The sequence below is a fragment of the Phragmites australis genome, chromosome 21 (assembly GCF_958298935.1).
Source record: "Phragmites australis chromosome 21, lpPhrAust1.1, whole genome shotgun sequence".
Taxonomy (NCBI): domain Eukaryota; kingdom Viridiplantae; phylum Streptophyta; class Magnoliopsida; order Poales; family Poaceae; genus Phragmites; species Phragmites australis.
Window position 1 is genome coordinate 8,809,806 of NC_084941.1, and position 71,529 is coordinate 8,881,334.

Here is a 71,529-nt window from a genome sequence, read left to right on the forward strand (position 1 = left end):
TATTGAGGTTGAAATATATCGGACAAAGTCTCTGTCGTTCACTGGTCCGCTCGCTTCACGGATGGCTTGTGACGGCAGGACTCAACCTGGTACAAATTGCGTTGACATATCTAACCATTGCATCACTTTATCTACTTTTCCAAATCTTATACCACTTTACCTACTTGCAGTGCAATGGTGGTCCATGTTTGGTTCATCTACACCTACACTAACAATGATTGTCAGGCGCCTAGTGTCTTAGTGCGCTTCATCTAGTGGGTGTGAGAGGAACTAGAGTACATTTGCATTTATCCACACAAAAGTTCGCAACCGCTTTAGCTACAAGAAGCTCCATAAGTTGGTATATGTCAACTACAACCTGAGAATACAGAACAATTTGGATGCAGGCATTAGGTCGACTGTTGATGATGATTCATTTCAGCGGCTTATGGAGCTCACATTGAACGAGGAGAACAATCCGCTCCAAGACTGGATGGAGACCGGTAGATCAAATGCTGCCCCTGAGCTTGATGAGGAGGACACAGACAGTGACATACCCCTGCCAACTCACCTAGTGACAGACACAGCGAACCCACAAGATTTACAACTATGGGCTGCTAAAATGGTAAGTGACACACACACGGGAAAGAGGAAAAAGCAAATGGCACATCCAAAGAAGAGCAAGAAGATTAAGGGTAAGGGCAAAAGACAAGTGCAAAGCGATGAGAGAACGGATAGTGACCCAAAGAGCCTAACTTACTAAGAATCGAATGACAGTAGCTCAAAGACAAATAGTGCTGACGATGATGATCAGGGCAGCAATGTTCCTCCATGCCCATTCTCTGTCGTTGCTCCCTTATAATTCACTGGTGAGATTTAGTTTTCGCATACCACACAGGACCAGGACCACGGTGCCCCATCCTCACAAAGTCATGTCATACAGGGTGGCCATGATAGACCACAAGATAGTGGGAGCTATTCCAGTAACTATGGCATGGAGAGCAGTTCTAGATCGTATCTGTACCACTATCCTATCCCCGATGCTCAGTTAGAGCCTCCTATTCAGTAGGTCTATGAGTGGCAAGACCCTGAGTTTTATGCCATATTGCAAAGACAATGGTCAACCACTTCTGCATGGATGGGGCAAACTTAGGCAGAGTTTAAGGTAGAGTATTTGGGTTTCCGAAAGGGAAAACCCATTTGTATGCTATGCTTATGGAAATAAAGCAGTGTTGTCTTTGAAAATCCTTTGGTCTCCTATTCTATATGAGATGAGTTTTATACTATGTACCCTATATGAGAAATCTCTTCGTTAGTTCTCAAGTAATCCCTGCATCTTGAATAGCCATAATAGTGAAAGAAGAACTATGTGTCCGTAGAGAAGTGTTTCCTTTACACAACGGATAATACTCATGTCCACTGAGGAGTACAATACAGTCGAATTTAATCGCCCCCCAAGCTGGCGGTTCTGAAGGTGATGATAATTTACTATACAAACTACATTTTAAGCATCGATCATCACTTTGGTAAGTACTGATGGATGGCATGTGATTGTGTTTTTAGCTTTTGTGTGGACAATTCGACATATTTATTAATTTGAGACGCTACATACGTAATGTATGCATGTATTCGATGAAACAATTATATGGTCATACTCGTATTGCTATTAGTATCTATTTGTTGCCTTGAAATGTCCAAAATATAGCAAAGGTCATGCCAAAAAAAAATTCTGATTAAACAAAACATAGCAAATCTCAAGCCATATTTATTACTATTTTTTCTGATTTTTTGGTGATTTTTTGTGTTTCTTTATTTTTCTAGAAATTCATTGATTACGAGTTCATCCAGTCAGTTACCGCTTCAAATAGCTCGATTTTCGATCAAATTCGCTCGGTTATTTAGTCTTCGGTTTTCTTACAAACCGTTCAGTTAATCGCAAAAATCGCTCGGTAACCGGTTCGATTCAACCGGTTACCGAATGGGGAATCTGGCATTTTTTTCGATTCAACCGGTTACCGAATGGGGAATCTGGCATTTTTTGTCCAAATTTCAAATTTTACCAAATAAATTTTAAGAAAATTTTAGCCTAATTTCAAGCGGTTATCGCGATAATCGCGCATTTTCGGTTACCGCTCCATTTGCAAAACGGTAACTAAAGCCTTGGTCTAGACGCCACCATAGTCCAGTCATTTGGAGGGCTGCATAAAATAAGAAGAAGAAAAAGGCACTGCAGACGGACACCTCTCACTCTTGCCTTCCCATGTGACAAGTACGCAACAACTTGTGAAAAGTGAATCTGCTAGCAACCTTGCGAGGGAGGAGCTAGAGGAGAATCTAGAGAAAGAAGGAGAAGATCTAGAGGTAGAAGAAGGTGATTAGGACATGCACAGGAAGAAGAAGCAAGAGCTGGTTCTATCTAGCTATCTTGTCTGCTCCAAGCCTCCTCTCTGATGATTGCTTTTGTACTGGTGGCCTAGCAGCCAGGGTACGTTAGCATGGAGCTAACACTTCACCAGCTCGGTGCCTGACATTTCACTTCCCTTGAAACACAGCTTGCCCCCAAACCGTTGTCGTCGTGTCGCCAAGGTCCCATGGAACATCCTGGTCGGCGAGGTCAATGGTAATCAGGCTAGTGCTGCACCCCATGACACCCGACACATCCTCCACCATGTTGATGTCATTGTGCACTCTAATGTCTCATTGCGCACTCTAATGTCGTTTTTGAACCACCCTCTGATCGCCTTGGCCTTGTACATGAACCCATCCGCTGGGATGTGCGGATCGGTCATCACCTCCTGAAAGAGCGGGCAGACAAAGTAGGACAACACGACAAGCACCGACACTGAGAACGTCTTGAGCTTGTTGATGCCATCCATGGCGTGCATGATGACGCTGAGCTGCACCGCCCACAAGAAGAGGAAGCACATGAACTCGAGCGGTGCCACATAGAGGCCGAGCACCGGTGCGAGCAGCAACTGGTACGATTTGAGCCAAAATGGTAGGAGAAAAAATATGGCGCGGCCTCCGATCCAGGGCTTGCCCCTGAGCTCCTCGGCAAGCGCAGCTACGTAGAGTTACATTTCGTCGTTGGTCTTCTTCATCACATAATCATAGGAGTCCGACGTGAACAGGCGTAACACCAAGGATAGGTATTTGTGCATCTTGTTGTCGTTCATGTTCTCGATGCAGTTGAGCACAACGACATCGCCATGTCTCTAGGCCTCCAGCGCAGCGTCCATGGGGTCATCCACACGGCAGAACATGAATTGCACGTTCCGCGCGCGCGCGCCCATGGCCGGTAACTGTAGTGCTTAGGCCATCCGCATGAAGTCAGGTATTGGCTTCTGGAATAATGACATCGAAGCCCTCGGGTTGTTCACAGTGCGCAGCCTCTCTACCCCCTAGTCCAGTACCTTCACTGTGACATCGTGGCCATCAAAGGTGCTATGGTAGACAATGACGAACATGACATGTGCTATTTGGTTCTAGATGTCGAGCTTAGTGAGGTCGATCTCCCACTCGAGCCATGGACCGTGTCTTCTCCAGCCACATCTTGGATCACGTCTTCTCCAGATGCACGTTCAAGTTCTTCAGGTTGATCTTGTCCTTGTCAGCGGCATAGGAGTAGTCGTTGCCAAAGACGACGACGACCGCAACCCCGATGTCACAGCTAGAACAAGTCGATCTGCGCGGTGATGTTGCGCTGGAAGTTACCGATGTCGAACATGCTCGCACCACCTACGACGAAGTTCATGCCATGGGCCAGGAGCCCGTGTGCGGCGCCCCGGTGCAGCTTGTAAGCCATTGGTGTCAGCATTCCCATAGCCAAAGCTATGAAGTCGGTGAGGACGAAGTAGCGCGGATCGGGGTTGGGGCATTTCGTCGAACAACTAGTGGATGTAGATGACGTTTGGAACTGTTTTAGCGACGAAGTCATGGTGAGATTCCTGACGACCGTGCCTATGGAAGCGTCGGACTCACTATCACTGGGCACGATGATCCCGCCAAAGTTGTAGATATCGCTCATCGCCGTAGCAGTCGTGGTTTGCTTCCCACTTGCAACCACCTCCATGCATGCGTCCACGCAGCGTGAAACAGAGTGCATGAGGGGGTGTCATGGGGGCAGTCGGTAATAAGGTGGTCGTCGTCTATGAGGAGCTGGTTCACGACCTAGCGAACGGCTGATACAGTGATTGCGACGTCCTTGGTGGTGATGAGCGAATTCGAGAGATGGCTGATGTGGTCCTCGCCATCGCCTGGTTCCTCGGCGAATGTAGCATATTTCATGTCAACGTTGGAGTTGGGCTCAATGGAGTGGATGTCGCTCCTCTAAGCAATCCACCTATCGAGTCGCTCCTCGGATTTCTTGAACAACTTCCTCATCTCGACAAGGATGAGGGTGCAATCTTCATCCGTCATGGTGGTCGGGAAGGATGTCTCTGATACCAATTGTTAGCAACCTTGCTAAGGAATGGAGCTAGAGGAGAATCTAGAGGAAGAAGAAAGTCTAGAGGTAGAAGAAGGTGAACAGGACACGCATAGGAAGAAGAAGCTAGGAAGACAAACTATCTTGTCTGCTCCAAGCCTCCTCTATGGTGGTTGCTTTTGTACCAGTGACCCAGCAGCCAAGGTACGCCAGCCTGGAGCCAGCACTTCACTAGCTCAGTGTTGGACATAATCCAATCCTCACTCACCTCCCTACCCCAAAGATCTTTTTAGATAGTGGAAAACAAAGTTCTGCCTTTTTTCCATCATGCGATGCATCCAATCCTGCCAAATGGACTCTTTGGCAATTATGTGTTGTAATATAATGCTTAATGTTACACCTGTCAAATGTGAGAACATATCAAAGATATATACTGAAGATCATGTCCATGCCAAAACGACTAGTAAGAAAGACCGAAGGTAGTAGAGCATAAGAGGGGATGTCATATTTCTTTAAGAAATCAATCTATTTATCAAGTTTTAGCCTCTTTTCTTTACAAACGTGAGAATCAACTTAACATATGGTTGAATTTGGCACATTAAATAGACTTGCAGAGTATAAATACCATAAAATAATTTGTGGAACGGGTGGGAAAACTAACCACATGATATGATGTGGCACAAAATAGATTTGTGAGGAGTGGACCCTGTGGCAGGACACCATGTGGATGATGACACTAGATATTGTGCAGCGAGAGTGTCGCTGTGGTGCGCAAGAAGGTAATCCTCCTCCGCTCCGCCAGGTGAGTCTTCATTGGCCTCCTATCGGAAGATTCTAAGATTATCCCTAACCATATTCCCTTCATTTCGTTTCCTTCCCGATTCCCTTCCCTGTTTCCATTCCCTTTATTTTCTCTCATCTCCAACAGCTTCCCTTCGAGGGGAATCGCGAAGGGAACGGAAAGAGAATCCCGTCCTGAAGGGAATGACACTGGGAATCCCGTCGTGAAGGGAACCGTGAAGGGAAACCGTTGAGAGCGCTGAAGGGAACAGGAATCCCTTCACGACGGGAATCTACCCGTGAAGGGATTCCCTTGGGCATGGTCTAAATCGCCTCTGCCTCTAGTGGTTGCTTGCTATTTGGGAGAATGCATGGAGCTGGAGTAACCATTCGTGTGCCATACTTCATCATCATCAAGTCACGAGGATGTTGCCTACTTTTATTTAGTAGTTGTTTGCTTGTGGTGTGTATTTGAAGTGATTCTTCAATCATGATAGAGCTTGTGGTATGAAATACATTCGATCATATTCTGATGGAAAAAAAAGTTGACATTTTAGAGGTTTATGCGATCTTCCCTTTTTTGGTACAGTAGACATGTACTCTAGTTGCAGCGGTGAGAGAAGCAGAGCTTCCACGGCGAGGGCAAGATTGTCTCACCAATTTTACCCGGAGCTCATTTTGCTGCCATCTGACACGGCCATCATCATCCCAGCGACTTCCCCCCTCCTATCGCAGCCTTCTTTACTACTCCCGAATGCGGCGAGTGCTCCAACCAATCACACGCCACTCCTCCCTCTTCCAGCTCTAGCAATCGGCGGCGTTCACCTGTAGATCTCACGACCATCACTCGCCAATTGCCGTTGATTGATTCGAACAAGACTGCAGGAGTAAGATAGATTGACAGGTGGAGAGAGAGAGAGAGAGATTGATTGGTAGGTGTAGAGAGAGAGCGCGCGAGAGATTGATGCGTGCATGGTGATGAGGGTGCGGGGGATGGTGATGGGCGGCGGCAGGGAGTTTGTGGTCACCGCCTTCTTCACGGCGCTCCTCGTCGCCTCCATCCTCCTCCTCCCGTCGCTCCTCCTCACGGGCACTAGACTCTCCTCCGGTACCAAGAACCGGCCGTTCTTGGCTGCGTCGGCAAAGGGAGCACCCCCAGTGTCGTTCGCGTACCTCATCTCGGCGTCCTCGGGGGACGCGTCCCGCGCCGCGCGGCTGCTGGCGGCGCTGTACCACCCGGCCAACAGCTACCTCCTGCACCTGGACCTGGAGGCCCCCGCGGAGGAGCACCGGCGGCTGGCGGAGCTGGTGTCTGGGCACGCTGTGTATGCGCGCGCGGGCAACGTGTGGATCGTCGGGAAGCCCAACCTCGTGACCTACCGCGGTGCCACGATGCTGTCCACGACGCTGCACGCGGTGGCGCTGCTGCTCCGGCTGCGCCGCCGTTGGGACTGGTTCGTCAACCTCAGCGCCTCCGACTACCCGCTCGTCACCCAGGACGGTAATGTCCTTGCGCCGACTAGCTGTGATCAATCTGGTGGCTTTGCTTGTTGATTTTTTGGGGGATTTGGCTTGCAGACTTGATGGAGGCGTTCTCCGGGCTGCCCAGGGATCTCAACTTTATACACCACACCAACCACCTCGGCTGGAAGATGTAAGAACTCAGCTGCTCTGTCCTGCAACCCTCACTAGATTAGGATTGCAACCATCATCAATTCACTAGTCCAAACGGCACAACGAAATGCCTCTGATGATTTCTTGCGAAATTTCGTGTTCAGCCAAATTTTCGCGGATCTCTTGCGAAACGAAAGCGTTTAACAGAGGATTAAAATCATGCTAGCTCTGCAGAAAGAAGCGGGCGCGGCCGGTGGTCCTGGACACGGCGCTGTACGAGAGCGGCACGTCGGAGCTCATCCGGCCGGCGAACCTCACCACCAACCTGAGGAAAGTGCCCACGGCCTTCAACCTCTTCACAGGTCTAAGCTCCCACATTGCTCCCTCCTCCGATCCATCGACCTCAATCTCGCCATGAAACTCTTGCGATAGTTTTTCCCAATTCCTCTAGGAATTGAACTGTTTCTGTCAAATCACTGCTATATAAACTGCTGCCGAGTACAATAAGCATGCGTTTTGTCAATCGTCTGTGCGTTTTGCCAAGCGTCTGTTGATCGGACGGTACGGTCCCGTCCTCTCCGCCGACTCTGCGGCGATGTCACACGGATGTTGCCGCTGCCGTTGCCGCCTTGCCGGTGCACTGGCCGGTGGTCGGTCTGAGGCTTCACCTGTCGTCCAGGCCACGTCACATTGATTGGCAGTACATGTGGTCATGAGCCTGTGATCAACAGGGATTAAAATTTCGTCAAAATTTTAAGAATATTGAAAAATTATAAAATGTTTGATTTTAGATTTTTTTTTTTTACTAATATGTGGGATCTTCATAATAGAGGATGAAAATTAATCAAAATTTTGATAAAATTCATGATTTTTGGCCTTTTTGTCGATGAATGAAAAAAATTATAAAATGAAATTGAAATCATGATCAGTAGTACTTAGGAAATTCAGCGCACACACAAAAAAGAGAGAGAATCTTATCTTATATTAATGGCGTCGAGTTAACGGGGCGGGGTGGCATCCATCGTGTACGCAGATTAGCTTATCGTAGTAAACTAATCGGCCAGATCTGAAACAGTGGTGATCATGTTTAGTTTATGCATTGGTATTCGCAAACCCAGCCAGACCAACCAGTGGTGATCGTGTTGCATTGGCAATGGCAATGGCAATTAGCAGAGGGAAAGCTGCTTCGATCTTGATTTCCTTCTCTGTTCCTTAAGCGCTTGCTTCCAAGAAACGGCAGGAGTGCCGACACCCATCTTGCCGGCCCTGTTTTCAGTAGGAGTTTCAGATAAGTTGCACTGGTTCTTACAAAACTCATAGTAAAATTGTACAGCCAAATGTTACTGGAATTCAGAACTTTTCGCATAGGTTTATTTTCGGAAAAAAATAGTTCAAAACATAAGTGTATGATTCCAATTTCCATGAACATAAAGGAAATATAACTCTGCATATCCTTACGCACTCATGTTCTATCTCATTTGTCCACCCCTCTGTAGCATCTAGGCCCCTAGGTAAGTGGTAAGTGTTTCGGTGATTAATGACAACCATATTACTGTGACTAACAATTTGTTTTGAAGGGAATCAAAAATTCAGTATACAATGACATTTGGTTAATCTTGGTCCCTAAAAGTGCTTATATGGACAATCAAAGGACATATGCTTTAAGACTAAGGATCTTCTAGTTCTAAGTATCACAAAGGAGATGAAGGATACTTAGAGTAGTATAGGTCTCCTTTTTTTCTTTTTGTCTTTTGACCGTACTATAAAGGGGGGCTAAAAGTAGTAGCTTGACTTAGTGAGTCTAGACGTAGATGATGCACACTTGTTAAATTCTAGCACTAGGTAGAGCATACAAGTCCATGGTGAAACTATCAAGGAATTAGAGCTCAAAAAGAGTTGAATTGGACAAGTTCACAAAACATTTATTCACCGGATTATCCTCTGATGGATGTCTAATACTCACCGGATAAACACTAATTGAGGCATCCGAATTATATGAAAAATTTCAGAAGTGTTACACCGGAATATCCGGTGCTGAAAGTCCGGTGACCACCGGAGCTTTTCCAGCAGAGAAAATTTTCGGAGAAAAATAATTTTGTACCCACCGGATTATCCGGTGAATGCATAATATGAACACCGGACTATTTCTTGCAGAGAGCATTGCTTCGGGCCACAGTGGAAAATTACGTTCACAGGATTATCCGGTGACTTAGCTGGCAGACCACCGGAGAAATGTTGTGAAGAAATTCAGACAAATTGAACTCACCGGATTATCCGGTGGTAGCAAAAATATCACCGGAGTATTTCTTGCAGAAGGTTCTGAAATTCGAAGGGTCGGGTGAGTTGTACTCACCGGATTATCCGGTGTTGACTGTTGTTCACCGGAGTTTATCACCGGACAAATGTTGCCGTGCAACGGCTAGTGACAGCTGGCTCTGGGTTTGAACCCACCGGACTATCCGGTGATCTTAAGGATACAGCCAGCGGATTATCCGGTGATTACAGTAAAATGAGAGTGGTTAGCCAACGGCTAATTTTTGATCTCTAGGCTATAAATACCCACTCAGTTGGTTTCAACAGTGGCTCTTGCAACCCTGTAGCAGCTCATACACTTGGTGTGTCATTTAGAGGCAAGAGAGGGAGCACTTGTGTCCATTTTAAGTTCTTAGTTGAGGATTAAGGATTTCTTTGAGTGCTTGGAGAGTAACAAGTGTGCATCTAGCTGTTGTCTAGGCTTGGTCTTTGTCAAGTGAAGCTTGAGGCTTGTTACTCTTGGTGGTTGGCAACACCTAGACGGTCTTGGTGATCGGAGGATTTCTCGGTGAGCTCTTGGAGCAATTGTGGGAGCCCCGAAAAAGAGGATGTACTTGGTTTGATACCCGCCAATCCGGAGATGGAGAAAGGGTAATCAAGAGGGAGCACTTGAGCCTTGGTGACTCAAGGGGGAGCGACATCCTTGGTGGATGCTCCAACGAGGACTAGGGGGAAGTGCCAACTTCTCGAAACCTCGGGAAAAAATCGGTGTTGTCTTCTCTGACTCTTTACTTTCTTGCATCTTATTTTGAGCTTTGTTATTATTGTAAGTTCTTCTTGGGAATTGTCTTTCTTAGTTAATTCTTGCGTGGTTAGCTATCTTGTGCTAGTTAAAATTCTTTACTTGCGTTTCTTATAAGTTTTATTTGGTCAAGCAGTAGTTAATTAAAAAAAATTAATATCCCAATTCACCCCCCCTCTTGGGCTATTCGATCCTTTCAATTGGTATCAGAGCCACGTTCTCTTGATAGGCTTAAAATCCTAGAGAAATGGCCCCGGGGAGCGGAAGTAGCGTGCCAAGGTTCGAGGGAAAGAACTTTGCTTATTGGAAAGTTCGCATGGCGAGCTATCTAGAGGCTATTTCCCCCGAGTGTTGGCAAGCAACCTCCGTTGGGTTTGAACAACCTTTTACCGAACAAGAAGTTAGGTGGAATGCTAAGGCTAAGAATGCTATATTTGAGGGAATTAGTGAAGAAGTTTTCTCTAGAGTTAGAAGTAAGGAATTTGCTCATGACATTTGGGTCGCTCTTTGTGAAATTCATGAGGGATCTAGGAGAATTCGTGAAGAAAGATATCATGTGCTTATGAATGCTCTAAATCAATTCAAGATGTTTCCAAATGAATTATGCAATGACATGTATTCTCGTATGAACATGCTTGTGGAAGAAATCAATTCTCTTGAGCTCACTCAATTGTCCGATGGAGATGTTATTCGTAGGATCTTGATGGTACTTCCCAAGCCACAATACAATATTGTTATCTCTCTTCTTCATGAAAGAGACATCAATGACATGACCATCACAGATGCCGTTGGAAAGATATGTGCGCATGAAATGTTCTTGTTTGGAGATCATGAGTCCTCATCCAAGAAAAATCTTGCTCTCAAAGCAAAGATGGTCGGCAACAAGAAGAAGAAGATCAAGCTTCCTTCATCATCAAGTGAAAGTGATGAAGATGATGATAATGATGAACATGATGATGATGACTCCGACACCGAGCTTGCTCTTCTCATGAGAAGAACCACAAGGATGATCTCTAAGTTTCAAAAGAAGGGCTACAACTATGATCCCAAGAAGAACAAATTTCGTCCAAAGAAATTTGACAAGTTCGGTGGTGGAGACAAGAAGAAGTGCTACAATTGTGGTAATCTTGGTCACATATCATATGATTGTCCTCATCCTGACAAGAGAAACAAGAACAAGTCCAAGAAGCTTGATGCAAGTGAAGATGAGGACAAGTACAAGAAGAAGGATCAAGATATGAAGAAGAAGAAGCTCTTTAACAAGAGAGGTGGAGGACGTAAGGCCTACATTGTTGGTGAATGGGTCTCCGGTGAGAGCTCAAGTGATGACTCAAGTGATAATGATGACAACAACTTCGCGGGTCTCGCAATCGTCAATGATGATCCACCTCTACCTCCACCACCTATGTGCCTCATGGCAAAAGGTAACAACAAGGTGAGTAGTGAGGAAGATGATAGTAGTGATGATAATGGTCTTTCTCCTAATGATCTATCTAAGCTAATGAATGACTATGCTGCTATCATCAAGAGGCAAAAGGCTAAAATCAAGTTGCTTGAAAATGCTAACTCCATGCTTAGTTCCAAACATGATGAGTTGCTCACTAAACACAATAATTTGCTTGAAAAATATGATGAAGTAGTTGAATCCAACAAGTCTCTTAAAGCAAGTAACTATAAGCTAAAACTTGAGCATGATGGCCTAATATACAAACACCAAGAACTTGAATATGCCTATGATGCCATTGATCGTAGCTTGGATGAATTGGTTGATAATGATGTAGTTAAGGTCAATGCATCTACTTCTTGTGATGATCTTCTTGATATATCATGTGATATTACATCATCATCTAAGACTAACCATGCAAGGGAGCAAGAGCTTCAAAGTGAAATTGCAAGTCTCAAATCTTGTGTGGCCCGGTTGACTAAGGGGGAGTACAAGCACAAGGAAATCCTCATGATGAATGCTTTGTACTTCAACAAGAAAGGACTTGGATGCTTCCCTAACCCGGTAAAAAGGGTCATAAAGACACCGGAGATCAAGAATTGTTTCATCAAAGAAGTTGGTTCATATTGCCAACATTGTCAAGTCACCGGACACCACACAAGGGAGTGTCCAATTCCTACCAAACCTCTCCCTATTTTGCCTTCTAAATACAAGTCCACATTTAATGATCATCATTTTCTATTACATAAGCTTAAAAATGGTAAAATTATGGCAAAATTCATTGGAACTCAAGCTAAGGGCAAACTTCCTAGGCAACTTTGGGTGCCTAAATCTCTTGTATCTCACATAAAAGGTACCAAACTTGGTTGGGTACCTAAACAAAAGGCTTGATCACATGTGTGTAGGTGAACTACAAAGCCGGTGGAAAACATTGGGTGCTTGATAGCGGATGTACACAACATATGACCGGCAATGTAACGATGTTCACCTCGCTAGAAGATGAAGTGGATAATCATGATAAAGTCACTTTTGGTGATAACTCTAAGGCAAATGTGGTAGGTTTGGGTAAGGTGGCTATCTCAAAAGATCTCTCTATTTCCAATGTTCTTTTAGTAGAATCACTTAGCTTCAATCTACTCTCCGTAGCTCAACTATGTGATTTGGGTTTCACATGCTTGTTTAGTGATGTTGATGTTACCATAACGAGTAAGAAGCATAATGACCTAATATTCAAAGGATTTAGACATGGGCATATCTATCTTGTGGATTTTTCCTCTAATGATGCTAGCTTGACTACATGTCTCTTCACCAAGACATCTATGGGTTGGCTTTGGCATCGTCGGCTTGCACACATTGGGATGAGCCAACTCAAGAAGGTATTCAAAAATGGGAAGGTGGTTGGTGTGAAGGATGTGATTTTCGAGAAGGACAGGTTGTGTAGTGCGTGTCAAGCCGGAAAACAAGTTGCAAGTCCTCATCCATACAAGTCCATGATGTCTACGTCAAGACCCTTGGAACTTCTACACATGGACCTCTTCGGACCAACTACCTACAAAAGTCTTGGTGGTAATTTATATTGTCTTGTCATTGTTGATGATTATACAAGATATACTTGGACTTTCTTTTTAGATGACAAAGGAAAGACCGTTGAAATCTTCAAGAAGTTCGCAAAAAGGGCTCAAAATGAGTTTGAGTCCATACTTGTGAAGATCCGGAGTGACAATGGGACGGAGTTCAAGAACACTCAAATTGAAGATTTTTGTCAAGAAAGAGGCATCAAACATGAGTTTTCATCAACCTACACACCTCAGCAAAATGGCGTAGTAGAAAGGAAGAACAAGACCTTGATTACACTTGCAAGAGCAATGTTAGATGAGTATGGTACTCCGGAGAAGTTTTGGGCGGAAGCAATCAATACGGCATGCCATGCTTCTAACCGAGTCTACCTCCATCGACTATTGAAAAAGACGCCATACGAGCTTCTTATTGGGAGAAAACCCAATGTCTCTTACTTCCGGGTGTTCGGGTGTAAGTGTTTTATCTACAAGAAAAAGGAACGCCTAGGCAAGTTTAAAAAACGTTGTGACATTGGTTTTCTTGTTGGCTATGCATCAAACTCCAAAGCATATCGAGTATTCAACAATGCCACCGGCTTTGTTGAAGAAACTTGTGATGTGGAGTTTGATGAATCTAATGGCTCCCAAGGAGAGGATATTTCTTGTGATGATGTAGGTGATGAACCCTTGAGAGATGCAATGAAGAATATGGCAATTGGGGATATCAAGCCTAAGGAGGACGATGAAGATGTACCCTCTACTTCAATACCACACACCTCAATGGCACCACAAGTTGATAAAGATGAAGACAAAGATGATCAACCACTTCCATCACATGATGTCCATATCTCTCAAGAGGAAGCTCAAGCTCAAGCTCAAGATGTTGGATCACCACAAAATACACCTCAACAACCACAAGTGAAGCATACACATATTTCCAAGGATCACCCGATTGACTTGATCATTGGAAGTCCATCTAGGGGAGTACAAACTCGCTCTCGTCAGTGTGCTTCATTTTGTGAACATTACTCGTTTGTCTCTTGTTCAGAACCCACACATGTAGATGAGGCTCTCACTGATCCTGATTGGGTGATGGCAATGCAAGAAGAACTCAACAACTTTACTCGAAATGAGGTATGGATACTTGAGGAAAGGCCTCAAGACAAGAACATAATTGGAACAAAGTGGGTCTTTCGCAACAAGCAAGATGAACATGGTGTGGTGGTACGCAACAAGGCAAGACTTGTCGCACAAGGCTTTGCACAAATTGAAGGTTTGGATTTTGGCGAAACATTTGCTCCCGTGGCAAGGCTTGAGGCCATCCGTATCCTTCTAGCATTTGCTTCACATCATGACATAAAACTCTATCAAATGGACGTGAAAAGTGCATTCTTAAATGGCCTTATTAATGAACTCGTATATGTTGAACAACCCCCCGGTTTCAAAGATCCTAGATATCCTAATCATGTTTATAGGTTGGTCAAGGCACTTTATGGTCTCAAGCAAGCCCCACGAGCTTGGTATGAACGCCTACGTGACTTCCTCATCAACCAAGGATTCAAGATCGGGAGGGTGGACACCACATTGTTCACAAAAATCATCGACAATGAGCTTTTCTTGTGTCAAGTTTATGTTGATGATATAATATTTGGTTCAACTAACAAAGAGTTTTGCAAGGAATTTGGTGATATGATGCCTAAGGAGTTCGAGATGTCGATGATTGGTGAGCTAAATTACTTTCTTGGATTCCAAATCAAGTAATTAAAGGAAGGGACATTCATCAATCAAGAGAAGTACACGAGAGATATCCTCAAGAAGTTTAAGATGGAAGAGTGCAAGCCAATCAAGACCCCCATGCCTACAAATGGACATCTCGACTTGGATGAAACGGGTAAATCGATTAACCAAAAACTCTATCGTTCGATGATTGGGTCACTCCTTTACCTTACCGCATCTAGGCCCGACATAATGTTTAGTGTATGCATGTGCGCTCGTTTTCAAGCTAATCCTAAGGAATCTCATCTTTGTGCGGTAAAAAGAATCCTTAGATACCTAAAGCATACACCTAGCATAGGCTTGTGGTACCCAAAAGGCGCTAGTTTCATACTGCTTGGATACTCGGATTCGGACTTTGCCGGATGCCGTGTGGATCGCAAGAGTACTTCAGGTGGGTGCCACTTGCTAGGGCGATCCCTAGTCTCTTGGAGTTCTAAGAAGCAAAATTCAGTAGCCTTGTCCACAGCTGAAGCAGAATACATTGCCGCCGGAGCATGTTGTGCTCAAATCCTCTATATGAAGCAAACCTTGTTAGACTTTGGTGTTCGTCTAGAGAAGGTTCCACTCCTTTGTGATAATGAGAGTGCCGTAAAAATTGCTAACAATCCCGTTCAACACTCCCGCACAAAGCACATTGATATCCGTCATCACTTTCTAAGAGACCATGTGGCAAACAATGATATCTCTCTTAGTAGTGTTCGATCGGAAGATCAATTGGCGGATATCTTCACTAAACCTCTAGATGAAGCCACTTTTAGTAGATTACGAAATGAACTAAATGTGATCGATGCTTCTAATGTCATTTGATACCTTGTCATATAGATGCATTCAAAATAGGACCTTGTCTAACCTTCTCAAGGTAATGGTGGACATGGGTTTTGCTTGAAATGGTGGGTCACTAGTTCTTCTCAAGGCATGTTGTTGGGTTCACCATGAAAAAGCTTGAGAAGGGAAGTAATATGACAAGATAGATTAATTTTACGCTTCGCATTCACATGTCATATAATATGCACTCATGTCTACTTTCATGCATATGTCTTACATTGCTTAAGCATTGGTGGTAGAGAGATCACAAAGGAGAATATCACTCTTTGAGATTACAGTTCGCTCTCAATGTGAACGTACACTTCTAAAAGTGTGATTAGAAAGATATAAGTGCTTAATGCCTATTGAGTCATGACCTAGCGAATTTAAAGCCTTCATCTTTAAGTTCATAGGAAATATGGCTCAAATATTTCCTTGGTGTTTTCTACCATCTTATTGGGCTCTTATTTGATTATTTCAAAAATTATATATGTTAGAGCTTTTTTGGCAAATATTTGTAAATGAGAGTTTGAGAGGGTAAGGGATTCACTCAAACTGGTCCAAATATGTGTTTATGTTGAGTGGTTATTTGAAACTTGGACTCAGTGAGAGAAATTAGTTCAGCCTGGTTTTTCTCATATCACCGGATAGTCCGGCGCTCCTTTCATTTTACCAGCGGAATATCCTGTGATCTCTGTCTCAAATCAGTTCAACCATGACAATAGTCCGGTGATGTTATGATCAGCGGAAAGTCCGGTAAGTATAATAGGTTTCGGCCTTCAAAAATTTAGTTCTGCAAAAATTAGTCCGCTGTCTTTTCCTGGTGATCAGCGGAATATCCGGTGATGTCATCCGGTGCTAAATATAACCTCAGCGGAACATCCGGTGAACAGAGTTATTCGATCCTTTCACCCTCCCGTCTCATCTATCTATTAATTTTCTCACATACTTTATATTTTTTTCAATTACTCCTTCAACATAAATCTCAACGTAAATAAATGGTTATAATATGACATGTGTTCATATGCTCTAGTGTAATTTTCATGTTCAATGGACTTGCGGTCAAAATCTAAAAATAGACAACACACGCACCATATTGTAAAAATAGATAATATGTTACCGTATTTACAAATGTAACATGTGTATTCGACATCCCATCTACCCAAAACGCGATTTTGACACCTCAAGTGCTGAATATGGTACTATTGCACCGTATTCAGAATATGAGGTGTCTAAAACAGTACACAGTACTGTATTCGACACCTTATATATCCTCTGCGGTGTGCCACGCTCCCAAGAAGAGAAGCTAGGAAGCTGGAAGGCGCATGAAAGTTCAAGTTTTTTTATTTAACTTATGATTTTATTTGGGAGTACAAAAATAGTCTAAAAAATCTAAATATTTTTATAAGTAAATTAGAGCTCACTAGCAATCCGTTTTAATTAGTTTAATCTAAAAAGCATGAGCTAATATTTAATTAAATTCTTCAAATCAGCCAACTTTTATAAATTCTAGTAATTTTTAATTCCTCAAATAAAATCTCAAAAATCTAGAAAAAATTACTAATATTCTTATCATGTGATGTACTAATTTATAAAAATATTTTCAACCCTAAGCTATTTTGTGAAAAAATGAGTTACTTTGTAATGTTCTATTTATATGCATTTTTATTATTTCATGTGATACTCTTTTCAATTCAATTTGAATAAAAATAAAGCCATACATTCATATTGATGCATAGAACTAAAAAATAAAAATTCACTAATATTCTTCTTATATGATACATGATAGATCAATAACTACTACTAAGATGATAAAGTCAAACACTTAAGAAGCATAGAAACCATAAATTACGAATATATATTTATATTCATCTTTTCAAAACAGGTAGTGTTATGACAAATTTTAATATTTATCAATTAAATAAGACTAATAATATATCCAAACTTTAAACAACCAGATAAGGAGCATGCACATAGAGATGCTATCTCTCAAAGCAGAAAGAGAGAACCAAGTAAAAAATAAAGCACAAAGAATAGTAAGAAGAGGTTTTATATTAATATGAGAGGTTGCCTGAAGTTTTAAGCTTGGTGTCGGTAACAGATTAAATGGAGCATGTTTGAATTAATCTGAGAACCAATGTTTTGTGCATGTTTAAGTTTTTTTATTCAAATTGAATTAAAAAGAGAATATTACATAAAATGATAAAAATGCATATAAATAGAGCATTAAAAGGCTTAATATTAATTTGAGAACCAATGTTTTGTGCATGTTGAATTTCTTTATTCAAATTGAATTAAAAAGAGAATATAACTGAAATGATAAAAATGCATATAAATAGAGCATTATAAAGCAACTTACTTTTTCACCAAACAACATAGGTTTGAAAATATTTTTATAAATTAGTACATCATATGAGAAGAATATTAGTGATTTTTTTTAGATTTTTGAGAATTTATTTGAGGCATTCAAAATTGCTTGAATTTATAAAAATTGGTTTATTTAGAGAATTTTAATTAAATATTAGCTCATGATTTTTAGATCAAACCAATTAAAACGGGTTGCTAGTGAGTTCTAATTTATTTATAATATTTATTTTTATAATATATACGCTGTGAATATTGTCTATTTTTAGATTTTGACTATGTACTTGCCTGCCAATTAAAGCTGATGGATAATTGATGGATGACCGAACGCAGGGTCAGCCTGGACGATGCTGTCGCGCTCCTTCGCCGAGTACGTGACCATGGGCTGGGACAACCTCCCCAGAACGCTGCTGCTCTACCACGCCAACATCATCTCCTCGCCGGAGTTCTACTTCCAGACGGTGGCCTGCAACTCGCGGCGGTTCCGCAACGCCACGGTGAACCACGACCTGCGCTTCGTCAGGTGGGACAACCCGCCCAAGCAGCACCCGCTGCACCTCACCTCCAGGGACCTCCGGCGGATGGTGCTGAGCGGGGCGCCGTTCGCCAGGAAGTTCAGGGAGGGCGACCCGGTCCTGGACCGGATCGACCGGGAGATCCTGCGGCGCCGCGGGCCGGGGCAGTTCAGCTACGGCGGTTGGTGCTCCGAGGGGGAGGTGGCGCTGTGCTCCAACCCGCAGGAGCCCGGCAGGACGGGGCCGGTCAAGCCCGGCGCAGGGTCGAGGAGGCTCAAGGCGTTGATGAGCAAGACGCTGTCTGCAAGGAATTTCAGGAGGCAGCAGTGTAGGTGAAAATGTTACAATCTACTAATTCTGATCAAACATGCCATGTATAGAAAACAAAAGACATCAAGGCAAGGCAATTTTGATCGGTAGAGAGATTAGTGCAATCTCACAGAATAAAATGAAATATACCAATTGTGTGCTGACTAGTGATTATTAGCTCGCAAATTTGACAGGATTAGCATTCAGCTTGTGTACTTCACTCCTATTTTTGCTCTGAGGAGGTAGGCTTTAGACGCTCTTTTCCATAGTTGTGACACCGGATGCTTCGGGATCTCAACAGAACTGTCACCGCTTCCTACGAATCTATCGTTATATCGTCCTTTTATATTTATAAAGAGATCATGTTACACGAGTTCTACTCTAACTCCGTTATGTGCTGCTAATATAACTCCAAATTTATACAATTATTCTACACACATTCAACAAAAGTAGATTTTATTATGGAACTTCATAACATTGTGTACAAGATGGAAGAGGTTGATGAGCTTCTGGGTGCCCATTTGTCTGCACATGCCATCTTTCAGTTTCTTGCCACTGTCATTTGGCGTATCTATATCCATATATCTTATATAGATGGAGGATGCTAACAACCATTAATTGCTATAAAGCAGCCCTCGCGTTGAGCCACGTCACCAATATTATCTAGACCATCGGATCCTTTTGTCCAACATATTACCTCCTGTAATTTGTACTGAGTGATCTCACCTTTGCCATCACACTGTAATCAGTGTCCGTACACAGTTATATGAACACAGCTCCAATTTCCAGCTGCATTGTTTATTGGTAACAAGACATTCCTCCAAAAATACTATTGTGGTATAACACCTACATGCCTCCCAACAAACTTCTAGTATGTTTTCTGTACCCTGAACAAAATCATTGAAATGAACAATGTTAGAATAAGAAATCCATTTCTTTACTCCATAGTGCAAATATAAAATTACGCAATATAAAGCTTGGCTCAAAGCTTCACCCTTAGTCAAGTACACCAATTTATACAAAAATCTTGGTATGCCCAATCTATGGTCTGAAGAAGACCTTGATCTTAGCTTCTAAGTTCTAATGACAGAATTTTCACCCTGATTGCTTCGGTATGTAGGGTACAGCAACCAAAGAGATTGTGTGAAGATTATAATGTAGGGTTGCGTGAACTTCATTTGTATCACCATCAAGCAGGCACGCAGGCGCCACAACAATGACACAGCTTCTATGGCACATCAATGGCGTGTTCTCGGAAAAGCTTGTCAGTGACACGCAACAAAGAAAACTTGTCCTTGCTAATCATTTGGAGAAAAAGGGGTAGACCACCTACCTACAATTTCCTTCCGAAAGAGAACAACCACATCAATGGAGTAATCATTGCTAAGATTTGGAGTGCACTACTGCACTCCAAATCTGTTCTGATTTTCTCGCAATGACATGTAGTTCGTCGGTCCGCTTAAACACATTCTTCCATTGAACATGCAATCTTTCATGAATGCAGCTAACTATAGTTCGTCGGTCCGCTTAAACACATTTTTCTCTTGAACGCACAATCTTTTATGAATGCAAGTAACTACAGTGAAATGCCTCTTAAATTTATTTACTACCAATACCAGTATACCACAGAGGGAAGTCAATAGCTATACCTTACTGAGGATGAGGCTGGTCTCAAAGAACTTCATATCTTTAAGAGAAATTTAATTTTTTGTTACTTTCTTTGTTAAGTCATCTCCTGTAGATACTCTAAAATTTTATCCCTCCTAACTTTATTACAGCATCCTCTAATACTATTACAGTATCTTCTATTTTTTTTATCTCTATTAGCTATCTTATTTCCTACCTTCTATTACTCTACACCTCCTTTTAAACCTACAGTAATCTGTTATAAACAGTATTACGAATAGAAGAGAGGATCAGCAAATCTGAGACACTCTGTTACTACAAAATAGCCAGCCGTATCTTTGTAGCACTAAAAAAATATCTACTGGAGCTCTCTACCGGCGTGGACGATCGGCAAAAATACGTATAATCATGCAGGCACAGGAATTTGCAGCACCTTACGCCCTTAGCCACTCTTCAAAGGTTGTCCACTTGAGTGCCCTCACATATTTGGCACCGGAGAGAGAGAGAGGGGAAATTTCTTACTTGCACGCTGGCCACTTTGCTCTATTTTCAGCGCCACCTGGCTGTTGTGACGTGGCACTCGATGCGAAATGACGCTCTTGCCCTTGGCTCAAGGGCGTGCTGCACATCCAGCCCGACGGAGCCACTTCGCACTCGAGTCGTCTTCTTCCTCTCGCCACTCCCAATCGAGTCCGTCTTCCTCCTCTCGGTCACCATGTCTCGGTCGTTGTCGGAGGATAAACTCCTCAAGCGGGGATCCTGAGGGACCCCCTTTGAGATTCGACCAGGGATGATTCTGAATCTACTTCGTTCGTGGATTAAATGCGAGTATATGAGATATAGACGGGATGGATGATCGTCTGCTGATGGGAGTAAATACTCAAGAGATTTTAGACAGGTTCGAGCTGTACAGAGCATAATACCCTACTCCTGTGTATATATGCTATTAATACTCTGGGAATGCCTTTCTCTGGATCTCCTGTATTACAAGGTTTTTTTATCTAAGTCTATAGCTTCGGTCTTGCTTCGAGCTTGGTGAACCTCTGCTCCGCTTCTCAAACTTGTCTTCTTCGGCTGGTTTCTTGCACCTTGTGACCCGTCTTCTTTCTCCGAGGTGCACCCCCCTTTTATCCTGTTCGGCGTGCCCAGAAAGGAGGGTACGAGTCCCTATGAGCCATAAATGGAAAGCAACCATCATGGGCTGCAGCTCGACGTTACCGGGGTTGAAAAGTGCATCCCCGGCCGATCTTGTCGTCCATTACGCTCGGCTTTAGCAGTTGAGGAATGGGGGCCCACCGGACAGCTGCCGAACCACCCTGCATGCCCGCTCGATCAGAGCGGGTCTGACACAGCAGGGGGCAGCGATAAGCCTCGAGCCCAGCAAAGACATCCCCGAGCCGCGTAGGGTGACGTGCAATGGGATCCATCGCATTAAATGTCCCCATATCTTCCTCCAGACGGTGGCAGGGACTGACAACAGGCGTGGGAGAAGTGACAGGCCACGCCTTCTCTTAAATCCAGCATTGGATCTCTCACCAACTGACACCTCACCGCTGAACCCTTATAGGAACACAATAATGACACAGCTTCTATGGCACATCAATGGTGTGTTTTCGGAAAAGCTTGTCAGTGACACGCAACAAAGAAAACTTGTCCTTGCTAATCATTTGGAGAAAAAGGGATAGACCACCTACATACAATTTCCTTCCGAAAGAGAACAACCACATCAATCGAGTAATCATTGCTAAGATTTGGAGTGCACTACTGCACTCCAAGTCTGTTCTGATTTTCTCGCGATGTGACATGTAGTTCGTCGGTCCGCTTAAACACATTCTTCCATTGAACATGCAATCTTTCATGAATGCAGCTAACTATAGTTCGTCGGTCCGCTTAAACACATTTTTCTCTTGAACGCACAATCTTTTATGAATGCAATTAACTACAGTGAAATGCCTCTTAAATTTATTTACTATCGATACCAGTATACCACAGAGGGAAGTCAATAGCTATACCTTACTGAGGATGAGGCTGGTCTCAAAGAACTTCATATCTTTAAGAGAAATTTAATTTTTTGCTACTCTTTTTGTTAGCCACTCTTCAAAGGTCGTCCACTTGAGTGTCCTCACATATTTGGCACCGGAGAGAGAGGGGAAATTTCTTACTTGCTCGCAGGCCACTTTGCTCTATTTTCAGCGCCACCTGGCTGTTGTGACGTGGCATTCGACGCGAAATGACGCTCCTGCCCTTGGCTCAAGCGCGTGCTGCATATCCAGCCCGACCGAGCCACTTCGCACTCGAGTCGTCTTCTTCCTCTCGCCACTCCCAATCGAGTCCGTCTTCCTCCTCTCGGCCGCCATGTCTCGGTCGTCGTCTTCAAGACTGAAGGCTTCAGAGTCGAAGGAGTAGTCCAATCCGATTGTCCAGGAGACTGGGCTGCCGCTGATCCAGTGCACAAAATGCAAGGAAGAGAGGGTCATCGAGCTGACGGCGAAGATAGATGCGAACTACGGGAAGTTCTTCAAGTGCCCAAGGAACATGACTCAGCATATGTTTTTTATGCAATCCCTGATCTCATGGAAGCCTCGGCTGACCTCAAACAGGATGTCGAATCGATTAAAAAGGGACCATTCAGAGATGGAGCTTAGGCCAAGCCAACAGCGGTTGTGCCCCCTCCCCCAAAAAAAACCTTTTGCCACTTTTTTTTACAATGGGTATGCAGCCCATGTGGACTAATAGCCTACTTACTCCAACGGCTTATGAACGTGAGAAATCAAGTTAAAATGTGTCTTATTTTTATTTGTGATGAGTAATTGATATTATTATTTATTTGGTTTGATGATCTTCGGTTTTGCATGAGTTTTGATGTGGTTTGAATTAATTTGATATTTTATTTGAGCATATTGATTATGGAATAATTGGAATTAGAGTTGGAGATATGTGTTTGCTTGTCTCATGGTATATAGGTGATATATGTAACTTAGCGGTCGACGGTGGGATGATCGGGGCCAAGCGGAGTGCTTAGTGCCAAACGATCAAGGAGGTCGGACGAAGTCAAGGGTAATCCTAGCTAAACACGTGAAGGTCAAGCAAAGCATTGAAGGCGGATGGAGACGGCGTGTTGACAAAGCCAAGCGTAGAGGATGCCGGTGCAAGTGACAAGGCGGCCCGAGGGATAGGGAGCGGGAGAGACTTGCCGGCGGTCAGAATCGCATGACGGAGTACACGCATCGACATCGAAACTCATGCTTAAGGTGTAAGTAAGGAGATGAGTTACATTTTGAGAAGCATGTAGGTGGTTTCGCGGTTTCGCCTCGAAACCGTGGGAGGATTGGAGGAGTATGTGGTACTATCGTGAAGCTTGCGTCGAGGCGAAGCTAAGTCGTGAAAGCGCTGCTGCCGTCCGATGAATGAAGAAGAAAATGAACCAAAATACCCTCAGTGGTAGATAGGAGTGTACTACAAGATAGGGGTATTTTGGGAAAAAACTAGGAAACTTATGGGCTAAATTTTCTAGGTCTATAAATAGAGGGGTAGGGTTATGAGAGAGTTGAAAACAAACACTTGAGCCCCCTTGTGCCACCCATTTGAGAGCCTTAGAGCTAGGGTTTTAGATGAGAGAAGGATTAGTACTTAGCCTATGTAATAAGTGAGATTTTTTAGAGATAAATTTTTATAATCCGCCTAAAATAGGGCTGACCTATTTGAGTAATGAAGTTTATGTTTTTTGCATATGCTTGAATTCCCCTCTTTCTAGTTTGCCTCTATTGATTTCCTTGTAAGTTTGCAAGTTTTCAGTGTTTTTTTTATTTTTATTTTGGTTTTTGAGCTGAATTTTTAGCATCTTGGGATGTTGCTCTTCTTATTTCTATAGGCATAAAAATTCACATACGAGTGTACACTCATGGGTCTTGAGTACCCTTGCCTCTAGATCATCAATTTGGAGATGTTTCTTGTCCGATGATCTTTTCTTTGAGCTGCAGTTTTTCACCTTCACAGAGTTGTTCTTCTTGATGCTAGTGGCTTAAACACTCACATACTCATATATTTGAGCGGGTCTTGAGTCCCCTTGCTACTAGACTATTGTCTTGGAGGATAATCTTGTCCGATGACCATCTTCTCTAGTTTTCTTGAAAGTTGCGAGTTTTTTTGCATAAAAACACATGGAATGGTCTTGAATAGTACATATGGTTCATATTCTATCCGTGGAGTCATGTTGCCATGGAACTAATCTTTTTTCTTTGTCTCTCTGAATCTTTTGCTTCAGCTTAAGCGTTTTGACGTGCGTTGGGTGAGAAATAGAAAAAGGCCATCTATTTCAAAAGAAATTTATTGAGACGTCTATTCACCCCCCTCTAGTTGTCATTCTCGGTCCTACAGAACAAGTGTTGCTAGCTACAGAACAAGATGAAAAATGATTTTCTTATCAATAGTTTGCTAGTATGGATTGAGGGTCAAATTATAGATGGATATTTATACTTCTATAAATGTATGAGATGTGGCAGATACGATCAATATCAACTGTCTATCCGAGTTGATCAAATGATCACCGTGAAAAGTTAGAACATATTTCTCTTTCCAAAAATACATTCAATCTCTTATTATTTGTCTTATATACCTAAACATTCAATATTTGGCTTCCATACATCTAAAAAATATATTCAATCTCTCTAATTATTTATTTTATATATCTAGACGTCTGATATTTGTCTTCCATATATTCACCTCTGGACATCTCAAGAGGGTGTGCCGCTATCCGTTTGTCGCCTCCACCGTCATCTACCATAGAGGTCGCCTCTGTCACGCTATCTTTACATCAAGGTATTGTGCAAGAATTGTTTTCATTCACTCACAAATCGGTCACCATCTTGATCTTTCTCACAGCGTTGTTATGGATGACCAAATCTGGATGATACGGTCCCCTCCACCCTCATGTCTAAGTATTCGTCATTCTCTTCTCTTCTGAAATTACATGATCATGTTGTGAATTTCATATATGCAAATATCTCTTTTGTTATGCTATATTCTTCTACTTCTTCAGATTGCTATATCTTGGATTGATTCCACGTGAGTGAAACACGTGTGCAATTGCTAATAGCTACGAACTTTAAGGATGAAAAATGTCACAGAGCTAATCTGTAGAGTGGCTATCAGTTTAAGACCATGGCTAGTTGTAATTTTGGTATATATAGTACTACTTTTTAGAGTTGTTTCTAGATATTATAATCTATTAGTCTCGCTAGAATATGTATTTTAAACCAAGTATGGGAAATGATGGCTATAAATTATGCCATATATTAGTTGAGTAAATTTCACTTTAGATCATGTATTAGTGTATTTGGTGTACTTTGAACCATATATTTTATGATGATATTTCAATTTGTATCGTGTTTAAGGAATCGATATTTGATTATGCTCATGTGACGAGTAGTTCCATCCATATCAGCTCTACGTATTTATCTGAGAGGGTAAACTATTGTTTTCAAACCAAGCTTTCTTCCTTTCGATTCAGTTTTTTGTTGCATGCTTCCCCTTTGACCTCAACTTGCTAAAATAATCTCTCCATATCGTATAGGATAGTATCGAGTTTATAGCGTTTTCGATCATAAAAAAGTCAACATCCTACATGTAATCTCACCCTCTGATTATTGTTCGCTAGCATTACAGAGATAGGCGACGGACCGACGATAAGGTAGACAATGATCAGGGTGGTGCGGCGGTTCAGGTGGTGACTTGAGGAGAGGCAGTGCCAAGGTAGACATGGCTGGAGAGGAGCAGTTGTGTAGGCAGCAACTTGACAGCGACGTCAACGAGGAATATAAGAAGATGATGAAGTCTGCGAGTAGTGACACTTGGATTCTGGAGGCCCGATATGGAGAGACGGCTCTAACAACTTGAGGTAAAATGGGAAGCATGCAACGAAGAATGAACTGAGAGAAAGAAAGCTTGGGCTAGAAACAACAGTCCACCCTCCCAGTTGAATTTGCAGAGTTAAGTGGATGGAATTGCTCATCGCGTGAGCATAGTCAAATGCCCAGTCTTAGACATGATGTGAACTGAAACATTAGCGTAAAATGTATGGTTCAAAGTGACACTTGTGCTTTTAGAGTTGTGCTTGTTTGTTTTCGAAATGCATAGAAGCACTTCTCTTGTTAAATGTGGTTCAAAGTGCACCAAGTGCACTAATATATTTCTAAAGTAAAATTTGCTCTTAGTTTAATGGTTTAGCACTTGAACATTTTCAAATTTGCTTTGTTTTTTAGCCCCCCTTAAAATTTTGGTGAAGCTCCATTATTGATGACATGGATCAACTTACCACAGGGGGTAATCAATCGAGTTCTCAAATCTACTGAAAACCTAGCTCATCCTACAACCTAGGGTTTCAGATAGGGTTTTTTTTTTTTTTTTTGCCAACGCTAAAAATAGCTTCGCTTATTTACCACTCTGACTCATAATCGTTAACTCACATTTCCTATATTTCATTGACACAAGTAACATCATAATTAAGAAGCCAATCTTTTCTGTAACAAATCATCAATTTATTCTTTAGAAAGAGATCAGAATAGAACTTATTTCAGAACCCTTAAACCCTACAACCAGACAACAAAAAGGTTGGGGATCTCATTCGCACCTGTAGCTCTGAGGCATAGGGCCAATCCGTCACCGGAGACGAGGAAGACGTCGGTCTGCTCCGACTGGTTTGGCTCGAGCACCCTGCTCCTGCCACAACATCAGATCGACTGGTTTGGCTCGAGCGCCTAGGCTCATGTCGGCATAGGGTCTCTCCGATGGAGGGACTAGTTGGTGCCCGCCATCTGCCGGTACGCTACGCCAAGCATAAGGGACTCGACACTCGACATCGGTGGGGCGGGTATATGTCAATACGGCGCAACAGAGGGTGTCTGATGCAAAATATCCATCTCCTGTCTTGTCTCAGACTAATCCGATCCATTGAAATGCAGTCTAACGGCTAGGAACGATCCCGGAAGTTCGTTGCACTCGCACATAGACCGCAACGGCTAGGAACGATCCCGGAAGTTCGTTGCACTCGCACAAAGACCCGGAAGTTCGTTGCACTCGCACAAAGACCGCAACGACAGAGCAATGTCTGTGATATTGAGTTAATCGAGGAGCCCCACGCAAATACTACTCCGCCACTTATTCCATCCATCTGGACCGTCGAAGTCGATCCAACGGCGCACGAGAGACCAATAACCGACCCCGCCCCCGGTTCCAGCAACCAACCGAGCAGGTTCGGCGTAGCGCCGGCAAGGAGCGGTAGCCCCCCCCCCCCCCCCCTCACCGAAGAAGCATCGGTGCGTCGTCAGGACTCACCCTATTCACGCCGGCCGGCGCACCAGATGACTTCAATTTGTGTAGGTGATTATCTGATGGGTGAACAAGAATTTCAGGAAGAGCAGCCATTGTCAAATAGGTGAGGTGAATGCCTCCTGTAATTTCTCTCTGGTACTAAAGAATCAGAAGTCGATGGTGACAATTTTTTACAATAGTCCATGAAACTGCCAATAATTTTTTTTTTTAAAAAAGGAAGCATCACCCTATGCAATTGCAAAATGCACTGCTATTTTTGTGCTTGTACATGTGTCTGTCAATCTTCAGATCTTCAGGGTTCAGACTCTTCTGTTCCTTTTATTTTTTACGAAACTCTTCTGTTCCTTGTCGAAACCTGTTGCAATCAGAAACCCCCAACCATCTGTAACAGTTGCTTTAGACACCACGTAGTGCCATTTCTCTGCAATCCAAGGACTTCTTTTGATAGACCATGGAAGTGTGATATAGTTCACCAAAGGCAGCACCTATCGATCAAAATACAGAAAGAACTCCACCCCACATTGATTTACAATGGCGATATGCGCTGATAGGCCATGCCAGCCAGTGAACTATGCTTCCGGCCATACAAGAAATATATGAGCACACCAGCCACCAGCCATGCAGAAACACGAATCCACGTATAACTCCTGCAATCATTATTCGAAGCGTGAGACCAAGATTAGAAATGGCTACGCCAACAAGAATCAGGTTAAGAAATTCTGATATTTGTAAGCTAAATTATGTCTGGCATGGGTACACGAAAGTGCATCTTGGCTTAAAGGATTATGTGGCTTATGTCTGATCAAACAATTATGTCCCAGTGGAACTTGTGTCTTTCAGACAATAGCAGGCTGGGCAAGGTGAAGCATAAAGGATCATAAGGTCGATTACAACCTAATTTGCTTACCCGATATTCATAAGCAGGTATACATTGATGACGATGCAACAGATTGGAAGTATTGGAACCAATGGGCACATGAAACCTGGAGAAACAAAAAGATAATTTCAGACAGCATTGAATTGTGATAACATATATCTCAAATTTCACAGAAGAAGTGGTGATGCCCCTCTTCCATAGCTTGTACCTCCAGTTTGTCTAGAAGAGCTCTTGTCTTGTCCAATGCATGAAAGAACAATGGAACAACTCAACAATAGCAAGCCGCCTATGGCACACGCCGTGGATTGCATATAACTATTGAATGCAAAAGAGGATCAGGGTGAGATTGTAGAGGCCAAACTAAAAACATGCTTACTTCTGTATCACTTTAAAAATATATTATTTGCTTTTCCTGGTAAAAAATCGGTGAAATCCTTGTGGTACTCTTGTCCCAGAATGGAGCACCAAATTCCTTTGTTTTTTCGCATTATAAAAGCAGGGAGTCAAAAGACCACCCACTAGGATCCATGAGGTAGAGAAATAATAAAGTTAGCACTTACAATGGGAAAAAAGAGAAAGAAACCGAAGAAACGAAGATGATGATCCCGATAAATATCAATACTATGCTTCTTGTGGCTTTCTGTCGCCTTAACTTGTTGGCTACCTCACAGACAGTAGGTGCTTCTTGAACTGATTCCATAAAGAACAAAAACAAAATCAGAATATATATATGACCATATCAGTAGGCCATGAATGTAAAACTAGGAATGCTGTAATATGAATATACGATGTTTGAAGTAATGAGCTACTGGCAACAAATAACTTACCAGCATTTCATATGCAAAATAAAAAATAATAACTTGTCAGCCGACACCTGATTTACATAGCGAATGCAAGCTGAAAAAGACAAACAGAAATCCTGATGCACATCAGGCATCGATACTACCCTTTACACCATGTTCGTGCAAAATATGCAACTGGGGATTAAGAACGCATAAGTTGTTAATTCTGGTAATTTTCTTATCCCTGCCACCAACTTAAATCAACTTAACATTTCATAGAACAGTATTATTTTTCATTACCATTGCCAAAAGGATCCTCCGAGTTTTCCTCATCCTGCTCTGAGTGCCCAGAGTACGAAGTTAGTGATTCAGGTGTTCCTGCAAGAGCCACTCCCATTGGCATCTCACTTGGAGGAGCATATCTTACTACTAAAACAGAAATGGCAACTGCGGTAAATGCCAGTAGGGTTCCCACGCTTACCTGAACAAACAGATCAAGAAACCATTATCACCTGGAGTAGCTCTGGATCTAACAATGCTACCATTTTTAAAGGACAAGTAACATATTACCATCCCTGCCAATTGGGAGACATCCATAAAAAAAGCCAGGATAGCAGCACATGTCCCAGTCAAGATTGTGCTCAGGATTGGTACTTGAGTTTGTTGATTAACAGCTGAGAACAGTGATGGAAGCAATCCATCTCTTGCCATAGCCATTATAATTCTTGGCTGACCAAAGGCATGATGTAAACGATAATGATCAGTCCTTCCTGATGTAATTTTGGATAATCTTTTCTTCATAAAAAGAAATACAATAACCACCCTGCATTCCTACCTTAAATAAACCTATTGATTTTTTTTGGTACGAGTTGATTTGGGAAAAATGCTATACGGCCTTCTCAGACTACATACCTCTCTTTATTAATGTGAGTTTGCGCGAAAGTCCCTTATATTTTCACATATTACACCAATACGTTCTCACAAGATGGGCATCATATCAATCATTCTGTCCTGTTACAAGTTACATATTGATTCATCTGGGCCTAATCGCTTACTGAAACAGTCAGCCAATTTTTCACAAGACTATGGGCCTGTTTGGTTCATATACTAACCTTGCCACCATTTGCCACAATTTTTTGCCACACTCGTCTAACGTTAGTCAATCAAAATCTTAGCCACACATTGGCACACCTAAGGGAATCTTACCACACTTTTTTGGGTCACTGACGCGCGGGATCATAGCAGCAAGAAGAGAATCTTGCCACAATTGTGGCTACGAACCAAATAGATGCATAAGCTGGTCAAACCTAACTAACTTTAGGCATGACAAACTGTGGTAAGTTTTGGCGATGAACCAAACATGCCCTATATATTATAGCCTCAATGCCCTGCTATCTAACTTCTCGATGAATATGTCTCAATGTGCTTGGTGCGATCATGCCACACAGGATTGTTTGCAATGCTAATTGTTTATTTCTGACTTTTGATAGTAAGCCCTTCATCCATCATAGCCACATTGGTTGTGGAACCACCTTGACCTCCACCGCAGCTTCAACTATATTTCCACGACCACCGCGATCTCCTCCATAGCCACCACGACTTCCACCACGATGCCCTCCATAGCCACCAAAACCTCGGCGAGCTCCACCCTGGCCACCAACTATGAAACACAGATACCTCCAAGCGGGTACATATCCGAGTTGGACATCGTATCCGACGCGGATACGGCTCAGATATGTATCTGCGGAGTATCCGGCTGAAAATAATTAGGAGAAAATCAAATACCTTGCAAATACTTCGTGGATACCTCGCGGACACAGCCCGCCCCACTCAAATCCCTAATCTGCTCTCTCCCTCTCGTGTCTCGCCCACTCGCAGCCGCCTCCCGACGCCAGCACGTGGGTCGTCTCGCCGCTCTCGACCTTGTCAGCAACCACCCGCGGGCACGGTTCCAGCCAGCAGACACTCCGCCCTCAGCCGCCACACGGAAGCCACTCCACCTGCTCGGCCGCACCTCGCCACGACGCCACCTCCAACCGGCAGATACTCCACCCAGGTGCCCACCCGCTCGGCTGCAACCGCCGCACGGAAGCCACTCCGCCTGCTCGGTCGCACAGAAGCTTCTCCGCCGGTCTGCCTATCCGCTCGGCCACACCTCACCGCGACACCGCCTCCAGCCGGCTAATCTCCACCTGCATGGGCCCCTAGTCCTCCACTCTCTAGCCGGTAGCGCACAAGGTGTTCCAGTGAGTAGCCATGCGCCTCCACTCTCCAACCGGCAGTGCCGAAATGACTCACACCAGGCACAATGAAAGGGCCGAAGCTGTGCGATTTTGATCTGCTATGTGCACGGCTAATGAAAGGGCCATGTAACAGTACACAGTAGTGTTTGTTTCTTTAGTCGATTTTTGCTACTTAATCAGTACTGATCTACATGCTGAATTTGGACCTCACTAGCATTGTGTTTGTGAAGCAAAGTAGCAGGCTAGAAGCAGTTGTTCATTAGCATTCTTGTTTGTTCAGTAAGCCACATGTGGACACCTATGCAGAACTGGTTCTTCACTTCTCACAATATAAAATGATGCTTGTCCTGTGTTATTGTTTGTTCTTTAGCTCATTCTGTCATTCAGTTCAGTTCAGTGAGCAGGTAGAAAAATGATTCTTGTTTGTTCAGCAGTACGCTAGAACATATTGTCATATTTTGATATTCACTTGTGTAACAGAACTTAAGTAGAACATGCTACCTGGTTGCTAATTTTTTATGTCCTTTAATATGTTCTAAATTGAGACTTTTAAGTATGATATGTAATAGAATTTAAGTAGAATATGTGAGTAACTTATTTACATATTTTTTTAAATGTAGATATATCCGTGTATCGGGTTTTTTGGAAAATTGGCGTATCCCCATATCTGTATCGGTGCTGCATAGGCCACCAATGTTCCGTGGGAGAGTGGAGCTGTAGCTTAAGTGCCCTTTCTGCCAACGATTGTAGCATTTCCTACCATCAGCTATGGTACATGTTGACCGTACAGGCTTGTTGGCCCTTATCACTCTCAGCTGAATCTTCCCCTGAACCATGGCTGAAATAGCCTCCTCCATGGTTGGCAAAGTCGCCTGGCAGAACATGTCGACTTTCCCAGGCGCAAACTCCTCGTTTAGGCCATTCAAGAAGTGAATAACCCGCCTGCGTTGAAGCCAAGCCATTACAGTCACCATGTCCTTGACACAGTTCAGTTCTAGTGGATCCTAGTAATCCAAATCCGCCCATAGTTGTTGCAACTCAGTAGCGTCCTCCTGAACAATCCTCACCTCCTGCTTCAATGTATCTGCCTTCCATTGAACCTCCACCATTATCAAATTACATACCCCTTCGTACATGTTCCTCAGTGTCTTCCACATCCCTGCAGCAGTAGGGATCGTCTCCACCATCCGAAAAACGGATGGGGACATCCAATTCATCAACCATAACATCACCACAGCATTGGTGGCATTCCACACCCTCCATTCCATGCTAGACTTGTCATCAGGTTTGTTAGGTGATGGAATTACTGTTCATGAGCGTGGCTGTTAACATGTGGTCCTGTAGCACCTGCGGTACTGTAGTGCGTGATCGGATACGATTAGTTTAGATTGGTTGTTAGAGATAAGTTAGTAGTTTAAATCAGATGAGAGTTAGAGATAAGCTAGAGTTGGATTTGAATTAGAACTCTATAGGCCGGCTATATATACACAACGCAAGCCGTGATTAATCAATGAATCAAACAAGATAAATCAATATAGTTCCTAGTCCCCTTCTCATATAACTTCCCTAATATTCCTAGTCTCCCCAATCTATAGTTCAATCCCTTCCCTAGCAGCCAACGCCACCCAGCTATCCTCCCGGCGAGTGTTTATCTTAACATTTGGTATCATAGCTGCCAGGTTCCGAGTCCGAACGGTGAGCTACTTGCTATACCCGGTGACCGAGGTGTTTCACCAGGTCTTCAACCCATACAGTGCTGAGGAGGTGCACTTGTTCATGGTGGTAACAATGTGCAAGCGCTTGTTCGGTTCCGGCTAGCACAAGGTACAGGTCGAGCTCACGACACACTCCACGGCGTTGCATCTACGATGGCTATTGCCGGTTGGACATCCAGCACATGCAACCAACACTAGCACCTTCGTCGACAAAAACCTTGCCAGCAGCCGCGGAAGATCACCTGTGTGTTTCCATGACGTTCGGCGAGGACGCTAGCTCTCAAGCCATCGAAGCTTTAACCAAGTTGGTGGCCGACATGCAGAAGCAACTCGACGAATTAGCACAACATGTGGTTGCCATCGACAAGCGTTCGCTAGATACTGTGAGTCAGCTGGTCGCACTGCAAATCAGCATGTCATCCAGCGCAACGGCTCCTTCACCAGCAGTGACCTTGGCGTCCATGGAGGCCTCGGACGACACAACAACTATCCCGTCGACGCACTCCACCATCACCATCGCGGGTGACACCGCTCATGTGGCTGCGTCGAGAGCGGACACCGTCATCAACACCGAGCCACTTGCCATGTGTTCGACATTATGCCAGACGGCAACAGCGCCGTCAGTGCTGCAACCACATCCCTACCAGTGATCATCATCGACGTCGACCACACAGTAGATGTTGCTGCTCTAAACAAGGGGACTTGGTGCTTTCACGTGAAGGGATGCTGACGGTATAACCATTCGTCAACATGGGGATTTTAAGGGCTACAACCATCGCCGCCACCACATCTCAAGATAAGTTAGGTGATGGAATTATTGTTCACGTGTGGTACTGTAGCATCGCGTGGTATTGTAGCCCATGATCAGATAAGATTAGTTAGGTTGGTTGTTAGAGATAAGTTAGTAGTTTAAATCATATAAGAGTTAGAGATAAGTTGCAGTTGGATTTGAATTAGGACTCTGTAGGTTGGCTAGACTATATACACGATGCCAGCCGTGATTAATCTAGTTCATAGTCTCATTCTCCTGTATCTTTCCCAATATCCAATATTCTAAGTCTCCGCAATCTATAGTCCAATCCCCTCCCTAGTAGCCAACGCCACCCGGCTATCCTCCCGGTGAGTGTTTACCCTAACAAGGTTCAACATAGGTCTCCTCCAAATAGTGCTCCACTCCTACCCTCAACATTATCTTTGCTCCCCTAGACCAACTCAAATAATTTTTGCTTCCCTCCAACCTCACTTCATTTGGCACTGCTCTAGCTCCAATTCATGGTCCAACTCATGTCTTAGGACCCTTCGTCGCCATCACCATGAGGCCCTGCAATAAACTTCTCCAATCGCCTTCGGTGATCAGTGAGGATTCTCCAGCAACAATTCGCTTATCGTTCACTGCCTCCGATAGGACCGATGCAGCTTCCTCTTCAGCCTTATTTATCGCCTCCGTCTCCTCCGGGCCCATCTTCTTTACTGGAACAATGGCAATTGAAAAACTATGGTGCGTCCCAGTCACTGCAATGCTCAAGACATCAAAATCTGGCAAACCTCGGACACCACCTTCACGAAGACAGCAAAAAAATCTCACCATTGGCCCTTCTCTTTCCAACACTGCAATCATTCAGACAAGCTTCCTCCCAGTAGCATCAGCTCAACAGCACCCTCTCCCCCTTTCCTCCTAACCTAACATCAGCAACAGCAGCAAAACAAAAACAGCAGCAGCCAGAGGCAAGCAGCAAAAAATCAACGGTCGGTTCCTTTTCCTTTCCTGATCCACAGCAAATCGGCAGCAAGTAGCTCTCTCTCTCTCTCTCTCTCTCTCTCTCTCTCTCTCAGTCCACGCGGCAACCCCCTATGCCTGCTTCGGCGCGACCTAGCCCACGCGGCGGAGACGGCGGCCCGCCATGCGCGCCTAGCAGGGCGACAACGGCTTGAGCTGCCTGTTCGGTGATGAGTATGGGGACGAGAAGGTAGCGAGTTGGGCGGCGGCAAGTGTTTGTGTGGTGTCGGCTCTGATTCTTTTCTTTCGTCTAGAGATTTCACCCTCTCTTATGTTTATGTGATTTTTTAGAAGGTCCTTTACAATCTCACATATTACACTTCACACCAACAAGTTTCAAGACGGCACTTTTTGCAAATTCTAGTCACGTTGCATATCCTATAGAGATAGAAACTAGAAAGTGACTAAAATGGAAAGGGAGCCTAAGAATGCTTTAATTTCTCAATTCTTATACAAGTATCCAGTGAAAAAAATCGGCTGAAACAACCTTACCGAGACCCGCTGGTAAGGGTTTTCTACCGGCCCATATTGTTTGAATTTGGACAAACTTTGATCAAATTTTGATATCTGGTCAAATTTCGTCAAGAAAATCAAATTTCATTTAAAATTTTGGCCAGTAACCACGCCGCTCGGACCGTTAATCGGTCTTAACAGGGGTCATGGTAACCGATGCATCTAATACTGCACGTACCTGCGGGAGAATACCACCTATCAAGGATGCGATGAGAGCAAGAACAGCCCCACTGGAAACGACATACCTACATTTCAATGGAGTAAGAACACTCAATGCCGGCACATACAAAAAAAATGTGCAAGTAATCTCCTTGATTCACTGGGAATCAGCATTTCAGCTTAGAAGGGGAGCTGGTGCTTACGCTGCCCACTGCATCCCGTACTGCGCAAATGCAGACGAAATAGGGGTTTCAGGATCCATCGCGCGATATGGCACCAAACCGACAACAACAGCAGAAACCATCATGTAGAGGAAGCAGCACAAGGACAATGTCAGGCCCATCCCCAATGGAAGATCGCGCTGAGGATTCTTCACCTGAAAATCACTTTGAGAAACAACTTGAAAGGCAGCCATGCAACTGAACACAAACTGGAGTAACATTCACAGACACAAATACTCAATTTTTGTAGATGAGAAAACAGAAGCCGACCTCCTCTGCTGTGCTAGCAACTGCGTCGAAGCCAATGTAGGCGAAGAAGAGGGTTGCTGATCCGGAGAGAACTCCGCCGACACCGTTAGGGAAGTAACTGTGTACCAGCCAAACAAGTATGAAAATCCATATGGGGGTCAGTGTATTGATTTGGTTTTATGAAGCAAGAAAAATGACTTTACCCTTCTGGTGCTTTATAACCGGCCCAGCCATTCCTCAATCCTAACCATCCACCAGCACAAATGACAAAGAGCATGACTGTGACATTTGCAATGGTGATGATGCCTTCCACAAATGAGCTCTGATCAGGACATAGCTCATACTTAGAGACTGTGTGATTGTACATTGAAAGTAGGCAAAATTCTTTTTTTTTATGGAACAGGAGGGGGGCACCCCTACTGATTACTATATATTAATAAAAGACAAACAAAGCGTTCCAGTACAAACAAAGAGAAAAAAGGCCAACAGAAAGAAGAAGGAAAGATCAAGTGATTGACTGGAGCCATCTCTCCATAGGCTGCTTTAAACTAGTGTAGTCACAATTCTTGAACTCCAAAAAAAGTGTAGTCATAATCTCATAGAACAGGAAACATCTTATAGCCTATACTGGAGCACAAATGATGACACCAGAGAGTGTGGCATCACCACATTTTCTGCTTACTATCTGTGTTTGTCTATTGGCTAGATCCCATAGAACCAAAAAGAGAACTCGCGAAGATTTCTTCAAGGCGTGGACGTCAAGGTGGAGAAGGCAGACTACCGTGCATTTAACAATGTAATTTTTTGGTTCATGGATGCCTGTGAGCATCAAATAGCCTTTTGCACCAACGTGTGCTACACTATCTAGCATAAGTTCCCTTTATTCCAATTTGCATTTGCATGTACAGTTGAACTCCTTTTATTTGCTAATGAAAATTTAGGTAGGGGCCTCCCTCCTGTCTTCATCAAAAAAATACAAAAGGGCACAAATACACAAAAGAAAAGTCTAGATTCTAGAATCCACACCATACAGGTGCATATAAGATATCTACACCCAATTCATGTGGTCTATGATCAACCAATAATATTTATGTAGCTAATTAATTACTCAACAATTAAAAAAGAGAGAATAAAATTTCCAAAATAACTTGCAGGTTCAGTGCTAGTACCTCCTTAATTCCGAGACAGAGCAATGCAGTAACTATCAAGACAAGAATAGCAGCACAAGGATCAACTGGGGTGTCAAGCCATTTAACATGCACTTGTGCTAGAAAGAAGGGCAATTTGTCTTGGCCACCAAAAAATAGAGCCTACAAAAATTGAAGATCTGGTTATGAAAAGTTCACATATCTGAAGAAAGAACTTAACAGACAACTACCAAGTTTGGCGATATGCCACGAGCCACTGATGATCCCCCGATCGTGTACTCAAGAATCAAGGCCCACCCAATCAGCCAAGCAACACTGGCCATAATTTGTCAAGAAGAAGAACAAAGCAAAGGTGAGCAAGAAACCCACAGCTCCTTATGATGGATGCTCATGCACCAACTAAGCAAGCCAAACATATATAGAGAGAGGAAAAGAACAAGAAATAAATAATGGGATTGTGCATCTGTACTTGTACCTCTCTCCAATGCAGATGTAGGAGTAGTGGTAGGCACTCCCTGCTGAAGGGAAACGGCAGGAGAGCTCGGCATAGCACAACGCTGAAAGGGCAGCAGCGATGCCGGCTATCAGAAAGGAGACGGTCAGGCCTGGCCCTGTGTGCTCACGAGCCACGGTTCCTACCAGGACATAGATGCCAGCGCCGATCGTCGAGCCGACACCTAATGACTACTGAAAGTGAGACATGGAAACTGGCATATGTTGCACTGCCTGGAACTGAAAGTAGATTCAGTGGAGGGGGGGAAAAACTCTAAAGAGAGAAATTTCACTGAAACTCTGGACCCCAAAAACCTATGTAAGAGTTGGAATTTCTTTTCTTTTCTTTTTTGCAACAAGTCAGAGTTGGAACTTGCTATATAAAGCTGAAAAATCCTGGAGGTTTGACACTAAGAACATGCTGGTGATCTTGTCTTTTAGTACTGCTGTAGCCTAAGTTAAGTGAAAGTGAGGTACCAAGTATTTCCAGTTGTACAAAATGGTGTGATCACAAGTTCTCGCGTTGTTCACAAAGGATTATCAAGATCTGTGCGTATCAGCATTCAGCAATTGCCACTTGATATCAATGCAATTATGCAACGCTTTACCAGGCCCTCAAACGCAAGAAATACAGGTCATAAGCTAGCGACAATCAGATTTCGGTCCCTCTAGATTATTCTTTTAAGAAAAAAAACAAAGTAGTATTTCAACTGCGAGTAAAATGAAATGTAATTGGATTGGATTGGCGAGTCAAATGAAATGTAAACATGGAAAGGCCAGGTTAGAGTGGGGCGAGTACCGATCGCGGTGAGGTGGGGAACGGACAGCGCCTTCGCGAGGCGCTGGCCGCCGCCCCCATCCGCTGCTTCGGTCCGGCCAGCGGAGCTCGCCGCCGCCGGCTTCCGCCGCACCAGGCGCCGCAAATTCGGCCACGAGGGGCCTCCCATGCCTCAAGTGAGAATGGGAGCGGTGGGGAGAAAGGAGAGATGAAGAGCTCGAGAGATTATCAAGCTAGAGTCCTTCGCGGATCACAGCTAGCCCCAAGAGCAAGGTGGTTGTCTTGCCCTCGATAAGAACGCTGGGGAAGCAGTACGCCATTGACTTCCTCGGTTTCTCCTCCCTCGGCCGGCTCACCTGTGTTGTGTTTTCCTTACGGTTTGGTTTTTTTTTCCTGACTAGTTACGTGGATATGCTTCGCGAAACGTGGACGTGCAGTAGACTCGTGCGGGAGCGGGCGTAGTAGCGTGCGGGAGTGCGGGTGAGAGCACGCGCGGCAGGTGGGTTCATGCTGGAGCGGACGTGAGAGCGTGTGCGACAGATGGGTCCACGCACGCAAGAGCACGAGGCAGCACATGGGACGTGGACCCATGCGAGGAGCAAAGCGGAACACAGAGGCAAAAATACCAAAAACGAAACATATGTGAGCAGAACAGAAATCCATACGTATTTTTTAAATAGTAAAAATATATTAGATATTGTTGAATAGAATTGAGTAGTGATTGAATTTGAGAGTGAAGCGAGCATTTCATTCATTGATTCTTATGGATATATACAAGGTGAACGGGTGCTTGTCCGTTAGAGGTATCTCTTACTCAATAGATAAGCATAATCGTTATGGATGGTTATTGATCATTCTATTGATTCGTAACAGATACTAATACGCATACTCATGTCACACGCGATATTTCTCTTCTCTTATTATACATCCAAAAGCTTAACTACCACCGTTACTATGCACTAAAAACATTGAACTAGTGGGATGCAACTATGAAAAAAATTATTAACACTAACAAGATTTTGTCTTTCTATCTCTAAAAATGATTCTTTCAGCTAATTGCTAGATGGGAAAAAACACAGAAGTAGAAAAAAATTGAATGCGTTCAGGAAATAACCATAATACCCAATAGCATGGCAACCCAACTTTTGAGTGAAGACAAGATTTTGATTCTCACAGGTTTTGTTTAGCAGGGTTTAACTCTAGCTTCACATCTTAATTTTATAGGTTAAGATAAAATTATTTAAATCTTTATTTTAAATTTTGAGCTAGAAATACTCAACTAAAAGATGATAGCCAAACAAACCCTAACTCCATGTTGGGTATACTATTTGTGTAGATTCACTTGATTTTACAGGATTTGGACTCATAACATGTACGGTTGTGAACCCATCCTCTGCACACTTCAATGGACGCCATAGCTGCAGGCAACCTCAGTATTAGAAAATTAGGGATGGGGACTTGGATTGGCAGGTCTATGCCGTGTCTATTTTTTTCATAGAATATGATAAAAGAAGTTAAAAAAATCATGTTCGCTAATTTTAGACATCTCAATATTTATTTATGAATTTATTAATATTTAAGACATTCATTTAATTATGGGGAAAACAATGTTATTTTTATGCATACACATAATTTTAATAGGTAGACAACACTAATACGAACCTAACAAAATTTGTTTCATATTTTTTTGAGTTTTAAATATTTTTCTGTGCATTTTAGATTATTTCAACCGATTTATCAATATAACTATTATACCTTTCGCTATTTTTCTGGAATTTCGAAAAAAATATATTATACATGTAAATATACGAATACGTATATACATACATACACATATACACATATGTATACATATACATATCCGTATCCATATATATACATACGTATAACCTATGTAAACAGTAGCTACAGTAACTTAGACCCATATAATCCCTCTAATTCTCAGAGCTTTAATGGAGTATATACTTAGTTGGATTGGCACGCCTACGCCGCGCCTGTTTTTTTCACAAAATATGACAAAATAAGTCAAAAAATTATATTCACCAATTTTAGACATTTCAATATTTATTTATAAATTTATTAATATTTAAGACATTCATTTAATTATAGAAAAAACAATATTATTTTTATGCATGCACATAATTTTAATAGGTAGACGACAATAATACGAACCTAACAAAATTTATTTCATATTTCTTTTTGAGTTTTAGATATTTTTCTATGCATTTTAGATTATTTCAACTGATTTATCAATATAACTATTATACCTTTCGCTATTTTTCTGGAATTTTAAAAAATTATATTATACATGTAAATATACATATACATATATACATACACATATATGTATACATATACATATCTGTTATATACATATATACATACGTAGGACCCACATGAACAATAAATACAGTGCCATGAGCAGTAGCTACAGTAATATATGTAGGGAATGCCTCCAATTTTTAGAGCTTTAATTTATAAGTATTGATAAGCAGCCAAGAACAAGTTGTCACAGTGGAAAGTAAATCGAGCAGGTTTAGAAACTTAAGGAATATTTCGAAACAGGGGTTTAGGATTCAAATCCTTAAATTTTAGTTTGATCCTAAAAATTTATAGAACGAGACCCTTCTTCCAAACAAGCTATTAGCGGTTCCATAGGAAAACACAAGATCTAAAAGAACACAAGAATTCTGCAGAAAACAATGCAATTCCTACTAGAATCCTGGGGAATTTCCACGTCTCAAATATAATAATTTCACATTATATAACACTGTTCTCGAAGTTCTGATAGTCAACACACGGACATCACAACGCAGGAGGCCTCGATGGTTTCTCATCAAAGGGCAAGAGAAACCAGTTCAATGTTTCATCTCCCCAAAATATTTCCGCGATCCAAATATGAATTCCAGACAACGTGTTCCCCTTCTGCAATACTGTTATATCCATAAATCTTGGAATAATACAGTTCGTCAGTTATACATCTCAACTACTAGTGGTATGTCGAACTTCTATTGCCAGAAGGTGGGAAAGCTTGCCGCCTTCGTGGATTCTGGAAATTTCCCTCATTCTCTATGACGCCGGGTTTGTTTGATGCTCTCCGTTTGTCCCCAGAATCCATGTTTATTGCCCTGGCAACTGCACCATCTTTTCTCCTCTCAGCTTTAGGCTCGCCAAATGAAATACTCTTTCTAGCTTCAGCGTAATCAAAAGCCTTCAACTGCTCATTAAATTCAGGTTCTTGAGGTGTCTTGTGGTTCTGCTTTAGGTTTCTTTCTTCGTTGAGTGACCGAAATTGATGCTGAATACCAGAGGGAACATCTGAAGGGGGCTCGGACATCTCCGTGTCTTCAGGCTCACAATGCCCATCTTTGTTGTGATTTTCTTGAAGCTGGGGATCATCTGTTTCAGTGTCCAACTGAATCACTTCTTCCAACTGACAAGCTGGATCACTGTGTTGGATGCTTTCTGGTTCAGAATGCACCGATTCTTTCAATGGAAGGCCGGCTGATGGAGGTTTTGCACCACCAGAGAAATGATGAAAAGGAAGTACCACGGAAGACATTATCTTGTCTACCTTACTCTTACCCTGCCATTGTAACAAAGAAAAAACAATTCAGGATGGATATGACCACTAAGTATTCACATGGAAAGCTAATAAAGCTAACAGGAAAAACCAATTTTGATATTGAAAACAAAACAAGACATCAAATTTATAAAACCAATATACCATGATTAGTGAACTTAAATATTTCAAGACGTATTGTGGTGTATGGCTAAACACTACTTAAAGGATTACAAACACAAAGTATGTATAGAAACATGCTTCTCCCTAGTCTAATTGAATTGATATATGCAAGAACAGGCACTAACCACGATACTACCAAAATGCCTAACACCTTGAAGCCTTAAGTCATCAAAACTTCTCTATAGTGAGAACTAGTATGCACTTTGAATAATCTTCAAGTAGTATTTCACAGCAATCAGTAACTTAATTCACAGAAACTGTCTTCCTAGATACAAGATTTCAATATCTTAACTAGTCAGTTTTACAGTACTAATAGAGATAAATGTACACAATAAGCAACAGACAATACCTGCTCAGTTGAAAACCCTGGAAAAAGATTTGGCCTTCTTCCAGAAGCTGGTTTTCCCAACAGAGCTCCAAAAGCTGTAGGCCTCTTCGATACTTGAACAGTGGCCTTTGCTACCTGGACATTGGACAATGCAGCTATTTAAATACAAGTCAAGAAATACAGCAGAGGTACAGTCGTACAAATGTAAACAGATATTTCTTACTTGTTGCTGGCCACCATTGCTAAATATTTCCTTATCCACCGATGCAGTCAACCCTGATAAGGTCCCTGAGTTTTTAGTTTCATGCGTGATGTTCTCTAGCTGGGTATCACCTAAAGAAGCTTCGCTTGTAACAGTACCCATACAGTGAGCAGCAGCACTAGCATTTGTGATCCCTGTGGAAACTACAGCAGATTCATCACTCGGATCTTCATTGTTATCAGCATCGACAGCTGTAATCATCTCAGTGTCTTCACTGCTCTTCATTGTATTTACCACCACTAACTGCACAAAAACATATGTTAGTTTCAAAGAAATATTGAAGCCTGAATAGAAAATCGCATAGTGAAGTAGAAGATGAACATAAGATCAGCATAACATACATCATCAAGCTTTCCCTTCTTTAGTTGCTCAGCTATACTTTCAAAAGCATCAGAATTTTCCATGGCACTCCTTATGGTAGTAATGACATGGCCGAGATGGCGCTCAAGAAATGGATTTCTCGATTTCACAATTCTTTTTAACTTTCCAGCTGTCACAGGCATCTGCTTTGCTTTAGATCCAAAATTCAAAGAACAAAAGTTAGCCAGGGCAAGACAAGTCATGCACCTACACAATTTGAGATTAGCAATACAGCAATACCTATCTCAAGTAGAATCTTATTGGGTAATATATAGCCAGTGCTCTCATCCTCAGCACGAGCAATGCTATCTCTCCATTGATATAGACTCTGTGAAGGACAAAAATATAAATGAGATGTAATAGATTGGTTTTGTTTGAACTTCTATTCTACTCTACATATTAAGTACTTTAAACAGGCCTCTGGCTAATCAAAGACGTATACAGGAAAATAGGGAATTACTTTAACGAAAATTAAGATATGACTTTTCAGTCAGGATGTCAAGATCTATAAAAACTAGGCACAACCTAAGCCCTAAGCAATGCAGTATCCATAAGAAATCATCCACTAGGACAACTATAAAGTCATTCCAACAACACGGCTATGATAATGTACAACTGTAGAATATATGTGACAGGGAAAAAACACCAGCATCATGCAGACACTTCAAAGAGGAAAGATGTACTTACAGAAAGAACTGCCAGCTGTCTTGCATTCAATTCATTTTCTTTCAACCTGTAATTAAGCAAAATTGAGATTACAAAGCCTCAATAGATTTTCGTTTTGAACAAACTACAGTAAATCAAGAAAAATACAAACCCGTGTATGTAAAGATATGATGAATCAGTCAGCAGATCCTTCTCATATAGTTGCAAACAGATTTCATTGCTGCGTTTGTAAACCTGCAATAATGACAGAAACATCAGTTTACTTGCTCATATCGTGTTACATAGTTCAGGAAAGGAAAAGAATATGTAAGTAACAAGAGTGCAACAAGAGAATATGCATTTATGACCCAAGATATAGCACAAATTCAGGTACCATGGATTGCAACAAGCCAACAACTCAAGGAATAAGACATGAATTTAACAAAAATTCTCCCTCCATTTCACAATAAAGGACCCCATTGCACTTTCTCACAGATTAAGAAACACTGAAATCTACATAAGAGAAAAAATAGAAATGTCTACCATACTAATAAAGGCAATTAATTGCTCAGCAGCATCTCTCTACATATTAATCTGTGAACAATGCAATAGGTCCTGTTAGCAATGCAGTCAAGTAAAGCTTAACATCAGACAAGGGGAATAAGGAAAATTAGTGAACAAAAGATTTACCTCTAAAAGAAGATCGTTTTCACCTGACGACTCCTTCACCAGTCTTAATCTAATCAGGTCATATATATACAGCAGATAGTGTGTATCTTCTCTAGCATACCTGCACACATTAATCCCAAACAGATACACTTGATGGTATGATACAATGAATAAAACATGACAATCAAAGGACCTGCAGTAGGAGTATAAAGGCACATTACTTAATCATTTCATCAGGAAGTGGCCTCAACCTCCAATCTGCTGCCTGATATCTGCAAGGAAATATATGTCTTAGTCATGTTTTTCCAAACAGATCCCAAGGCATGATAATTTGGAAAATGTACACTAAAAGCATTAAGGGGGTAAATGAGAATCATATACTCTTTATTTGCTGTCACTCCACAGAAATGGTGCAAAAGATGCTCCAAGCTGTTGCGGTCCATCTGTAAGATTCTTGAAGCCTGTATTACGTTGGAGGGGAAGATCAAGCTTCAGTTGATAAAAACATCTAAATGATGATTTTAAGTATGAATAAAAATGCAAAATAACAGAAACAAAAGCGAGATGAATGAATCATGTGGCTATGCATCCTATGTTGCACCATACCTGGCCTGTGTCGAAAAGGTTGCATATGTATATACCGAAGTCACGTTGAAGCCATAATATGTCACGACCTGCGCCATGCAGTACCTATTTGTCATAAGAGCAATGAGAAACTACAATTCCAGACATATAATGAATTACAGACATACAGAAAGAGCATGTTGCACCTTTCTCTTGGTTGGATCTCTGAAAGGTTCTCTTAAGTAATCACCGAGATATTTGTGAAGCTTAAGAGTATCTACAATAAAGTCCTCTGTTCTTGTTGAAATCTGCATCAAGCATGTCAGACCCTGAAATGACCTATAATGGTTGTGTTCCAAATCGACCTGGAAATGGTAGGGGAAAGAGTAAAAGATATTTCAGTTTTTTTATATAAAAAAAAGCACCAAGACCCAAAAAAGAACAATTTTATACAACTTTGAAACATAGAGAAATGAAACTTCGGCAGCGAATGGTGAACCAATGTGTAACGTACTGAGAAAATTGTGAAATTTCTTCTAGGCAGTGTGATGCATCGAGAAATTGGGAAATTCATCTTGCCTATCTTGACTTATAATATGGTACGACTAACTCAGACAGCCAAGAAAGATAACGGAAAGTAGTATATCTGACCATTTTGTGGACATTATAAAAAATAATAATTAAAGCCACAAACTGGCGGCAAATATGACATAACTATAATATGATCCATTGTAGTATTTACCACAAAGGCCTCATGAGTAAGGAAAACATAATTAGAACTAGATGGCTCATAGGATCAATATATCAACATAAATCACATGTCACTTCCATCAAACAGTTCATATGATTTATGAGTGTCTAAGGTTACAGCCAAGGTGTCAAAATATTACATTTGCAGTGGAGAATGAGCTTTAATTATCGATGTACACACATAATATCACCAGTAAGGAAATCAACGCACAGTAGTCATTTACAGAACTTAGCAGTGCATTAACAATGGCAACCTAATCTTCAAAATGCTAATCTCAGTTGATACTCCATCCGATCGAGTAAATAAGACTCATGAATGATTAAAGTAAACAGCATGAACAGAAGCATGCTGACAATCAGGTCAACGTAAACTGCTTATCATGTCAGTTGCGATAGTCAGTGGAGTATTTGTGACATCAGCTAGAAACAAGCACAATACTCATTTTGTACAAAGTTGAAACAAGACAAGCTTGAGTTAAACTTAGTAAAATACTTACAGAAAACTCGGTTGCATTCTTTAGCTTCGTGGCTAGCACATCCAAGGTTTTCAGGTCTTCAACAAATGTAAAAGGGGTATCATCTAAAGCAGGTGGCTTTACTGGCTCACTATGAGGAACATTTCTGTCAATTAGTTGTTCCATAGGGAGTTTCTCCTGAAAATACAGAACACACATGCAAATCAACTGTTTCGCACATTTGGCACACAAATGCAGAACAAGAAAAATAGCATATTTATCCAATTTGTACAATGCTGATTTTATATTAACCATGCTGAAGGCATGTTCATACATCCACAGTATTTTGTATTCTATCAAGTTTCCACAATACTGAAGCATGAAAATTTCACAATCATACTGCTCTTCTTATCACATCTATGTATGCTGTGCGTTTTCACATAATCTATCGTCAGCCATATTCAACACTTGCTGATCCTCCTGGTCCTACAAACTCACTGCACGCTACTAAACGAAAAACGGATCCTTTTTTCTCCTTCCATGCATATTTTCATAATTACAGCACTAAACAGAATACACAGGCCGTGCGATTAACACAAATTATGCAGAAAGACACTAACCAATGGGTGCACGGGACGGGTGCCGTCCTCGCTCAGCTCAAGCAAGACATGCTCGAACGGCTTGTTCGTGTTGTCCACCACAATGCGGTACGCGTCCTGGGGCCGCGGAATGGTGGGGATGTGGAAGGGCACCTTCGCCGGCACGGTCGCCTTGTCCTTTGTGGCCATCTTCACCGAGCCAGAAACCCCAAAGGCCTCGACCTTTCCAACGCCTTCCTCCCGACCACCCACCTTCTTCTTCTTCTTCCCGTACACCACCTGGAACCCGTCCCCCGCCCCCACCGTCTCCTCCGGGGCGGCCCTCCGCCCAGCCACCTCCTCCTTCTCCCTCAGCGACCTGAACTCGTCCATGGAGGCGCCGAACCGCTCAAGCAGGTCGTCGTTGAGAGCGACAAGCCAGTCGTGCGCGTTGTCAAGGTCGCCGGCCCCGGGGAACGGCGGCTGCTGCCTCGGGAGTAGCGGCGCGGCGCCTAGCACGCCGAGGGAGGCGTCGGCCTTGGCCGCGGCGGCGCCGACGGGGGATTTGAAGGCGGGGAAGTTGTTGTAGAAGTGGAAGTCGCGGGACGACGGGAGCGCGCGGGAGCGGGCGGAGAGGCGGGCCGCGGCGGCGGCAAGCGGACCCGACGAGACCTCGATGGCCGCGGCCGACTTATTCTGCGCCCACGGAGGCGGCTGCGAAGCCTCGTCCGCTTCCATGGCGAAATCGGGTGGGGATTGCGGCGGTTTAGGGTTTACGAGAGAGAATGAAGGCTTGAAATGCGGCTGCGTGACTTGCGAGAGTTTGCCAGAGCTCCGGTTCCAAAAATTAAAAAAATTAGAGCAGGTTATTTTAAATTTTAAAAATTTATAGAGCTTAGAGGCTTAGAACTATAAAGAAGTTAGGTAAACCATTTTGTTTCTATTTTATTCTAAAATTAAAGATTTAAATCACTTGATCTTTAACTATAAATATAAGATCTAATCTGGAGTTGGAAATTGTAGCTTTAGCAAATAGGGTTTGAATAAAACGATTTTCTTGCTTTTTTTTTCCTTTTGGGGGTTTATTTTCTTTTTTAGTGTTTTTGTGTTGAACTGCCACAAAATTTGTTTTCTTGTATATACTTTGCATGCCTGGCATGATCTAACAAAGAACCAACGAAGCTAAAAAAAAGGTCGCCGTGAGGCTAATTCATACACTGCCCTATTTTGATCGCTCTTGATCTTGGCGACTCGAACTTTCTAAGAGCTTGCATCAATTTTTTTGAATCGTAGACGGTTGTGGTATGCATGGATCAGGTTGTGGCAAAACTTTGGAGTGCATATGTGGAGTTTGTGCACTCAAATTCTAGCACGCCCCAAGATTCTGAAATTAGCTGTAACATAGAAGCACCATAAGGAAGAATTTATGTACGCTTTACATTGTTTCGTTAAGCAATCACGCGGTCGGCCGTGAAATTAGCTAGGCAACGATGTCAACAAATGGGTGTGGAAGTAGCGTGAAAGGGCACAATGCTAATACGGTTGTACCGCTGCAAGCCACTGGCGGCTCAGCGCTCGTGAAACCGGGGCGACGGGCGACGATTCGCCCCTGCATGGCTGCCACGTGTGCGCACTGGCTCGGCCCCCTTTGTTGTCACTCAAACCCACCCCACCTCCATGCGCAGCAAGACCCAGGCCGACACTGGAGGGGGCAAGCGGGGTGACCGCTCTAGCCCCCAAAATTTAGGGACTCTCTGATATAGGAAACAACTTTGCTTATTGAGTCTAAATTTGGTATTGCAAATCTTTGTCTGGTTATATGCTTCCAAATCAATGAGACGGCCAAAAGATTTGAAAGCCTGAGACATAAGGTTCTCAACTCCTCGAGGCGACGGGACTCCGAGGATAGGAAGAAGAGACACAGAGTTTAGGAGTTGAAGTGGTTTTGGTGGCCCACAGCGTCAAGCTTCTCCTCCACGTCGCGCACTCGCGCTTCGCTGTGGGAAGGGCGGCAATCTCATCCGCGTGACGATGTGACCGTGTCGTGAAACAATTTTTTAATACACTTAATTATTTATATATTAATTATTTATATATTTTAATTTAATAAGGTTCCGATTTTAGTTTCATTTTATAACATCAAAATCTCAGGACCAGCTCCAACCGAGGCACACATATAAAGCACGCTGGCGGCGGCCGGAAATCCTCATAACCGCACAACGATTCACAAGCCGCAAACCAGCCTGACTAGGTGAAAAAAGCACTGGTCCAAGAAAAGGAAGTGACCGGCCACGGGAACCGGAGCAATGAAGGTGCTTGTCGCGGTGGACGACAGCGACGGCAACCGCCACGCGCTGGCCTGGGTGCTCGACCACCTCTTCCCGGCCGCCGATCAGCAGCCTCGGGCCGCGCTGGTGCACGTCCACGCCCAGGAGCCGCTCCGCCACATCATGTACCCGGCCGGCCCAGGTGATCTTTCGACGCGTCTGTGCTTTAGTCAGTAGCCACCGACCCGCTGGTATGTGCCTGTGCTTGTTTGACGTGAAGCCTGCCCACGCGCGCAGGACCAGCGGTGTACGGCGCGCCGTCGATGATGGAGTCGGTGCGGGCGGCGCAGGCGGAGACCGCGCGCAGCCTGCTCGACAGGGCCAAGCGGATTTGCCACCGACGACGACGGGTAAGTCGCCCGTGCTGGTCATGCGTGACGTGCGTTGCACGCGCGGGGCGGCGGAGGCGTGGTTGCATCTGCACGTGCAGGTGATCGCGGAGGCGGTGGTGGAGGAGGGGGAGCCCAGGGAGACGCTGTGCCGCGCCGCCGCCGACATGAGCGCTGGCCTGCTCGTTGTCGGTAGCCGCGGCCTCGGCGTCATCAAGAGGTACGTTGCTACGTGTTGCAACACCGATTGGATGATACACCGTCGTCGTGTTAGCTATGCCAACACACAAGTACTGAAGTACATGTACGCGGTTGCTTGTTTGTCTTTGCAGGGCGTTCCTGGGGAGCGTGAGCGACTACCGCGCGCACCACGTGACCAGCCTCCGATCATGGTGGTGCAGGCCTCCTCGTGACGACAACCATGCTCACCGGACGACGAGCTGATCGCCGGCCTTTACCGAGAAGAAACTGGGGCAGGAGTGTCGCTCACGTCGTACAACTCGATTTGTTAGCTGTTCCGTCATTCGTTCTGTCCGTCCCGGATCGGTGTTTCGCTTTTTATGTTAGTAACTTGATGGATCAAGAGATCAAACCCTACTACTGCCACCTGTGAATGAACATCCGTCAATAAGATACCATGCTGCGTTGCGTTCATTCTGATTTCTGAGGGCGTTGATCGTCAGATCACTTTAGTTTTTTTATTGGCCAATCGTCCGACCGATCACTACTACGGATTGGGAGAGACCATTTCCCTTCGCCCTAGAAATCGACAAAAATAAGGGAGATGCTGGAGCCAGGTGACTGAAGACATGAATTTATTACAGTCAACCGATCTCATCCGTCAGATGAAGCTTTATCTAAAAAAAGCGGTCAGATGGAGATCCAACATCTCCGGATCGTCTTCTCGTCCCAATAGCTTCTTCAATTTTCCTCTTCCGAACGCTTCATTAGTTTCTCCCATCGGTCTACCGTCCTCCTCCCATCTACAGCCACTAGATCCGTCTATACCACTGTACTAATTACTCTATTTCATCACCTACCTCATCTAACCACCGTTTTGGCTGCTGCTGCAGCTATCCCTCTAAACCTAGCATCCACGACCCTGATCCCTAACCCTCACCTATTTCATGCGTTACACATCGTCGGTCTGATAAAGGCATTATGGCACATACGAAACTTAAACCGACAGTTTTTTCTCATCACCATTCACACAACATGCTAGCTTCTTTTGAACGAGATCCATGTGATCAAACAACAAACCATTTTTGTAAAATAAAAAGTACTCTTTGCTCCTCAGCTCACATATACAGAATTGCCATTCAAATTCGTATCCCGAGCAAACATACCGAGGAGTAGAAAAAAAGACCAAAGTATTGATGAAAATATGAATTTTAATGTTCTCATGGGCTCTTTTACATTGGACCGGCTGGGCTGTTGCTTCTTTGTCCGCCGAGTCCTTACGTTGGCGTATACAAGAGGAGGAGCCGGTCTGCTAGGGCAAGAAGGAAAAGCTAAAAATCCTTGCGTGTGGCGTAAGAGGAAGGTAACGGTGGTCGAGCGGCGACGGTGGTGCAACGGCCTCCGATTCCCTCGGGATCGTGGGTTGCATGGGGTCGTCGTAGCCTCTATATGGGTGCTGGCCAAGGTTCACAATATCATTTGAGACATGAAAATCGGACCCGGGCGATTACCGAAAAATCGTGGTTATCGCGATAACCGCTCGAAATTCGGCAAGAATTCGTTCAAAATTCACTCGGTTAAATTTGAAATTTAGAAAAAAAATCGATAAATTCGCCGTTCAGTAACCGATCGAATTGGACCGGTTACCGAGCGCTTTTGCAATAAACCAAATGGTTTTTTCGATAACCATACGCTCGTTAACCGAGCAATTTTGATTGAAAACCGAGCGATTTGAAGTGGTAACCGACCAGTTTAGTTGTATTTCTATGAATTTCTAGGAAAATCATAAAAACACACAAAAAAACCAGAAAAATAAAAAGAAATATGGCATGAGATTTGCTATGCTTTTTTTAATCAGAAATTTTTTTGGCATGACCTTTGCTATATTTTGAACATTTTCAAGAAAATAAATATATACTAATAGCAATACGAACATGACCATATAATTATTTTATTGAATATATGTATATATTACATATGTAGCACCTCAAATTAATAAATATGTCTAATTGTCCATACAAATAATACAAATAGCAATACAGGCATGACTATATAATTGTTTTATCGAATATATACATATAAAGTGATGGTCAATGCTTAAAATGTAGTTTACATAGTATCCACTCAACGTGCAACCGACGAGATGGAAAAAAATTAGTACAATACCATGATATGGAAATAAAGTAGTTGCAGAATGTAAATTATCATCACCTTCAAAACCACCAACTTGAGGGCGATTAAACTCAGCTGTATTGTACTCATCGGTGGATATGAGTATTATCCGTCGTGTAGATAGCAACTCTGCCTTATACTCTGCCCCATCCATACAGAAGTGGTTGACTATTATCCTTGCAATATGGCATAAAACTTAGGGTCATGCCACTCATAGACCCACTGAATAGGAGGTTCTGACTGAGTATCGGGGATAGGATAGTGGTACGGATACTGTCGGAGGGTTAACTCCTGTCGCGGGGATCCCCAGAGACCCATTTTTAGAGATTCGGCCGGGGGGATGATCCTGAATCCGCCTTGGATGATGAAACAGGTGGGAACCGGTCGGGCCGGTGGACACGGAGGATTAATACAGGTTTGGGCCGCGCGGAGGCGTAATTCCCTACTCCTGTGTGTGTGCTATTGTATTATGAGGGCTCTTGGAACGCCCTTTCTGGATCTCCAACGCCCCGGAGCTGAGCGGGAGCTATGTATTACAATGGTATTTCTTGTCTATCTACTTGGAGCCCGGGTCTTCAAGTGCCGGACTCTCTGAGCTTGGTGAGCTTCCTTCTGTTCGCCTCTTCCTTGTTGGCGTCCGAAGTCCCCAGAGCCAAAGATCTCTTTCGAGTCTATCCCGTCCTTCGGTCTGTCTATCGAGTCTTAGAGACTCAGCCTGACCTCTCTCGAGCTACTATCTAGTCTGCCCCCTCCTCCCCCTTTATACAACTGGGGGAGGCTTGCGTGCCCCGCTGGGGGCACAAGTTCCCGTAAATATAAATAGAGAGCAGCTATCCTGACGCTACAGTTTGATGTTACAGGGGTTGACTACACGCTCTCTGAGCTGTCCCGTCGGCCTTCACGTCCTAGCTTTAGCAGACGCAGGGGGCCGCCGGGCAGCCTCTGAGCCGCCCCGCACGCCGCTGGGTCAGAGGGAGTCTGACACAGCAGGGGGGGCAGGCGATAAGTCTTGCTGCATTGAATGCTCACACGCCTCCCTACTAAGCGGTAGCAGGGACTGACGATAAGCGTGGGGGGAGTGGTCGGAAGTGACAGGCCATGCTCTTGTTGAGGCAGCATCGGGCCTCCCACTGATTGACATCTCACCGCTGAGCCCTTGTGGGATCCAGCGACAAGGGGCTTCTAACGTCGTCGGGGAACTGCGGGTGCCCGGGAGCCACTCCCGAGCACCCCCTTCCCAGTACTGTTCATCTTGGGTCGTCGGGGGACTCGGGTGCTCGGGGGCCATTGCTCCCGGCCCCGAGCACCTTCTCCCGGTATTGTTGGCTTCGTGTCCTCGGGGAGCTCGGGTACCCGGGGGCCATGTGGCCGTGGCCCCGAGCACGCCGCCGCCCGGAACTGTCTTCCTCAGGTCCTCGGGGAACCGAGTGCTCGGGGGCCACTGATTACGGCCCCGAGCACTCTCTCCCGATACCGTTCATGTTGGGTCTTCGGGGGACTCCGAGCACTCGGGGGCCACTGACCCGGGCCCCGAGCACTCGCTCCCGGAACTTGGCTTCTCTCGCTATCGGGGAACCTGGGTACTCGGGGGCCAATGACCACAGCCCCGAGCACCGTCTCCCAGAGGTTGTCTTCCTTGGGCCCTCAGGGACCTCCCGGGGAGGTGACCCCTAAGGCATGGCGCCACGTGGCACTGCTGCTGACCTGGCCCCGGGAATCGGGGAACCCCCGGTCCTATTTCACCGACAGATACGATCTAGAACTACTCTCCATATCATAGTTGCTACAATAGCTCTCACTATCTTATGGTCCATCATGACCACCCTGTATGACATGCCTTTGTGAGGATGAGGCACCGTGGTTCTGGTCATGTGTGGCAAACGAAAACTAACTCTCACAAGTGAATTGCATGGGAGCAACGACAGAGGATGGCATGGAGGAACACCGGCTCCATGACCGTCATCGTTAGCGCTATCTACCTTTGAGCTACTGTCATTCGACTCTTGGTAAGTTGAGCTCTTTGGGTCACTATCCGTGCTCTTATTGCTTTGCACTTGTCTTTTGCCCTTACCCTTAATCTTCTTTCTCTTCTTTAGATGCGTCATTTGCTTCTTCATCTTTCCCGTGTGTGTCACCTACCACTTTAGCAACCCACTGTTGCAAATCTTGTGGGTTCACTGTGTCTGTCACCAAGTGAGTTAGCAGGGGTATGTCACTGTTTGTGCCCTCCTCATCGAGCTCTGGGGCAGCATTTGATCTACCGGTCTCCATCTAGTCCCGGAGCGGATTGTTCTCTTCGTTCAATGTGGGCTCCATAAGCTGCTGAAATGGATCATCATCAACAGTTGACCTAATACCTGCATCCAAATTATTCTGTATTCTCAGGTTGTAGTTGACATGTACCAACTTATGGAGCTTCTTGTAGCTTAAGCGATTACGAACTTTCATGTGGATAAATGCAAATATACTCTAGTTCCTCTCACACTCACTAGATGAAGCGCACTGAGACACTAGGCGTCTGTCAAGCATCATTAATGTAGGTGTAGACGAACCAAACATAGACCACAATTGAGCTACAAGTAGGTAAAGTGATATAACGTTTAGAAAAGTAAATAAAGTGATGCGATGGTTAGATATGCCAACGCAATTCGTACCAGGTTGAGTCCTGCCGTCACAAGCCATCCGTGAAGCGAGCGGACTAGCGAACGACAGAAACTTTGTCCGATATATTTCAACCTCATTAAGTGCTTCCGCGGCAGTACTAACATCGGTCATCATCTCGAATGTCTCCCAGAGATCTTCGAACAAGTTTGGACCCGTGCCATACGTGTAATGTGTGCGGGGGTTCAATGCGGCCACTGCAAGTTGATGATCAAAGCATTAGTACCATAAGCATTAGAACCAAAAGCATTAGTACAATAAGAATGCAAGTGGTAAGAGTGTATCATCGGCATTCATGTAGGTCCCATTCGCTAGATCATACATTCTGCGATCGATAATTGCCATTTACTTTTCAAAGGGATCTCTATCATTGTGATACAACGAATTGTACTCTTGCTTGACAACGATGTATCTCATGAGCATCTCACTCAATGTTGGCACCTTGCCTTGATCAACAAATCGGAGGAAGATATACAATGGGTGAATGGAATCGACAACCATTTTAAGATTGTCCCACTATGGTAAGCTGGATAGGCAACTATGTGCATATCTCCCAATATCAGAATTAATGTAGCGAGACTGCTGGAGCTCACTAGATGCCATCTATTGCATGAACCTATCCTTTCGTGTAGAAAGCTTTCAAGAAATAGATAGTTTGTGCCAAATCTTGTGGCATTCCACCTCACTAACTTTTCACCAATCGTGGTCTTCATTATTTCATGTAGCTTTGAATGATTGTACATCCATCGCGATATGAACCTTGCACTTTGAATGATAATGTTGTGTTATCTAAATTCACCAATTGATTTCAACATTAAATTTATCGTATGCGCCACACAAGTCTGCCACGCAATAGCAGGATATTCCCTTTTGAGAACCTGACAAGCCTTCTTATAGTTAGACCTGTTATCAGTCACGATCTGCACAATATTTTGTGGCCCCAAATCATTGACCACTGCTCTTATCTCCTACATAAACGAATCAACCAAATAAATATGCAACAATTGCAATACTATGTTACCAACTCAAAAAAAAATGAACCTTGTTCAAATACTTTGCATCTTGATTGTAGTCAGTCGCATCTACAGACTTGTGAAAAAATATACGACCATTGCAATATATAAAAAATTTAATAATACTCATGTGCGTCGATCCAGTCCAAGAATCACACATGATGGTCACACCATACTCTAACCATTCTAGCATTCACTTGTCAAATATCTTCTTCAATGCATTCTCGTTCTCGTTCAGTTACTTAACATCTATATCCCGACCAGTTAGAGATGGTATACCATCGCCTGTTATAGAACAGATGGTCATAAGTCAAAAAGAAAGAAATATGACAACAATAAGTTCATTACAAACTTAATCACTCACCCCATTTCTGTGTTTCTTTTACTGCGGCAATAAAGAATGTGTCGTCCGCCCTTCAACCAGGAATACCTGAAGTGTGGAAAAATTTGGACCATACCAAACCAATAGCTTTCTTCGCTTTCTTTCCCTTCACACTCCATGACCTGGTGTCAATCTTTTGTTGCACAGGGGCTTTTGCTATAGCAACATTGTAATCTGTGACACTTGGTGGTGGCTCCCTGGTTGAAGATGCCCTCCTAAGCATCCTCTTTAACACATTGCCTCCTCTGACACTTCCACTACCACCTCCATGCTTGTAGAACTCACGTGCCCTCCTCCTGAACTCTTCCTCCTCCCTGGACTGAGCCATGGCACGCTGCACCTGTTCCTCTTCCGTCTCCTCATTATCGCTTGTCAAATCTACCTAAACTTTTGCTGACTCTTGCCTCCGAAAGCTCTCCTCAGACTTTCCCTTCCTCTTATCTCTTTCCCTATCCAGCTCACGTCTGAAATAATCACGCACATCTGGAGGCACCATATCACAATGTATAATATTCGATCCGCACCTTGTCAAATGTTCTTTCAACCTTGTGGCACCATCGCCTTTCTTTTTCTTATTGCAGTAATTGCACCTAAACCCTGGGGCCAAATTGTCCCTATGTTGCCACACCATATCTCTATTCGTGATCGATTACTCCAAAACAACATATATCATCCTATTAGCACTCCACAAATTCCAACAGCGAGAAAATATTGAACAAAACCAACTACTAGGCGCTAACCAACGCTTTTGGACACTAACTAACCCTAACAAGTAACAACCTAAACACGGACCATAACGGCATAACCGACACTAACTAGTTTGTATTGTCTCTGTTGAAAAAGAAAACTCAATGGTTAACCTACTAATAATTATGTCCATGCAGGTTAAATTGATAAACATGTGCTGGCATGTTGCTAGTCATGCATAAATGTCTCAAGAAACAATTAACTTGACCAATATTAACAACCCTTGCCAGTACAAGGTAACAACCATGCACATCAGGCTAAAAACCGACGCAATAGGGTCAATAATCAAGCAAATCAACCACTAAATTGTCCTAATCAACCACACAATGAACTGGTGACTTCCTAAGAATGATTACTGAACGAATTACATGAAAAATCACTAGTATATGGGCAGTTACCGAACGAAGAGCTTCGAAAATCGCTCCGCGTCAGGCGCTCCGCGCTGCCCTTCGAAGGCGGACGGTAACCTCTCAAATGCGGTCGATTATCGACGCTAATCGCTTGATAGCCGAAGCTTCAACGCTGGATTTCCGCAGCACTATCACGGATCTGGCCGGTCACGCAACGAATCTTTGATTTTTGCTATGGACAAACACGAGCTGAACACCGACTTCCCTTATCCATTTGAGCTAGGCCAAAACGGGCCGATTGCACTATGCATTCGGCCCTTTTCGGCATTTTATTCATTTTCGGCCTTTTTACGAATTCCCAATCTTCGAGCAGCTATTTGGTGATGCAAACTACATTTTTTTGAAAATTCTTTTCACATATAGTCTTAGAATTACCTCTAGTTTTTTATGGAATCTTTTCTGATTTTTTTTAGTTTTTTAAAAATTGGTTTGAATTTTTTGAATTCAAATTTGGATATTGAGCGCATTATGAAACTGAGTCGGACCGGTAAGGTCGATTACCGTGGATTTCGAGCGGTAACGGACGTATTTTTGAACCCTGGTGCCGGCTCCTTCTCGCTGTAGGAACACAGAGGAAAAAAACACAGGAACATCCATATCCACTCACTACTGCTCTCTCTGATCTGGTTTTTTGCTCTAATCTTGAGTTGATTGGAGCTCGGTTTGGGGGTCAGGGCTTTGGCACTTGGGAGATTCAGTAGTGGAGCTGCTGTGTTGGTGCTCATCGGAGCTGTAGTTGTTGAGGCTTGCACGCACACGCCAACGTGGTGTGGTGAGGCCTTGTATCTCTGTTGTCCTCGCTGGCAGTAATAGTTGCGAATAGGATTTCTGGTACAACGGCGTCATTGTTGTGCCTTGCCGCTATAGTTTTTGCTTTTAAGCATATCTCTCTGTGGGTAATTTGTTTTCTCTCTTTCTAGATTTTGGATAGTGCAACATTTATAAGGTATTAGCTCGATGATGAATAGAATTGCTGAAATTTGGGCATGTTCTCTAAGTAATCTAGCATAAGCATGTGGATTCTCTAGTTTTGTGACTTCAACTGTTAGCAGTTGGAATTTGTGTAGTGTTTTTCATCTCTGTCTAGCACATCGAGATACATCTGGCTATCTGATTATCTAGTGTGCTACCCGTTGAGTTGTTCCTAGATTATTATTGCAGTAAGCTCTGAGTATACTATACATTTTTGGTACTGGATGAATTGCTAGTACAAGTTGTTGTTACTATCCTTATGCAATTTGCAGCTCATTTTCACCACTGCAACTATGAGTGTGTGCTCTTAGATTTGGTATTGCAGTACTGTCAAAGGAGTTTCTTTGATTCAGGAGAACTCAATACATGTTCTTTACTAGCTGATGCTAAAGAATATTGCCCAACTAATGATGAATTCTATAGGATAATTAGGGAGCTGGACCATTAAAGTCCTGGGCCAATTGTTAATCATTGTTTGAGAGCAATTTTTCTTTCAAATATCTGTTGTTCAGTACTTGATATTTACATGATGGATGATGCTTTTCCATATGAACTATTGGCACATTATCGAAAGATCATGTTTATTTATTTTATGTTTTTGTTATTTTATTTATGGGATATTGGTATCCATGCCCAAATTATCGCATTTTATATAACAATCCAGAAATCCTATTCCTTCTGAGATGGCTAGTTCTAGCTCATCTAGCCTACCACTATCGTCCTCGGATGCGATTAAGCCTGAGATTTTTTATGGGACCGGCTTTAAGCGCTGGTAGGCCTAGACGAGACTATGGTTGATGGAGCTCGGACTTTTCTGGGTCCTCACCGAAAAGCTGTTGAAAGAATTGGTGACGTCCTAAGAGGGAGGGGTGAATTATGGCACTTAGAATCTATTCGACTCTAAAAACTACACAAGATAAACCTATATCAATTTCTATCTAAATATGCTCTTGGTTTATCTAGTGAGTCTTCTCTACCAATCAAAATACTTACAACCTATCTACGAAGTTAAATTGCAAGAATATAAATACGGAAACGTAAATAAGGTAGAGAGAGCAAACTCGGTATAAGAGATTTTTATCCCATGGTATTGATGATATAAATACCACCCTTAATCCACTTTAGAGCTCCACAAATGATATGCTCCCGGTCGACACCCGATCATAGCTCTTGAGCCACCAAATCACAAAGAAAAGACCTCTACCCGAATGAGCTACCACGACACCAAGGCAAAGTCTCACAACTAGCCTCTCTTTCAGTCCCTTACAGTTGTGATCACTTTGGAGCTTGATCCACCAAGGCAAGGGTATCCGCGTCCCCATACACGCTTCTAATCACCGCTCCACAATAAGTTGAAGGGTCAACAAATTTGCCGACGAGTCACCAAGACTCCACTGTGCTGGCGTACCACTTGTTACAAGGCTGTATCACTCCTTATTCCACTCTCTAGGCAGCAATCACCTAGCAACACTCTCTCTAGGCCTATAAACACTAATCACTCACTAATCTTGTGTTTAATCACCTTAGATAATTACATTAAACACTTTGTTGGTTTGGATGTCTTCTCAAGCATGTATGAGGTTTCTCTAGACTCCAGCAGCATGACACGCCTTCAAATGACTGAGTGTAGGGTTATTTATAGCCTCAAATCCGCGCACTAGCCGTTAACCCAACAGCTCAGAAAAGTTGTGAACATCAGATAATCCGGTGAGAACAATAGTACTAACACCGGATCATCCGGTGAGTACACTCTCATAAACTAGACGTTGGAACCCCACTCAAGCCTCTGTGAACACCAGACAATCCGGTGTATACTTTATCTCCATCACCGGATTATCCGGTGAGTTATCCTGAGTCATCCGAGCTTTTCCTTTTTCTTTGTGTAAATTGCTCCAGTGTTAGCATCCGGTGCACATCATTTCATCACCGGACTATTTGATACCTTGAACTTCGTTATGCCTCTTTGCACTGTTCATTGTCCGATGTATTTTCCTATGAAGCCTTGCTTCATCACCGGACCTTCCAGTGTGTTGATCTTCGATCTTACACGGCTGCAACCTTCAGTGATGGAAATACTCCGGTGTGTATCTTTATCTGATCACCAGACTTTTCGGTGGGTTGTTCCATTCAGCCTTCTGGACAGAAACACTTAGGTGTTGCCACGTGTTGATCACCGGACTATCCGGTGAGGCTTAGCCTTCATTCTTCAGCACGACACCCTTCTCTGAAAGAATTGCTCCGGTAAGCATACTTGCTGATCACCGAACCTTCCGGTGAGGTCTTCAGGCCTCTCTCTCCCTTTGTGTAAATATGCTCCGGTGAGTTCAACACCCAGAGCACTGGACCATCCGGTGAGGTAAATCTTCCTGGGACTTCATCAATTCGATCAAACTTTGTCTCAGCTATAGTGGCTTCTTCATGTATTACATCCATGGGACTTACTAATATATATTCTTGACAAACATGTTAATTTCATTGACTATATTGTCATTAATCATCAAAATCACAATCATGGACTAATAAAGTCATTTTTGCTACAACCGCCCGCCCCTCCGGGGGAAGCCGTGTAAGACGATGTCGAAAGAACGTGTCTCGACACGTTAAGGGCCCGTTGGGAGAAGGCTAATGCCACAGCCTTAGCATGTCTCTTGGCCATCCTATCGAACAGGCTCTTCGACATCTACGTGGGGTTTGGAGAAGCACAAAAGGTGTGGATGGAGCTGAATGACAAGTATGTTGAAAGCGACTGGCAACGAGTCATTCATGGTGGCCAGCTACCTGAATTTTTGTACGGGAGATGGCAGATCAGTTATGGAACAAATCAATTAGTTGCAGCTGATTATGCGAGACATAGTCCAGTATGGTTGTGTCCTCCCTAAGAATTTTCAGGTTAATGTCATTATGGGCAAACTGTCTACTTCTTGGCGTGACTTTGTCACTGCACATCAGCACTTAAAGCAGCGATTGACCCTTAATAAGCTCATTGATGCTATTAATGTCGAGGAGAAGTCTAATGCAGGCTATGGTGGGGTGAAGGCGCCCGCTCAAGCTAACATTGTCGAGCACAAGAACCATCCTGGGAAGAATATGAAGAAGGAGAAGGCCAAGCCTGGTTTTACTGGACCGAAGGCTAATGCTAAGAAGAAGAAGAAGCATGAGATTATCTGCTACGTCTGCAGTGGGCTGGATCATAAAGCAAATAGATGCCACGACCATAAGGGCAAGGGGCCGACGCTTGAGCAGCAAAAGACAGCTAAAGCCCAAGTGCATATGGCAGTTGCGACAGCCGATGATACCGGCAAAGGTGACTCCACTAGTGGGTATGTATCTGCGGTATTTATGGCAAATTCACCAGTAAGTTGATGGGTTGATACAGGTACAACAATGCATATTTATGATGATCAGACATGTTTTACTTCTCTTCAGGGTGCAGATTATAGATCCGTACTGATGGAAAATAGGGTCTCAGCAGCAGTGCCTGGAGTAGGATAAGTGAGCCTAAAGCTGACTTCTGGCAAGACTCTTGTCCTGAAGGATGTGCTGTTTGTGCCTGCCATGACCCATAATCTACTCAGCGGATCAATGTTGTGCTGCAAGGAATAAAGTTAATCTTCAAGTAAAATAAAGTAGTGATGACCAGGTGTGAGTTGTTTGTAGGAAAAGGCTATGATTGCGGAGGCATGTTCCACATTTTTATTCTTGATAGTTCTACAAATATTTTTTATTCTTCATATTCTAATACGAATATTGTTTTATGACATTCTCGTTTGTGTCATGTTAATAATAAAGTAATTGTGCGTTTGAACAAGATGGATCTCATTCCCTCGTATAATTACGACATAAGTGTGAGGTGTGTGTGCAAGCTAAGTAGCCCCGCAAACTGTTTTATTTGGTCGAGGAGAGAAGCACCTCACCACTTGAATTGATCCATTCTAATCTATGTGAGATAAATAGAATTTTAACTAAGGGTGGCAAAAGATACTTCTTTACTCTTATAGATAATGCTAATAAGTTCTGCTATATCTATTTTGCTTAGACAAAGGATGAAGCATTAGAATACTTCAAGATCTATAAGGCTGAGGTGAAAAACCAGCCGAAGAAGACAATAAAGAGATTGAGGTTTGATAGAGGTAGGGAATATATTCCTAGGGATTTCTCTGAGTTCTGTGAAGAAAGTGGTATAATTCATGAATTTATGCCACCATACTCACCACAGGCCAACGAAGTAGTTGAGAGAAAGAACCGAACAATTTGTGACTTGTTTAACGTCTTGTTACAAAATTCTGGTATGACTAACTCATGGTGGGGTGAGATTGTTCTCAAAATTAATTATGTCCCGAACAAGGTCGCTCATCGGAATCACGAGGTAGCCCCTATGAAGGATGGAAGGGGAGAAAACTGAATTTGTCCTTTCTTCACATGTGGGGCTGTTTAGCAAAAGTACATGCTCCACTGCTGAAGAAAAGGAAATTAGGACCAAAGACTGTCGGCTGTCTTTCTGGGGTATGCACACCATAGTACCGCCTATAGATTCCTAGTGGTCCATTCTGAGGTCTAAGACATTTCTGTAGACTCGATAATGGAGTCTCGAATGCAACATTCTTTGAGCACATCTTTCATATGCGAGAAAAGGAAGTAGGTACCCATAATCTTTTTAGTTGATAATCTTGTTCCTCATAATGTTAGCGACACGGTTCCTGAATTGGAACTTAGGAGATGCAAGAGGCAAAGAACTGAAAAATCACTGGGAAATGACTGTATCACCTTTGTCGTGGATGATGAACCATGAAATCTTTCAGAGGTATACGCTTCTCCAGAAGCGGAGTACTGAAAGGAAACAGTCTGCAGTGAGATGGATTTGATCATCACTAACAGAACCTGAGAGTTAGCAGATGTCTCAGTTGACTGCAAGTTAGTCGGCTGCAAATGGAACTTCAAGAGAAAACGTAGACCCGATGGTACTATAGAGAAGTACAAGACCCGATTAATGGTAAGGGTTTTACGCAAAAAGAAGAAGAGGACTACTTTGATACATATTCTCTTGTTGTCAGGTTACCCACTATCCGCTTGCTCTTAGCACTTGCAGCTTCGTATAACCTCCTTATACATCAGATGGATGTCAAGACCGCTTTTCTTAATGGAAAGTTGGATGATGAGATTTATATGCAGCAGCGAGATAGATCTGTGGTAACTGAACATGAGAGTAAAGTATGCAGGTTAATTAAATCCATGAATGGTCTCAAACAGGTCCCTAAGCAATGGCATGAAAAGTTTGATACTACATTGACTTCAGTCAGCTTTTGTGTAAATGAAGCCGATAAGTGCGTGTATTATCGCTATAGTGGGGGACGAGGTGTCATTCTATGTTTATACATGGATGACATATTGTTGTTTGGGACAAACTTGAAAATGATTAACCAAACTAAGTCTTTTCTATCTCAAAATTTTTATACAAAGGATCTGGGAGAGGCTGATGTAATTCTAAACATCAAGCTGTTAAAGGGCGGGAACAGGATAACTTTAAATCAATCTCATTATGTGGACAAGGTGCTTACATGTTTTGGTATGACAGACTTTAAGCCTGTAGCCACGCTCTATGATCCAATTGCTGAGTTGAAGAAAAATATAGGCTATGAAAAAGATCAGTTAAAATATTCACATGTGATAAGTCTCTTATATATTAGGCCTAACATCTCGTATCCAATATGAAGGTTGAGTCGTTATACGTCCAACCCAAGAGATGGTCATTGGAAAGCAGCCTTGTACAGGGTGTTGTATATGAGGAGGCTCTCGCACTAAGGCTGAGGATCAAGGTTCAGTCCTCCTCATCATGTGTGAGCCAATTTATATCCAACTAGGTAATTTGTTCAAACCAGAAATGTACTTTTTACTCAAATTCTGTATATCAAACCGATAACTCCAACAATAAAATTTGGTGGGGATTGTTGATAAAAATATGACTTTTAATGTTCTCATGGGCTCCTTTTGCTTTGGACCAGCTGGCCTGTTGTTCTTTGTGGGTCAAGCCCTTATGCTGGCGTATACAAGAGGAGGAGTCGGTCTACTAGGGCAAGAAGGCAAAGCTGAAATCCTTGCGTGCGGCGTGAGAGGAAGGTGACGGCGGCCAAGTGGCGGCGGCGGCACAACGGCCTCCGATTCCCTCGGGATCGTGGGTTGGATGGGGTCGTCGTAGCCTCTATATGGGTGTCGGCTCCTTCTCGCTGCAGGAACACAGAGAAAAAAAACACATGGACATTCCTATCTACTCACTACTACTCTCTCTGATCTGATTCTTTGCTTTGATATTGAGCCAATTGGAGCTCAGCTTTAGGGGTTAGAGCTTTGGCACTTGGTAGATATAGTGGTGGAGCTGTTGTGTTGGTGCTTATCGGAGCTGTGGTTGCCGAGCTCGCCCGCACGCGCTGATGCGGTGTGGTGAGGCCTTGTATATCTGTTGTCCTCACCGACGATAATAGCGGCGAATAGGATTTTTGGGACAGCGGCATCATTGCCGTGCCTTGCCTCCATAGTTTTTGCTTTTAAGCAAATCTCTCTATGAGTAATTTGTTTTCTCTCTTTCTAGATTCTAGACAGTGCAATATTTATAAAGTATTAGCTCGATGGTGAATAGAATTGCTGAAATTTGAGCATATTCTCTAAGTAATATAGCATAGGCCTGTGGATTCTATAGTTTTGTGACTTCAACCGTTAGCACTGGAATTCATGTAGTGTTTTTCGGCTTTGTCTAACACACCGAGATACACCTGATTATTTGATTATCTAGTGTGCTACCCGTTGAGTTGTTCCTGGATCATTGTTGCAGTAAGCTATGAGTATGCTATACATGTTTGGTACTTGATGAATTGCTAGTACAAGTTGTTGTTACCATCCTTTTGCAATTTGCAGCTCATTTTTATCATTGTTTTGGCAGTTGTCTGCCACTGTAACTCTGAGTGTGTGCTCTTAGACTTGGTATTGCAGTACTATTAAATGAGTTTCTTTGATTCAGGAGAACACAGTACAAGTTCTTTATCAGTTGATGCTTAAGAACATTACCCAATTAATAATGAATTCTATAAGACAATTAGGAAGCAGGACTATTAAAGTCGTGGAGCTAATTATTAATCATTGTCTGAGAGCAATTTTTCTTTCAAGTATCTGTTGTTCAGTACTTGATATTTAATATGATGGATAATGCTTTTCCATATGAATTATTGGCATGCTCTCAAAAGATCGTGTTTATTCATTTTATGCTGTCATGTTCTTGCTATTTTATTTATGGGATATTCATATTCGTGCCCAAATTATGACACTTTATACAACAAAAGGACAGAGAGATTAGCGATACCAACGGCACTTGGCGAATATAACGGCCACCATTTTTTTTTCTTTTGAACCGATTCCACCAAGCAGTTATTTTGAGAACCTTTTTCTGTTCTCCGAAATGTAAAATATCAATAATATTTTGAAAGAAATAAAAAAGAGAAGAGCTCAAGATCAGAATCCATAAAAAACTTGGAAGGAAAAATTCTACTATCTCTTGTACACATATGAACTATCAAAATCGTTCATTTACATTTAGATTTGTGTTGGAGAGCTAGATGAAAAAAAATCATAGTATATATAAGAGAATTAATGAGTAGATAAATATTAGGTGAGAGATGAATGCAAAGCAACCAGATAAGCCATGTGTGCACACGCCCTTTAGAGTTGCCTTTCCTATTACACCTTTTTAAAACTTGGGACTTTTGGTTGGGATCTCGGTGAAACTGTTGCTAACCTGATATCCTGTTCCAACGGATCCAGATGGCTAATTCTCCTTAGTATAAAAAACAAGGGCCTCTTTGGTTCATGACCCAAATGAAATCTAATCAAAAGTTTGGTAATACACACGAAATTTGGCTTTTTATTTGGTTTGAAACCAAAGTTTGGCTCCAAGAAAATCTGGTAGAGCGAACGAACAGGACACGCAGAAAGTTTGCAGACGAAAAAAAACGGCCCTTAGGTCATCTCCAGCAGCTACCTTAAATTTTTATCCTCAAAAATATTATTACAGTATCTTTTTTTCATCTTCAGCAGCTACTCTATTTCCTAACTTCTACACCTCTTTTTCTCTCTCCGATCCCGCTGTCAGCCTCTGTGAACAACTCTGCTACAGTGTTACGGATGCTACAGTACTCCGCAGATTTAAGGATGCATGCTCTCTCCGCAACACTGTAGCGCTGGATACCGCTGTAGCACCGAATCTACAAATTTAAAGGCTCTGCTGGAGTTAGCCTTACAGGAATGAAGCACCAATGTTTACATGTGACCTTTTTTATTATCAGGCTTCAAAATGACCGTATAGTCTAAAACGTGTTTTTGATTTTTAAACTGTTTAAACCATTATATTCTTTATAATTAAGGACGTATTTGGTTGGTGTTCACGAGCCAACTTCCTTAGCTGCATGCTTGCTGGAGACACGCCTTTTCTGGTTAGCTTTGTCTCTCCTTGCTGGATAAGGATGTGTATTTGGTAGCAAATCTAAAAGCTTGCTTTGCTAGGCAAGCTAGTTTGGGAAAGACAAAAAAAGCTTGCTGCAGGAGGTGAGCCGATTTCGCTCTTTGACTTGAGTAAGGTAAAACGTGTGGAATAAGAAATAGTATGTGCAACATAACAATGTGTGAGCAAGATAAACACAAGCAAACGTTCAACTTCACATATAGACAAAGCAACTAAACACCAACCTCTTTTCTTACCTTACCTTGCCCATCTAAGCTAGACAATCCTTATCCAACAGCCTCGACTAGCAAAAGAACAAAGATGCCGTTAGGCTGCCCAAAAAAGATGCCCGACTCCAGCGCTAGCAGCTGCATGCATTTGCTCACTTGAGTTCTTTGCTAATGACAATCAATGCTTAGACTGTACTGTTGTCCATACTCAACACACCGATTAGCCTTCAGGTTTTGGCACGCAGCTCCCACGCTCTAATTTTTTTTTCCCAAAAGAAGACCACTAATAAGCGTACAACAACCGATCAGCTATTCCAGTATCGAGTATGCCATTTTTATTTTTTTTCACTTCTTACTGGGATGCAGTTTTTTAAAAAACTTCTTGCTAGGATATTTATTGCAGATTTTTCTTCTTCTTTTTTTGCCATATGATCTATTTGTAATTACTATATTGATCTTTGTTAAGGGTAAATTAGTGGGTAGATGGGCATAAAATGTGATATAGGCCAGCGATAAACTTACCTTTTGTTTGATGAAAGTACGTGATTTCTTCTGTTAATATTGTGCGTATTAACACTTCAAGCAACTTTAGGCTCAAGATATCAACCAAACAGACATATCTCAGGCTTGTCTAAGCCAGGCAAAAAGCAAGGGCCGCTTGGTTTCTAGCCCATATATGCTAAGCCAAATTAGACCAAATTCAGGGCAGTGACAAAATTAGACATAGAAAATGGTGTTTGATTTGTGATCAAGTCAAAATTAAAATTGTATTAAAACCGTGACTATGACATGTGGGTTCCGTATATTATTATTTTTTGTTTTAAAATATATACAACACAAATCTTGATATATAGATTAAATCACAGGAAGATAATTGTTTAAACGGATCACAAATTGTATATATGGTTTAGAAAATATAATCGTTGGATGCTTGTTAACCCAAACTACAAATCATTTAATACGACCAATTGAAACATGACACATCAGCACATGGGGGTCCAGCCAAGCCAAAATCGCGGCGGCCGTTTTGCTGGCCGAGCTCCTGCCCAGCAACACAGTTTAATGTAGCTAGTCTGACCAAAGTTTTTTTTTACGGGCCAGTCAAATTTTGGCAAGAACTAAATGGCTGCCAAATTATCCGGGCAGAGCCAAAAATTAGCTTGGCATGTTGGGGTCTAGAACCAAACACACCTAAAATCTCAATCTATTATCAAGCATCACTTTTTTCTCGAGCACATCACTCAGGCTCTAACCAAACCGGCGCTAAATATACAAATTAAGATCTATTTTGGATATACTTTAATGTAAAAAAAAAAATGACACGTGAGCCGCAGAGCCCCGTATGGCGTATGCCATGGTCACAACGGAGAGATTTTGGCCATTGTTTGGAGCAATTAGCATGACTAGTTGGCTAATCCTAACATCCTACTTTTACCTTTATTTTGGTTACGCCTGACACTACCAACATTTTGATTTGGCTCATTTTTGTTATAAATAGACATTGCACCTAGTATTTTAAGTTTTAAGATGATAACACTCGATCATTTCATTACTCACAAACGAGTACATGGTATTTTAGATATCTTCTATACATAGCTTTAACCATTATTTTTTATTAGAATATATTTATAAAATTTATAATATTATAAAAATATTTTTAAGACAAATTAATGCATATATTTTAAAATTTTCAAACTAAATATTTTAAAAACTATTAATTAATATTTTAAAAGTTTGACCAGTATTGGTTAGTATCTCCTACGAGTAGGCACCGACACGAACAAAAAGGGGAAAAAAACTGCAAATAATTGCCTCGCGATGACTCGCGGAGAGAGGCCGGAAAAGGATCGACGCAGGCCACACGTTGGCGGCGGGCTCCCCTCGTAGCCAGCGACGCAGCAGAGCACACCTGCTCAGCACAACGGCAGAGAGAGAGAGGGAGAGGGAGAGGGAGAGAGAGAGAGGCGACCGCCTTCTCCTCCCACCTCACGCCCAAAACTTCGGATCAGCAGCCGCCAGCCAGCAGTGACACTGCTCCAGTAGCGCTACCCACCTCACTAGCAGAAGGAAGCGGCCCCCAATGGCGGCGGCCGCCCCCTCCCTCCTCGCCCCGCCCGCCGCGGCGCTGCGCCGCCCTCCTGCGGCATCGGGCGGCGCCGCCTCCTCCTGCTGCGGCTGCTCCGCTCCGCGCGGGGGCCTCGTCCTGCACCCCTCGGCTCGCGCGCCCCGTCGCCCGGTGAGCCCCCTCTCTGCAAATCGAATCTCTCCTTCGCTCGAAATGCGCGGCGGTTAAGTGACCTGGCCGCTCGAATTAGCGGCGGAGTCGCTCTCCGCCGCGACCCGGGTCAGAGCCCAGGTCAATCTGTTGGCTGCGTGGGGACTTGGTGTGCTCACAAATCGTGTGGTCATCTTGGATCAATTGATCGGTGCGTATGTCTCGCGTTCTACTGCAAGGGTGCTGATTTGGTTATTCTTTGTGTGTTTCAAGGTGAAGTTCTGCGTGAATGTTGGCTCTGGGTGGCCCGTGGTGCTCACGGGATCGATCAAACGGCGGTTTCAGAAGGGTTTAAGTGCCACGGGGATGGGTGCCGATGCTGCGGATCAAGCTGGTGACGACGATGACGTAGTCCGCATTACCAATGAGAACCTTCGTGCCACCATCCGAAAAAGCAAACAAGTGCTGGCCGTGCACAGGAATCTACTTGAGCAGGTACGGGTTTCATGCTTTGTTTCTGGAATCAAACGCATTATCAATACATATATGTTTAGGTGATAAACACTGTTTGGTCTTCGGTTCTCTGGTCTATAGTGTTGCTACATTTAGTGAAACTAGAAAGTTGTAACAGATGAGTATATTCCATTAATCAAGTGTAGTGCTGGAATACATTACGTGGCCCATGGCTTCCCTTATGCAGATGAAGTTTAGGTACATGTAGGTACCCAAATTGTTTAAAAAGAGTGCATTTACACAAATTATGATGTCAACAGACTCCCGTTGTTCTTGTAGCAGCTGTTAGACATTGCACTTTTGAACTAATAATGCTTTTGATTTTTTATTTGACACACTACATCGCACTGGATGATTATGCTGAACAAGGTTTGTGCATATTCTGGATGGGTTACCATTCTGAGGAAGGTGGTAGTATTGGGAATGGAGCCTCTTTAACCAATGAGGCAATGGCATGCTTTGCGCTACCTTCCATATAAGCAAATAAATACTGCTGATGTACAGAGTCTACTGAGGACAATGTCCTTTTGATTTATTCTTGCCGGAATCTAGCAAGTTTCATAATACAGATGGTGATGTGCAAACAATTTGATAATGTCTCCAGCTCTTTTGCCATTTGGTTTGTTTGTCATTACTTGCTCCTTTTGGAACTAGTGGTTTATTTTACGATATGTTTGCTGGAACAATTTGCAATTCATTTTTACTGGCTATGCATTTTGCTAGCTATTTACTTGCATTAAAGCATTACTACTGGAATGGTGCAGTGTATGCTTCTTTTGTATTGTTTTTATTGAACTATGATGGTTTGAATTATGATATGTGGGCAACTTGTTCAGATATCGGAAAAGAAGAAGCTCATATCAGTTATAGCGGACAGTTCCATTCATAATGAGCAAGAGTCGCTCAGCGGTCAGAGTGATAGTTCCTTTTCACACCCAAGTGCAGTTCCAGAGGGCGAAGAGATTGACTATGATGGCCGTCAGGCATACCTTGATAGGCACGCACAGCAATCTGAATTTGACACAACTTATGAAGAATCAATCTATGATCAGAATGAATATTATGAAAGTTCAAAAGGTGAAGATACTTGTTTCAGTGGATCATCTAGTGAGGTCAACTATGAGCATTATCTGTATGGCAGTTTTCCTAGAGCTGCTCCCAGTGCATATGAACCAGAATCGGCTAATGGTATGAAGCAAGATTATGTGGCACAACTAAGTCAAGTAAGTGAAAAGAAGCAGTCAGTTAACGAGGGATCGAGTGACAATTCGTCTGCTTCGGGTGGCGTTGATGTTATGAATGTCATATTGGTTGCAGCAGAGTGTGCTCCTTGGTCCAAAACAGGCAAGAACCAAATGATATAATTACATTTCTTACGTGTTTCGTTTTCTTGAAAGGGTTGCACTTTCAAACTTAGCATGAACATTCTTTGTCCAAGCTGTATGCTAATGCTGCCATCCTGCCTGCCACTTTTTAGAAAGTCAATAACATCGCAATCGGTTGAAATTAAAGAAATAAGATGGCGAAGAAAGTTAGCTGCTGAATAACTTCTCATTTTAGCAAAGGTAAAGCTGACACTTTTTGGAAGATCAATAACATTGCAATCGGTCAAAATTAAAGAAATAAGATGGCGAAGAAACTTAGCTGCTAAATAACTTCGCAAAGGTTAGAATTTTTGGAAAATAACAATATCAATGAATATCCTATTACATATTTATCAAAACGGCACAAACACCCTTCTTTCTCTAAGTTCTGCTAGGCTAGCAGGGCAGCGAAAGCCATCTACAATCTTCTATGGACCTCCAAATCAGTATGACGCGAAACCATCATTTTGCCCCTAGAATGCCATTTTTCCAAATTTTCATATGTTTGAGGTGTCATTAGGTACTCATGTGCCAAATGGATGTTATTTCTCTAAATGCGACCGGATTGGGTGCTATTAACATAATTTCCCATTTTCAAACCCAACTATGAAGTAGACCAGGAGTCATTTCTAGAGTCTCCATGCA

General features: G+C 43.0%; 5 protein-coding genes across 7 annotated transcripts in view; 3 read left to right on the forward strand and 2 right to left on the reverse strand.

The window, feature by feature from the left end:
- The first annotated feature begins 5,514 nt into the window (after positions 1-5,514).
- On the forward strand, positions 5,515-19,001 carry LOC133903923 (beta-glucuronosyltransferase GlcAT14A-like). Its single transcript, XM_062345411.1, has 4 exons — positions 5,515-6,686; positions 6,764-6,839; positions 7,034-7,161; positions 18,132-19,001. The coding sequence occupies exons 1-4, from the start codon at positions 6,158-6,160 to the stop codon at positions 18,647-18,649; spliced, it is 1,251 nt and encodes a 416-aa protein (XP_062201395.1). The 5' UTR covers positions 5,515-6,157; the 3' UTR covers positions 18,650-19,001.
- An 8,668-nt stretch (positions 19,002-27,669) lies between these two features.
- LOC133903029 (cationic amino acid transporter 2, vacuolar-like) lies at positions 27,670-38,915 on the reverse strand. 3 transcript variants are annotated; one of them, XM_062344368.1, is made up of 14 exons: positions 38,553-38,911; positions 37,737-37,938; positions 37,492-37,576; positions 37,283-37,423; positions 36,317-36,435; positions 36,135-36,231; positions 35,847-36,019; positions 35,663-35,729; positions 29,807-29,965; positions 29,537-29,717; positions 29,015-29,144; positions 28,663-28,769; positions 28,485-28,560; positions 27,670-28,224 (listed from the first exon to the last, which is right to left on the reverse strand). In XM_062344368.1, exons 1-14 carry the CDS (start codon positions 38,698-38,700, stop codon positions 28,104-28,106), a joined length of 1,806 nt encoding a protein of 601 aa, XP_062200352.1. In that variant the 5' UTR covers positions 38,701-38,911; the 3' UTR covers positions 27,670-28,103. The 3 variants fall into 3 exon arrangements, with proteins under 3 accessions (XP_062200352.1, XP_062200353.1, XP_062200354.1); XM_062344369.1 differs by having other exon boundaries at positions 37,737-37,945; XM_062344370.1 differs by lacking the exons at positions 27,670-28,224; positions 28,485-28,560; positions 28,663-28,769; positions 29,015-29,144 and adding an exon at positions 29,174-29,351 and having other exon boundaries at positions 38,553-38,915.
- Positions 38,916-41,261: 2,346 nt separating this feature from the next.
- Positions 41,262-47,717, reverse strand: LOC133903299 (protein RRP6-like 2). The gene is made up of 14 exons (XM_062344606.1): positions 46,930-47,717; positions 46,352-46,507; positions 45,311-45,469; positions 45,147-45,230; positions 44,922-45,001; positions 44,762-44,812; positions 44,562-44,661; positions 44,044-44,126; positions 43,914-43,959; positions 43,467-43,554; positions 43,208-43,377; positions 42,828-43,109; positions 42,626-42,739; positions 41,262-42,117 (listed from the first exon to the last, which is right to left on the reverse strand). Exons 1-14 carry the CDS (start codon positions 47,623-47,625, stop codon positions 41,521-41,523), a joined length of 2,706 nt encoding a protein of 901 aa, XP_062200590.1. The 5' UTR covers positions 47,626-47,717; the 3' UTR covers positions 41,262-41,520.
- Positions 47,718-49,112: 1,395 nt separating this feature from the next.
- LOC133903885 (uncharacterized) lies at positions 49,113-49,795 on the forward strand. Its single transcript, XM_062345362.1, has 2 exons — positions 49,113-49,356; positions 49,452-49,795. The coding sequence occupies exons 1-2, from the start codon at positions 49,194-49,196 to the stop codon at positions 49,646-49,648; spliced, it is 360 nt and encodes a 119-aa protein (XP_062201346.1). The 5' UTR covers positions 49,113-49,193; the 3' UTR covers positions 49,649-49,795.
- An 18,840-nt stretch (positions 49,796-68,635) lies between these two features.
- LOC133903339 (soluble starch synthase 2-1, chloroplastic/amyloplastic-like) overlaps positions 68,636-71,529 on the forward strand; it is a 15,475-nt gene continuing 12,581 nt past the window's right edge. Inside the window, exons 1-3 of the mRNA XM_062344663.1 lie at positions 68,636-69,028; positions 69,281-69,502; positions 70,357-70,864. Of these exons, the coding sequence (XP_062200647.1) occupies positions 68,873-69,028; positions 69,281-69,502; positions 70,357-70,864 (886 nt within the window). The 5' untranslated portion in view covers positions 68,636-68,872. The remainder of the gene's footprint in view (positions 69,029-69,280; positions 69,503-70,356; positions 70,865-71,529) is intronic.

Coding starts and splice junctions, on each gene's coding strand:
- LOC133903885 (XM_062345362.1), top strand. CDS start 49,194: ATGAAGGTGCTTGTCGCGGTGGACGACAGCGACGGCAACCGCCACGCG. Junction 49,357..49,451: donor CATGTACCCGGCCGGCCCAG/GTGATCTTTCGA, acceptor CCACGCGCGCAG/GACCAGCGGTGTACGGCGCG.
- LOC133903029 (XM_062344368.1), bottom strand. CDS start 38,700: ATGGGAGGCCCCTCGTGGCCGAATTTGCGGCGCCTGGTGCGGCGGAAG. Junction 36,232..36,316: donor GGTTATAAAGCACCAGAAGG/GTAAAGTCATTT, acceptor GCTGGTACACAG/TTACTTCCCTAACGGTGTCG. Junction 29,718..29,806: donor TCTCCCAATTGGCAGGGATG/GTAATATGTTAC, acceptor CTGTTTGTTCAG/GTAAGCGTGGGAACCCTACT.
- LOC133903923 (XM_062345411.1), top strand. CDS start 6,158: ATGGTGATGAGGGTGCGGGGGATGGTGATGGGCGGCGGCAGGGAGTTT. Junction 6,687..6,763: donor CCCGCTCGTCACCCAGGACG/GTAATGTCCTTG, acceptor TTTGGCTTGCAG/ACTTGATGGAGGCGTTCTCC. Junction 6,840..7,033: donor AACCACCTCGGCTGGAAGAT/GTAAGAACTCAG, acceptor CTAGCTCTGCAG/AAAGAAGCGGGCGCGGCCGG.
- LOC133903299 (XM_062344606.1), bottom strand. CDS start 47,625: ATGGAAGCGGACGAGGCTTCGCAGCCGCCTCCGTGGGCGCAGAATAAG. Junction 46,508..46,929: donor CCCGTCCCGTGCACCCATTG/GTTAGTGTCTTT, acceptor CTGTATTTTCAG/GAGAAACTCCCTATGGAACA. Junction 45,231..45,310: donor GAGATCCAACCAAGAGAAAG/GTGCAACATGCT, acceptor TATGACAAATAG/GTACTGCATGGCGCAGGTCG.